At 32.5% G+C, this 70,424-nt stretch overlaps 8 protein-coding genes across 19 annotated transcripts; 3 read left to right on the top strand and 5 right to left on the bottom strand.

Annotated features, from left to right (window-relative positions):
• Positions 1–15,763: 15,763 nt before the first annotated feature.
• On the bottom strand, positions 15,764–20,580 carry LOC107427294 (uncharacterized). 9 transcript variants are annotated; one of them, XM_060820452.1, is made up of 5 exons: positions 20,396–20,580; positions 18,932–19,087; positions 18,365–18,523; positions 17,029–17,324; positions 15,764–16,938 (listed from the first exon to the last, which is right to left on the bottom strand). In XM_060820452.1, the coding sequence occupies exons 2-5, from the start codon at positions 19,059–19,061 to the stop codon at positions 16,141–16,143; spliced, it is 1,383 nt and encodes a 460-aa protein (XP_060676435.1). In that variant the 5' UTR covers positions 19,062–19,087; positions 20,396–20,580; the 3' UTR covers positions 15,764–16,140. The 9 variants fall into 9 exon arrangements, with proteins under 9 accessions (XP_060676435.1, XP_060676437.1, XP_060676436.1 ...); XM_060820454.1 differs by lacking the exon at positions 20,396–20,580 and adding an exon at positions 20,189–20,344; XM_060820453.1 differs by lacking the exon at positions 20,396–20,580 and adding an exon at positions 19,843–19,992.
• Positions 20,581–26,202: 5,622 nt separating this feature from the next.
• On the top strand, positions 26,203–29,492 carry LOC107427281 (transcription factor ABORTED MICROSPORES). 3 transcript variants are annotated; one of them, XM_025077048.3, is made up of 8 exons: positions 26,203–26,757; positions 26,856–27,038; positions 27,168–27,249; positions 27,338–27,406; positions 27,655–28,347; positions 28,430–28,684; positions 28,779–28,949; positions 29,043–29,492. In XM_025077048.3, exons 1-8 carry the CDS (start codon positions 26,681–26,683, stop codon positions 29,235–29,237), a joined length of 1,725 nt encoding a protein of 574 aa, XP_024932816.3. In that variant the 5' UTR covers positions 26,203–26,680; the 3' UTR covers positions 29,238–29,492. The 3 variants fall into 3 exon arrangements, with proteins under 3 accessions (XP_024932816.3, XP_024932813.3, XP_024932815.3); XM_025077045.3 differs by having other exon boundaries at positions 28,773–28,949; positions 29,043–29,489; XM_025077047.3 differs by having other exon boundaries at positions 28,773–28,949; positions 29,046–29,488.
• Positions 29,493–29,931: 439 nt separating this feature from the next.
• On the bottom strand, positions 29,932–31,251 carry LOC107427290 (basic blue protein). The gene is made up of 2 exons (XM_016037670.4): positions 30,651–31,251; positions 29,932–30,458 (listed from the first exon to the last, which is right to left on the bottom strand). The coding sequence occupies exons 1-2, from the start codon at positions 30,835–30,837 to the stop codon at positions 30,106–30,108; spliced, it is 540 nt and encodes a 179-aa protein (XP_015893156.2). The 5' UTR covers positions 30,838–31,251; the 3' UTR covers positions 29,932–30,105.
• Positions 31,252–34,107: 2,856 nt separating this feature from the next.
• On the top strand, positions 34,108–35,225 carry LOC107427286 (uncharacterized). The gene has a single exon (XM_016037668.4). The coding sequence runs from the start codon at positions 34,248–34,250 to the stop codon at positions 34,713–34,715; it is 468 nt and encodes a 155-aa protein (XP_015893154.2). The 5' UTR covers positions 34,108–34,247; the 3' UTR covers positions 34,716–35,225.
• A 3,566-nt stretch (positions 35,226–38,791) lies between these two features.
• On the bottom strand, positions 38,792–46,370 carry LOC107427293 (probable ubiquitin-conjugating enzyme E2 23). Of its 2 annotated transcripts, none has more exons than XM_048480705.2 (8): positions 46,211–46,370; positions 43,230–45,301; positions 42,453–42,593; positions 41,489–41,980; positions 41,027–41,096; positions 40,792–40,931; positions 40,372–40,683; positions 38,792–39,643 (listed from the first exon to the last, which is right to left on the bottom strand). In XM_048480705.2, exons 2-8 carry the CDS (start codon positions 45,291–45,293, stop codon positions 39,392–39,394), a joined length of 3,471 nt encoding a protein of 1,156 aa, XP_048336662.1. In that variant the 5' UTR covers positions 45,294–45,301; positions 46,211–46,370; the 3' UTR covers positions 38,792–39,391. The 2 variants fall into 2 exon arrangements, with proteins under 2 accessions (XP_048336662.1, XP_060676354.1); XM_060820371.1 differs by lacking the exon at positions 46,211–46,370 and adding an exon at positions 46,034–46,053.
• A 4,830-nt stretch (positions 46,371–51,200) lies between these two features.
• Positions 51,201–54,515, top strand: LOC107427287 (uncharacterized). Its single transcript, XM_016037669.4, has 5 exons — positions 51,201–51,401; positions 51,512–51,608; positions 52,059–52,137; positions 52,235–52,316; positions 54,077–54,515. The coding sequence occupies exons 1-5, from the start codon at positions 51,369–51,371 to the stop codon at positions 54,215–54,217; spliced, it is 432 nt and encodes a 143-aa protein (XP_015893155.1). The 5' UTR covers positions 51,201–51,368; the 3' UTR covers positions 54,218–54,515.
• A 977-nt stretch (positions 54,516–55,492) lies between these two features.
• Positions 55,493–59,661, bottom strand: LOC107427280 (probable 26S proteasome non-ATPase regulatory subunit 3). Its single transcript, XM_048481491.2, has 9 exons — positions 59,503–59,661; positions 59,306–59,405; positions 58,926–59,116; positions 58,064–58,201; positions 57,830–57,966; positions 57,611–57,665; positions 57,426–57,536; positions 56,599–56,838; positions 55,493–56,268 (listed from the first exon to the last, which is right to left on the bottom strand). Exons 2-9 carry the CDS (start codon positions 59,382–59,384, stop codon positions 55,756–55,758), a joined length of 1,464 nt encoding a protein of 487 aa, XP_048337448.1. The 5' UTR covers positions 59,385–59,405; positions 59,503–59,661; the 3' UTR covers positions 55,493–55,755.
• A 1,471-nt stretch (positions 59,662–61,132) lies between these two features.
• Positions 61,133–63,544, bottom strand: LOC132799556 (monooxygenase 2-like). The gene is made up of 6 exons (XM_060811681.1): positions 63,471–63,544; positions 63,210–63,356; positions 62,750–62,818; positions 62,497–62,662; positions 62,137–62,365; positions 61,133–61,631 (listed from the first exon to the last, which is right to left on the bottom strand). Exons 1-6 carry the CDS (start codon positions 63,542–63,544, stop codon positions 61,201–61,203), a joined length of 1,116 nt encoding a protein of 371 aa, XP_060667664.1. The 3' UTR covers positions 61,133–61,200.
• Between the last annotated feature and the right edge of the window lie 6,880 nt (positions 63,545–70,424).

The raw sequence follows: 70,424 nt of genomic DNA, 5'->3' as shown, positions 1-70,424 counted from the left end.
TAGCCCTCATCGTGCAACAACATCATCATCTGGCCGGTCCTCCTTAAGATAAACAATTCCTTCGACTCGTATATCAACTTTTCCAAAGAACTCAGATTCTCTAGAACGTTAGTCACTTGTCCCACCAATCTCTTCGCAAGCTTTTGACAAGCCTCCCATTGAAACAATGTCAATCCATCCCATGGTGATGGTCAAAATCTAGTATATCTAAAACGAAAGCTTTTCTATGCTTCAATGACAGCTATAAAGATATAGAACCTGTCTTGGTCTCTTAAGCTCTCACTGCACCTCATTGGAAGTCTGCTATGCAAGGAGAACTTGATGCTCTTTCCAGAAATAAGACTTGGACGTTAGTTTCTTTTCCTCCTCAAATGCATGTTCTTGGTAACAAATGGGTTCAAGATAAAGCGACGTTCAGATGGGTCCATCCAAAAGTATAGAGCCAGACTTGTGGCTAAGGGATTTCACCAAATAGCTGGGATAGATTATATGGACACACGTAGTCTGGAAATAAAGCCCTCTACCATTCGACTTGTTCTATCTATTGCGGTTTTGAAAGACTGGCAACAGATAGATATTAACAATGTCTTTCTTAATGGTGTTCTTCATCAGACAGTTTATATGAGACAATCTGATGGATTCAAAGATCCTTCAAAACTGGACCATGTTTGCAAGCTTCACAAGGTTTTATATGGATTAAAACTGTTAGAGTTTGGGCCTAAAAAGTGTAAATGATTTGGGTCTTAAAGGTTTTGGGCTTTGTTTTATTCCCTACCGTTAGTTTTGATAAAACAATATTTATTTGAATAAATAAATCAAATAATATTTTGCTATGGGTTGAGAGTTTTATGAGAGAAATAACTCTTTGTTGAGAGTTTGGAGATTACACCTACCATTTCAACGGTTTTTCAATTTTTGAGAAAAACATAGAAAAAGAAATATAGAAAAATTGGGTTTTTTGTGAGATACGTGAAACACTAGAGAGAAAAATATTGAATGTGGTAAAGCAAAAATACATTGATAGTTCGAAGAGAAAAATTTTGGAAGTGCTAGATCTGAAAGCTTTTGCAGTCGTTTTATCCTGGGAAACGTTAGTCACAAAACTTCTGCACCAGTGGGTGAAAACATCTTAAGGACACTGTGGTATCACATAGACCTCGGTCAATTTTGTAGAAAGCAGATCAATTACAAAGACCTACAGGTTCTAATATGTTTTAATTATTTTTATGTAATTATTATTTATTTTATATTATTTTTCCACATGTATTTATATATATATATATATATATATACATACATTTTCCCAACAATTTTAAGACATTTTCCGTTAATATATATAGATATATGTGGAAATATACTTTATTTTGATCTGTGTAATTTTGAGATTGGAAAATTTTCCTTACCCGAGGTTGTGTTGATTGATTATTTGAATAATTTATGTTTAATAAAAAATGCTTTAATAAAAAAGATACATGCCGTAATTTTATTTGTATGTATATGTGATTTATGTGATCATGTATATATTTTATTTTTAGGTTTGATTGTTTCGGCTAAAAAGAAAAAAATAAATTAATTTTAAATCAAAAAACCTGTGTATAACAGTGTAGATGGGCTTAATTTTTTTATTTTATTTATTTTTATGTTTTGTTTAATTGGTGTATTATGCCATGCTTTAATCTTTGGTGTTTACTTTTTAATATATGATCATGGTTCTACATTATTTGTATGATTTGCGTATGAAAAAAAAAATTTATATATTTTGTTTGACCGTTAGGTTTAAGAATTTATGGGTAATTATTAAATTTTGTTCTAAATCAAAAATTTTTCCAAAAATTGAATTGCCCATTAATTTCTAAACTTTTTGGTGTATTTCCGGCCTTTTTTGGTTGCCGGAACAATGGAATTTGGATGGAAATTTGAACTGGATCAGAAAAACCCATTACCAGGAAAACGGATCGAGAAAACCTTGCTAAAGGTTGAAGACGGGTCAGAAACAGGTTATTGGGTTGAAAAATGGGTATGGGCCGATTTTGGGTGACATGGGCCTGATTTTAAAATTTTATTACACCTGGCCCAGTTTCAAAGCCCAGCCCATGGTTAGAACAGACTACTATTCAGTCTAAGATCCATGCCCAAGAAAAACGGCCCAATTGCAAAATGGACTCGCCACATGTCGCGATGAGAGAATGCCACATGTCAAGATGAAGCACTGAAAAATGATGCACAATGGCAAGGCGATGTGGCGCATAGTCACGAAGCCACATGTCGACCAGTCGTTAAGCCACGTGTTGCGCATTGAGTGGAGACACATGTCAACCTGTTACAGGTGACACGTGCCAGTTTCTGCAAAGCGCCACATGTCAACCTGATATAGGTGACACGTGTCAGTTTCTACGGTGACATGTGTCGGACAGCAGTGATAAGTGGCATTCCACGTGGCAACACCACGTCAGCCATGGATCCACGTGGCAGTACCACATCAACGATGTGATGATGTGGCCGCGTGCCACGTTAGTGATGTGATGATGTGGCAGCGTGCCACGTGAGCGGGTGATGATGTGGCGGTTACCACATCAACCTTGGTGCCACGTGGTAGCATACCATGTCAGCACAATGACACGTGAACAATGATTTTTGAGTGTGTATAATATTTTTTTTTTTTTTTTTTTGTATACAAAAGTCCTAAAAATCGCATTTTTTGTGTTTTCCTGTTTGAAATTACTTATAATTAGTTTGTTGAGATAGAAAATAATAACTAATTGATTTCTGTTTTGTGATTGTACATAAATAGTAAATGGAGACAATAGGATTGTGCCCACTTAGACTTCCATGATTTAGATGCTTCTTTCTGCTAGTCATGCAAAGAAACTTGAGAAGTTTAATAGAGCAAACTTCTAGAGGTGGCAGTAGAAGATGCTATTTTACTTGACCACCCTGGGATTTACAAAGTATTTAACTGAAGATGCGCCACTCAGTAATGAAGAGAATGATAGGGAGACACTCATGGGGTGGATGCATGAAATAATTCCCATTACTTACGTCGAAATTATGTCCTGAATGGCCTTTCTGATGCCCTGTACGGAGTATACTGTGGGACGAAGTTAGTTAAGGAGCTGTGGAAAATACTGGATTGGAAATACAAGACTGAGAATGTGGGTTCGGGAAAGTTTATTATAGGCTGATTCTTAGACTCCATGATGGTGAATGCAAAGACATTAATGAATCAAGTACATGAGTTGCAAGTGCTGATTCAAGAAATGCTTGCTGAAGGGGTGATCATGAATGAAACCTTACAAGTGGCTTGCATGATTGAGAAGCTACTTCCAAGTTAAAGTGACTTCAGGAATTATCTGAAGCACAAAAGAAGGGAGATGGATATGGAGGCTCTTATCAGTAAGCTTCGCATTGAAGATAACAACAGAAAGTCTGATAAAAGAGCTTTAAAGGCCGTGTTGAAGGATAATGTTGTGGAGCATAGTCAGAGCTTCAAAAATAAGAAGAAAATTGGAAAAGCTTCCAAGTTGGGGCCTAAAGGAGGAATCTCCAAGAATGCCAAGTTTCAAGGTAGGTGCTTTAACTGTGATAAGATGGGTCACAGAGCTACAGAATCCAGGCTGCCAAAGAGAAAGAGGAACCAGGCACAGGTGATGGAGGACATCACTCGAGAGGTTGATGACATTAACTTGGTATTATCTAATCCTAGAGAGTGGTGGGTAGATATTAGTGCGAACCGCCATGTTCAGATAGGAGCATGTTCACTTCCTTCGAACCAAAGAAGAATGGGGAGAAGTTATTCATGGGTAACTACGCTACCGCAGAAATCTAAGGTAAGGGCAAAGTAATCTTGAAGAATCTGATATCTGGATCGCTGCTGATCAAACATAGTTTTCGTTTAGTATTTAAGTTAGATAAGGTTATTTTGTCCAAATTTAGGATGTTTGTGGAAAAGGGTTATGTAGTCGATGGTTTATTTAAACTCAATATAATAACCGTAAAGCCTAAAGAAATGAATAAAGCTAGTAGTTTTTCTATTTACTTGTTTGAGTCTTCCATTCTGTGGCATGGTCTACTAGAACATGTTAATTTTAATTCTCTGTAGAGGTTAATTAACTTAAATCATATTCCCATGTTTGAAATTGATTCCAACAATTAGCGTGAAACTTATGTGGAAGCAAAATCAATGAGGTATTCATATCAAACAATTGATAGAAATAAAGAACCTTTGGATTTAATACATAGTGATGTATGTGATTTAAAATTCGCACCGACTAGAGGTGGTTATAAGTATTTTATCACCTTTATTGATGATAGCACGAAATATTACTATGTATACTTACTTAAGAATAAGGATGAGGCTACAGAGAAATTTATTCTCTATAAAACAGAAGTTGAGAATCAACTCAATAGGAAAGTTAAAGTGATTAGATGTGATCGTGGTGGAGATTATGTAACTCCACTTGGAGAGTATTGTGCTCAACATGGCATAATACATGAAGTTACTCCACCATATTCGCCACAATCAAACGATATGGCTGAACGGAAAAATAGAACTTTGAAAGAAATGATGAATGCAATGCTGATAAGTTCTGGAGTACCTCAGAACTTGTGGAGGGAAGCCATTTTATCGGCAAATGACCTTTTAAATAAGATGCCCAGGAAATATCAGGTAAAGACACCCTATGAGCTATGGAAGAAAAAACAACATTCCTACAAATATTTACGAGTGTGGGGTATCTAGCCAAAGTAGTGGTACCTACACCTAAAAAGGTGAAGATAGGTCCCAAAACTGTTGATTGCATTTTCATAGGATATGCATAGAATAGTAGTGCATATCGGTTTCTTGTGTATAGATAAGAAATTTTTTATATTCACAAGAACACAATAATGAAATCGAGAAATGCATCATTTTTCGAACATATTTTTCCGTATAAAGTGGGACAAGAACTGAGTTCGTTTAAACGAGCTTACGATGCTATTAGTAATGATGGTAATGATAGTGATCGAGAACAAGAGAATGAAGATGAACTGAAAATGAAGATGATAGTGAAGATGAACAAGAGAATGAAGATCTTCCTTCAGGTTGTAAACCTTTGGGTTACAAATGGATCTTTAAAAAAAAGATGAAAGCAGATGGAACAATAGATAAATACAAGGTAAGAATTATAATCAAGGGATACAAGCAAAAAGAAGGCCTTGATTATTTTGACACATATTCTCCCGTAACGAGGATAAATTTCATAACGATGGTACTAGCGATTGCTGCATTGCGGGATCTAGAAGTATATCAAATAGATGTAAAAACAGCCTTTTTGAATGGAGATTTCGATGAAGAGATCTACATGGAGCAACCTGAGGGTTTCACCACTCCAGGACAAGAAAAGAAAGTCTATAAATTGGTAAAGTAGTTATATGGACTTAAACAAGCTCCAAAGCAATGGCATCAAAAATTTGATAATGCCATGCTAAAAGATGGATTTAAAATAAATGAATGTGACAAATGTATCTATGTAAAAGATACATAGAATGGATATGTCATTCTATATTTGTATGTAAATGACATACTCATAGTAGGTAGTGACGACGATATGATCCGAACTACAAAAACCATGTTAAATTTCAAATTTGACATGAAAAATATGGGGCTTGCTGATGTGATTTTAGGTATGAAAATCATGAGGACTTCGAATAGAATCATTCTTAGTCAGACTCATTATGTAGGTAAAATACTGGCTAAATTTATTAATAATGATACTAATATAGCCAGAACACCCATAGATTTGAGTTTACACTTATCCAAAAATAAAGGAGAAAATATATCTCAAGTGGAATACACTAGAGTGATTGGAAGTCTGATGTACTTGATGAGTTGTACCAGACCAGACTTAGCCTATGCAATAAGTAGATTAAGTAGATACACGAGTAATCCAAATGAAGATCATTGGAAATGAAACATTAGAGTACTAAGGTACTTATGATATACTCGTGAATACGGACTGCATTATACAAGATATCCTGTTGTATTAGAAGGATACAGTGATGCTAATTGGATATCAGATATCAATGGTTCAAAATCCACTAGTGGTTATGTGTTCACATTAGCTGGTACAGCCATAACATGGAAATCTTCAAAATAAACTGTGATAGCTCGATCCACGATAGAATCTGAGTTTATCACATTAGATAAATGTGGTGAAGAGGCAGAATGGCTACGCCAATTTTTAGAGGACATTAACCTGTGCCAGCAATAAGTTTACATTGTGATAGTCAATCTGCGATTGACAGGGCACAAAATATTATATATAGTGGAAAGTCTAGACACATTCTTCGTACACACAATTTCATTAGACAGTTAATCTCAACTGGAGTTATCTCAATAGATTATGTAAAGTCGAAAGATAACATTGCGGATTTGCTAATTAAAGAGTTAAATAGAGAACTAGTTGAGAAGTCGTCGAAGGGAATGGGATTGAAGCTCGTGAATAAAGTCAATACGATGCAAACCCAATCTAGTCGAATGGAGATTCTAAGATCTAGGTTTAATGGGACAACGCAATTGTTAAAGATTGGTATGGATCACTGTGGGGGTTAATCTTCTACCAATTCCTATAATGAAACAGTGATAGAAAGAGGTTGAGCATAGAGTATGCTTTTAATGATTCTTATAAGTGTATGTTTGGTAATCTATGCATAGTCATGCTGATTACATTAGAAATAGGAATCACGTATGTGAGAGAGAAGAGTGGCCATTTCAAAGGAGAATTGTTTAGGGTGCAATTCTTTAGAAACTCTCACAGAACCAGAGAGGTGTTCAGAGCCAAAATAAACACAACAGTAAGAACTGAAGTGTACCAGGAAGGAATTATGTGTGGGCTATGTTGTCATTTATACAAAAGATGAAATGGTTCAAAGATATCACATCTACCATAAGTCAGTAAAGAAGATGTAGTCTCAGAAGGGAAGGTTCAAAAAGTAACATCTACCTATCTAATGCAGGTTCCAACTGCAGAGCTTTACCACCAGAGTCATGCTTTATTTTAGAAATCAAATCATTCATGTGGGGGATTGTTAAAGTTTGGGACTAAAAAGTGTGAATGATTTGGGCCTTGGCTTTGTTTTATTTCCTACCGTTTGTTTTGATAAAACAATATTTATTTGAATAAATAAATCAAATAATATTTTGATAGTGAGTTGAGAGTTTTACGGAAGAAATAACTCTTTGTTGAGAGTTTGGAGGTGACAGTACCAGTTTTTGAGAAAAACATAGAAAAATAAATACAGAAAAATTGGATTTTTTGAGAGATACGTGAAACATCAGAGAGAAAAATATTGACTATGGTAAAGCAAAGATACACTGATAGTTCGAAGAGAAAAGCTTTCGAGGTGCTACATCCGAAAACTTTTGCAGCCGTTGTATCCTAAGATATGTTCATCACAAAACTCTTGCAATGGTGGCTGAAAACGTCTTAAGGACACTGTGATACTACACAGGCCTCGGTCAATTTTATAGAAAGCAGATCAATTACAAAGACCTATAGGTTCTAGTATATTTTAATTATTTTTATGTAATTTTTATTTATTTTATATTATTTTTCCACATGTATTTATATATATATATATATATACATACATTTTTCCCAACAAAAACAAGCACCCCATGCTTGGTTTGATCAATTGAAATCAACACTGCTTCAATGGGGTTTATCGAATTCTACAATGGACTCTTCTCTTTTCACACTATACAGTAAAGCTGGTTTTATTTGGATGCTAATCTATGTCGATGATATATTGGTGACAGGTACTTCTTTCTCATTTATTGACAAATTCATTCACCAGCTCCACAAGAGATTTTCTTTAAAAGATGACCCACTTTCCTTTAGAAGTCATTCGAAACAAAGATGGTCTTCATTTATCTCAAACCAAATATTTGAATGATCTCTTATATAAAACAGAGATGAATGAATACAGTACGAGTCCCACTCATGCAAGTACCAGGGTACAACTAAAACTATTGGATCACCCTTTCATAATGTCTTCCTGTATTGTAGCACCATTAGTGCTTTATAATACATTACTGTTACAAGATCGCTAAGCCAATATATGCATGCACCCACTGACTTACATTGGGCAGCTTGTAAATGTATACTTAGGTACTTGAACGGAACACATCATCATGGGCTTCAATTGAAAATATCCTCTCTTCGCTTGATTCACTATCTGTTTATATTGATGCTAACTGGGCTGCAGATGTTGATGACTATCGCTCCATAAGCAGCTATTGTGTTTATTGTAGTTACAACCTTATATATTGGTCCTCCAAGAAGAAATAGGTGTTTGCCAGATCGAGTACCGAGTCAGAACACAGATCACTTGCAAATGGGGCAGCAGAAGTAACGTGGATCCAATTATTGTTAAAAGAGCTGAAGATATTCATTCCAAGACCTCCAATTTGACTGGAGAACAAAACAACATCTGATATTCTCTCTCCCTCTCCTCCGCTTTCCTCTCTTCCTTCTTTTATGTTTCTTCGATATTGAGCTTATTTATATTCATTTCTTACTTTTATCTCTCACATAAAGCTTTTTTTTATTTCTTGGTCACTTTAGTTTTGTTTTCTTTTTTTTTTTTTTCTTTTTCTTTTTCTAAGAATCGACAAGGCTTGATGATTTTCTCTAATTACCAACATATTTCTTTCTCTTTTCTCATTAATTTATTTCTTACCTTGGTGTCTGAATTGATGTTATTTTGTTTGAACAGGATTATTCTTAAAAAGAATGGTCAATAATATTAAAAAGAATTTGGGTTGAGTCTGAATGGTCAATAAACTTAAGAATGGTGAATAATAGAATGTTATTCCTATTCCTAATCATTACTTTTTAATATTATTGTTGTTTAATTTATTATTGACGATACTTCTCTAAAATCATTTCTGCAATTTTGAATATGCATATCTTTTGCATTTCTATTATTTTTGTTAAAGATTTGATACTTGATTTTGACGAGATTTGGTGGGTTGAACATGGTTTCATCAATTATTTAAAATGTGGTTTGTTCTTGTTTACCATTTATTTCGATTTCTTACCAACATCTTAAGTGAACTATGCAATTTCCAATGGAAATATGTTGTTTCTACTATAACTATGGAATACATATTTTAACAAGCTTCAAATTTGTGGTTAAATTTTTTGTTGATATATTGTAAGTGTTGCAGTGAAAAGGATTAAGTGGAGGAAGTTAAATGAAATTTTGGTCGCTATTTTTTTTTCTTTTTTGGTAGGAGACTTACCTATGTTAAATAAATTCTTGATAAGAAGAATTTTCTTCACATGTACTTTATATGCTTGCCTAATGTTTCTCTGATAAAGAGGAGAAAGCGAAGATTTAATACTTTCCAGCAATATTGGCTTTTTTTTTTTTTTTTTTGGTTGTAATAACGTGTTCAATCTTTTGTATCATAGGACATGTACCAAAAGCTTATGATGAAAAATAACTCAAGGATCAATTTTGCAGTAGCTGACAAAATGTGCAATAGTAAATTTTTCGTTTCTATATTATCATGCTATTAACGTTAGAAATTTCATTTGCCGACCTGTCATAATTTAGGGGTTCAAAAATAAAAATAAAAAAGTTAAGATTTATTGTTTATTGCAAGGCCAAAATAGAATTTTGGTCTTATTATTTACTAGTGATTTTAGGATTTCCTTTTTTTTTTTGGGTAGATTTTTTTGTGCTGATGCCATAAAGTAGTCTATGACTAATGACAAATTATTTTGCAGGAAATATCTAATTTGAGTATTCATCCATCTGCTTTAATTTGGTGAGAATTTTTGTATCAATTTAACTTTTAAAGATTTCATTATTTCATTTCAGGCCATTAGATATTTGTAATATAAATAATTTTTTGTTCCTTCATATATAGTATAAATTGTAAAATATTATTTGTATACTATTTTAATATTTGAATTTAGTCATTCAAATCATAATCTTGAACACAAGTTTTTATATTCATCCAGCTAAAGAATATAACAAGCACCATCTTTGTGGGTTTGGGCTTTGAAGAACCACTATAAGTAGTTAGAAAACTAAATTTTTCATCGAGATATGCTATTATATTAGCCAATTATCTGTTCTTGTCCTAAAACATATTTTTGTAGCTTTGCAATCTGAGGTTTTTGTGTAGGTGGTCAAAGAATTACCTCTAAAGCTCAATGTTGTGTATGTGGTATGAAAAATAATTACTAATCTATTAATATTTTACCTACAAATCATCTTTATATTTACATACCCTATCTATGCACATAGAATCCTTTAAAAAAAAAAATCTTTGCATTTAGAGTTGAAATTGCTTCAATTTAGTTGTGCTTTATTTTTCTTAATTAGGAGTCGGTTCTATCCAATAAAACAAGAAATAAAGGAAAGTTATTATACATTTTGACATTATTAAATTTAGTTCGGTGTAAAGTTGCATTTCTTTTTGATAAACTATAATACCATGTGGCTCTATGTTTAGCTACCCTTTTGGCATCTTTCCGAGATGGGCCGGCTATTGATAGAGCATGTTTGTTTTGAGTGCATATTTAGTGGAAGTGTATAGTTAATGGTGTAAAATTGTAGGTGCACAACTTTGTTCTCAAATTTTAAAGAATTTGAGTTTTAGGAATTCGTGTTTGAGTTTTAGGGTGATGTTCAATTATTGAAGACTGCATTTTAGCTTCAGGGATATATATTGCTGGCTTTAGAACTTGATATAATGAAATAATAGATGTTAATCTTTTGAGCATAATCCACTAATTGAAGAAAATGTGCTTCCATGCATAGTTGGAAATATTCTATACAGATTACTATTTTTATGGTTATTAAATTATGGGATCTTAGGTGATACATAAACTATAAGTAGAAATCTATCTTGAGGTTTATGTGAAATATGCTCAGCTATAAAGCTTTACACATCATCATCATTATTTACTACATACGGCTCACATAAAAAACATATATGATATATAAACTTCAAGATTAACTTATATTGTATAGAATCAAAATTGAGAGCATTGTGGATAATATTTTGAAGTTTCACCAAATATAGAATTTTTTTTTTTATATACAATCTTCATTTTTGGATCTTAGTACATCCATGTACCTTCTGTATTTAAATTTCAAGTTTCATCATAAAAAAGTATAACTGAAGTTTGTATTATTGATGGTAAAAATTAATTTGTGAATATAGGATAATTCTCTTTCTATCGCTGCCTTTAATTACTTAGTAAGGTCATAAGACTTTAAATCTTTTCCATAATAAAAGCTCAACTTAAAAGGTAAATTTCCATCCTGAAGATAATAAATGAACAGCGTAAAATGCATTGTCATAAAAAGTAGAAAGGAAAAAAAAGAGCCTATTTAATGATAATGAAATATGTTAAGATTTAAGAGTAATTATTCCTAACAAAATAGTTACTAGCTATTAACAAACATAGTTGATCAAGATAAATAAGATATTAAATTTATAATTTAAGATCAAATTGCAACCTAATAATATTCATGTTGGAATATCAAACTCTTTATACACATGCATGTGTACTATATATATAGCTACTCCCATATACCAATGATATTTAATGATGTTCATGATAGAATTTTTGATAATGTTTTGCTTTTGTTTATGTGGTAATTATTATTATTATTTTTTGTTTATAATACTTCATATGGTATTACAATTAATTGTGTTGTATATGCCATCATAGAAGTTTCATTGATATATTGAATTACAACTTAAGTAATAGATAAAAACAACATAAGGAAATGTGAAAAAACAAAAATATAAATAAATAAATTAACCTTTTTTTTAAAAAATTAATTGTATAGACGAAATTACCAATGTTCTATCAGTAATCGCGATAGTATCTGTTGGTAATTTTTCTAGAGAGAAACATACTTGCTGATAAAATTACCAATTGTATATGTCGGTATAACTGATAGGTTTTCGGTAAATTTTTTTGCTAATTTGTGCATGTGATTATTATTATTTTATTTTATATTACTCCATGTGATATTACAATTATTTATATTATGTAGTCATAATAGAAGTTATACTGAAGAAAAAAAGAAAATGAAATTAGAAGAAAAAAACAAATTGACCCGTTCATAAAAAATTAAAATAAAATTGCACAACTCAAATTACCAATAATCTATCGTTAATCCCAATAATGACCATTGATAATATTTCAGGGACTTAAACACGATGGGAAAATAATGAATTTCCTCCTACATATCAATAATCATCATGTCCCATTAATTTTATTTAAACCCAATTACCAGTTGTATCATTGTCTTACCTATTAAACTCAAAATACCTATTAACCATTCTAATAAGCAAATAATTATTATCCTATAATCAACATCAAGCCCATATAGCAAACAAAGTTCTCTAATTAAAATTATACTAAAAAAATATCACATACAAAATAAAATTTGTAAAATTAGGTTATGATAAGTTTATTAAGAAATTGCCAATGGAATGGGTTATGACTTCTTTATGTTGGAGATTTTGTAAGAGATTTTCAATGATCAAGAGACATTGTGAACGTGTAAATCCATTACTTCAATACTGCTTTAATGCCTCAAATTCAAATTATGGACCTTCATTGATAAATTCTTGTGCAACTTTCTCTATCTCTGTCATAAATTAACATTTTGGTTTGGTGAAACTAAGGTTTATGAGCCCCTCATAAGTAGTTTTTTTTTTTTTTTTTTCCTCCTCTTTTAGATTGAATATTGGAGAGTGATCGAACTTAGTGATTTTTTCATAGAATTTTTTTCTTTTTTTTAATTTTTTTATTGGATATCAAAAATTGTTGTTTGGTGAAAAGAAGGTTAAAAGTTATGGTAAGATGGTAACGAGAGGAAAAAACAAGAGAGAGAAATTGAATATGGTAAATGGGCTATTAATAAAAGTTTAGTTGAAATAATAATAAAAAAAATTTTGAAAGATTAAAAAAAAAAAAAAAAAAAAAAAAAAAAAGAGGATAAGTACCGTAGACATTTTGGTGGATGTTGGATCAGACTCCCCTTATCTTTTCCACACAAGAGGCCCACAAATCCATAGGCCCATTTCTTTTTGTTGGAAAGCTCGCCTGTTTGAAAATGTAATATCATTTTTATTATTAGTGCTCATGTGGCACACTTTGATTGGTTCAAGTTATCCTTACCATTAAATATCTTATAAACGTTTCTTTTAGATAAAAGAGACATGCAAATTGTTTTCGTTCTTCCAACTCACTTTTGCCACGACCAAGGTGTTTTTCACTTTTACCGAAATTGGATTCGAATAAAAGCCATTTTTTATTTGTTGAATCACCTCTTTCTATATTATTCTTTTTTTATAAAATTTTAATACATGATAAAAGTTAATTAATATGATTTTAAAATTATTAGTATGATTTAATATTTTTATTTGTTTATTTAATTTTGATCATATAGCAAAAAATCTGTGGGAGAAACCACTCAATTTTATCTCTTTGTTTTTATTCTTTTATCATTTGGTTTCTAGGAATAGTGGTAAATCCTGCAGCAACTAAGCATCTCCTGCGAAGTTTTCCATTTTGGACAAACTATCTTCTCCCTGACCTTCAAATAAAATTACTAAACATGTGATCAAGAAAGGTCTCTCATATACTCTTTAATCCTTATGATGATAAAACCTAGTTCTTTACCTTTTGGACTTAGAGCTTCTCTCTTAGATATTGACCTCAAATTTTTTTTTCCCCCTTACTCATTTAAGAGACCTTTAGGTTTTTAAATCTAAAAAAAATAGAAGACCCATTTACAGAAATCTCGCAGTAAATTGCTCTTGGAGAATCTCTCTCTCATACACAATAGTTATTATGCCTAGTTCTAGAATGGTTCCTTTTATTCCCTACTATTTGACAAGACATGGGACATATTTTTCTATTATAAAGAAGACCCCTTTATGGAAATACCACTTGCACGAATCTTGCATGAGTCAAATCTCGTAGAACTTGCTCTTGGATTGTCTCTCTCTCTCTCATACACAATAATTGTCATGCCTAGTTCTATAATGGTTCCATTTATTCCCTATTATTTGACAAGACATGTGACATATTTTTCTATTATAAAGTATAAAATGCTGTCTCATAGTTACCATGATATTACTCCCCCTTTTGTCTTTATTTTCCTCGTTGTTTAGTTTATCTTGGAATATTTAAGTGTTGCGTATTCTATAAAACTACTAATGTTTGCTTTTGTCTTTGGAGTCCACTTCGATTTTACTATTTTGTGACTCAGGAGGCGTTTTGAGGACTTCAATCCCGAACGCCTCCTCTTGACTTGTTTACCATCATGCAAAGAACCCCGAGGCAAAGGCAAATAAGGATAAGTTTGCATTTTTACAGTATCCAAGTCTCATACACCATCAACAGCCTATTCTCCAAATCTAACCCCCAACAATTATATCGTACAAAATTAATTTAATTCTTTTTATTAATAATATGTCAACAAAATACATGATTTTCTAATTTTTATTTTATTTATTTATTTATTTTTTGTCTTGGAGTAAACTTTGGTTTATGACCAAGGAGAGTGTGGCGACTTCAACTCCAAATACTTCCCCTTGACTTGGTTTACCATCTTGCAAAGAACCTTGGGGCAAAGGAGAAGTTGGCAATTTTTACGTTGTCCATGGTTCATACACCATCAAAAGCCTTTCTTATGGCGTCAATAGCCCATTCTCCACGTCTAACTCAAACAATTATATAATACAAAATTAATTTTAATTCTTTTAGTTTTTTGGCAATATAAATCTAATTCATTTATTAATAATCTATCAACAGTACAATACATGTTTTTCTATCTTTCTTCTTTTTTTTTTTTTTTCCTAATCAATATTAAACTCATTGCAATTAAAAAAGAAAAAATTTCATCCAAATCAAAATTGTAACTTTAAATGTATTTTCAGTGATTTTTACCATTAAACCAAATCTACAAACACATGATTTTCTAATAGGTTGTTCTTTAGATTGAAAAATGTATTCATATTCAAAATCCATATTACCATTTAATATTAATATCTTGGAATATTAGAGAAATTATATGGTTGAAAAAAATACTTTTTTGTAGTTTGTAACAAACTTCATATAATTTCTTAAGAAGTAACAGTAACACTCGAGAAAAACAAAGGGTTGAAACTTTAAATAGTATATTCTTGACCTGGTGGGGGAGTTTTACCAGAAAAGCTAAAGGCCGAAGAATCCCTCATATTTTTTCAGAATCCCAACACCAAAAAGAGGCAAAAGTGATGAAAAGAAGCAATGTGTCATGTTCTTACTCTTATACAATACTAATATTAGTATTGTACAAGCAGCAAGCAGGCAATAAAACAAATAACAATAATAAATAGTATCAAGACAAGCACACATATTAGTATTGTATAAACACCAAGCAGGCAATAAAACAAATAACAATAATAAATAGAATAAAGACAAACACACAAGGCAACAACAGAATTGAATGAAATGCATTCTTTTTATTGGGTCTCGATGGAGAGAAGAGTAGATAGATTACAAGCACCCATTAAATGTTCTCTCCTATGCTGATGGTCTAACCTAACACCTCACCGACTAGCCATCCTGTCTGCCCAACACCTCCCCGACTAGCCATCCTTTTCAAAAAGCTTATTTAGCCATTTTATCCTGGTGGAAAGAAACATCAAAATACGCGAGAGAATCATAATAGCATTATTTTTTACAATGCAAAATACAAATCCAAATAAGTGACCATAAACTTGACTAATGACGTAGATGAACTTAGTTTGGTGATTACAACTAAAATACAAAGTACATGTAACTCTCACATGAAACAAAAATAATTTAAACTAAACTATAAAGTTTTTTTGGGGGTTTGAGTCAGGGATAACTTTCCCGAACACTCTTTCATATAACCTAGCATAAAATTGTATACAGATAAAATGGGATACAGATTTAAAAGTTATTTATAATGTATTGGTTCATACATAAGGTATGAGAGCATGGATTTTATATGTTATAGTTTCCAACTCCAACCTTTTTACGAGCATAAAAAGATGATAATTTATCTATCTAATCTTCCACTGACTACTGATTTTTGGTTGCTGCTTCACAAGACTCCATCTAATATGGATTTGGTTTGCAAAGTCGCAACTTTGGACTTGACAGTGCCGAGAGTCTCATCCAGAACAGAAGCTTTGAGTTCAAGCTCCTTCAGGTGGGCTTTGCTTTCCGCAACTTGCTTCTTTGCCTCTGCAACCTCCTTCTCTTTCAAAGCCAAATCCTCCATCTGGGATTCGAGTTGTTTCCTCAATAATTCTATATCATGATCGCAGTTTGCCTTTGCTGCTCCTAGGGTTCGTTGCTGACTAACCAGCTCAATGTCTTCCATGCTTTCATTTAGTACCTTACGAAGCCAACTGACATCAATTCCTGCACATTCTACATCCTTAAGAATAGCCAACATTTCTTTCACTTTGGATTTTGTCAGCTGCTTAATTGATGTGGATTGCAACTCTTGAACCACAAAGCATAGACACTCTAAATAATAAGAGCGCATTGAAAGGGATTCTAGTTTGCAGCTTGCTGCTATATCACCAAATTTGTCAAAGATTGCCTGCAGAGTGGATGAGACTCTTTCTTTCACACGGTATTTTCCCACTGAGATGCTGCTAGAATCGGAGATTACGGATTGCGACTCGTCATCATCACTCTCTTCAAAAGCATTAGATATACCTGAGAAAGTAAAGTTAATTGACTCAGCAGTAATCTCTCTCATGTTATTGATGCTAGATTTTGGACTTTCTTCAAGCATAGCATGATGATTGTTGTCCTCTTTCTTATCAACTGGAGGTTCATTCGATGGAGACTCAACAGCTTTATTTGGAGGGTCTTTGGGATTATCCTGCTGTCATGAGAAATCACATGATTAGAGTACATAAACAGATTGTGTGTTTGACGTGTGTAAAAGAGAGGGAAAGAGGGAGAGAGGGAGCACCATTGCAAGAATTCCAGATGTGGGCACTAACTGGGGAGACTGGACTTTCTTGACATTGGATGGAGGATCAGCAATGTGAATTTCTCCAGAATATGGAACAGAAGGGAAATGCTCCTCACTCTCTGATTCCTCTCCCTTTTCTGCAGAAGCAAAATGTGATGGAAGAAATGGAGATTCAGGAGCGTAAACTTTACCCTGGGCAGGTACCTTGTCAACCTCCTGCAAAGGCTTTGACTCAGATTCATGTTTCTTTCTTCTGCCCGCCTTTATAGGAATAGCAAAGATAGAGCCTGCAACTAAATGGGCCATCATTAGGAAAGAAGCATCTATCTGCCAGATGCAAGGAGGTGAAGATATAAACATCTGATTTATGAACAGCCCATCAGCATATCCACGTTAGCAAGAGAGACTAGTATACAGTGTTATATGGTAGCAACATGTATTCAATAACAAAATGTTTTTTGACACACATAGCTTGGTGAACTAAGAACCTCATTTCCTTAATTCTTAATAGAAAATCTGATGTCTCAGAAATTTAACATATCAAGCAACGCTAAAGCATGCCTGCAATATTGGTTCTACATTTGTTTCATTGATATTAAACTACGGCTACAAATGGATGGTGCCTTCAAATACGAACAAGAATGAGAAGCTGTTAATTTATCCATACTGTTAAGGGGTTGATGCTGTGAAAGCTGAAATGGTAACATGAGAGATATTCTTCTTGAAAAGACTCTTGGATTGTCATCAAACAGGCAGCAATAGATCTTATGATTAGTGAAAATACTTGCAATTCTATAGCTGGATCTACAATGAATTTTGATTAAAATAAAAAAGCATACACTATAGTCCCACAGACTGAGCATATCCTATAGTCCCGCAGACTGAGCTCCCTCTCTCTCTCTCTCTCTCTCTCTCTCTCTCTCTTACTTAGATCTCCATCTATATGTCCTAACAATGAACAAAGTACTAAAACCAGAAGTTATTATTTTTTATTATCTAAAAATAGTTTTGGTTTGAGCAAAAAATAGAAAGATAGGAAATGAAAAGCACTTATCATACTTAACATTTGATCAGAGAGATAACCAGGCTCATGAACATGAAGACATCAGGATTGATCATAGAGTTCTCAGAGAAAAAGATTAGCCGACAAGAAATCCCATTACAGTTCTTTATCTATGCTGTTTTCACAAAGTTTGCTCATCAGTCTATGATCTACCTCTATTTGTTAGCGTAGTTGGGTGTAGTGTACCAAAAATGTGCAAATGCAAATTGCTGACAACTGACAAAATGAACACACACACAACCAAAAAAAAAAAAAACAAGGGTGGAAAACCTGTTTTTCCTATATCTTGTTGAGGTTCGACACCAAATCTTTTGACGCAATCATCATCACATTCATGGTAAGGATTAGATGCCTTAGGGCAAGATGGGTGCACTTTTTTCTCGTCGCACTTTTTGTTGAGCTCATCATCTCTTCTAGCACTGCCATGATCTTCAAAAAGGAAAAGAAATCCAAATTGTCCACCCAAGTTCAGAAAAAATGTTATAATTAGAGCCTCAGACGCACGTTCTGGGATGCAACAACTCATTATGTTTTTTAACATTACTCAACATTCAAAAAACCATCCATAGATGTCATAATAATTCCAAATTTAAGCAACATATACCATTGATTTTGAAATTTATAAACATGCCAATACTAATACAGAATTTTGCTAGTGACATAAAAAATGAATATAATATCATATAATATATATAAACATTTCGCAACATCAATTTATGGATCTTATTAGAGGAAAACTAATTTCATTGAAATTACTAGACGTCAGAAATTAGAATAAATAGAAAATAATTCAGATCAACATGAAGGGAGGAGATTAAAGCAAATTATTGCATATACCTGATTTCTTTTTATCCTTCCGGCCTTTCCCTTCAGCAATCTTCCTCAAGCAATAATCAGTGCATTCATGGTAAGGATTAGATGCATAATTGCAATCAGACAATACTTTTCCCCTGCCATTCATAGCCATCTGTTTGGCTGAGACCCCAAATAAACCTGCAAGTCAAAAATTCCATTGAACAAGCAATCCAAATTTCCATAGACTTTTCTCAATCTCAAATTTCCATAGAATTTTCTCAATCACACAATCACATAGTAAGTTCAGAAGCCCTATCTTTCTGCCTTCCTATTTTAACTCTTAGAACAAAACCAAAAAAAAAAAAAAAAAAAAAAATTTGAGGCAGAGTCTTGAGTCTTCTTCGACTCGAATTTCTTCGAAAAGATCATGAAGAAGACATTGATCAACAGTAGTTGGCATAATTTGTTAAGATTAGAATCATACTTGCAAAAGGAAATCGACATGGAATTTTAAATTTCATGAATTTTTTAAAGCGCTCTTCAAAACAGAAATTTCCTTGAATCCAAAACGATATTTACATAGAGAACTTCTACTTACGCAACCAAACTCTCTCTAGACAGTTTTTCATCTAAGCTTGTTTGAGATTTTACGCGTATGTTCGGTATTTTATAACTGAACATGACATACTCTACAAAATAGTAAGAGAAATTTGTGCAAAAACAACAAGTCTATTCATCTATGTATATTTTCCTCCAGTTTTTTTCTACAGGACTTGGCACCATGGATAAGATAAGAGGAATATCAAATCTGATACTTCAAAAAGAAAAAGAATCAGTCCAAATTTCTTTGAAGCTTCTAGTTGGGAGATGAGAATCCAGAGAAAAAGAAAACAAGGGTAAAAAAAAAATAAAAATAAAAAAACAATCTTAAAATAATATTTCCATCACTCAACTGATCTTAATTCACGAGGAAAACTTGACTGGTGTAGGGGGTATTCTTTTAATAAGGAAAACCCAATAAGACTTCAAACATTAAATTTTTATAGATTTAAGTCCAAGTTTTCCCAACAAACAAATAGTGACAGAATCTTTAATAATATTGAAAGCTCATACATCAATTTCTGAACTGTTTTTCTTCACCCAGAACTGCCCCAAAAAAAAAAAAAAAAGGAGAGAGAAAAAAGAAACCCACAAAAAGCAATACACATAAACTCCTCAAAATTACACAATACTAGCACAAATATATTTGGAAAAAAAAAAAGAAAAAGAGAACAAAAAGGAAAAAAGAAAATTGACAACCAGCTTGTACTCTGAATTCCTTAAATCTCAAAAACAAGAAAGACCAAGATTAAAATAAAAAATAAAATAAAAACTGAAGTAGCCCCATGAATCCCAGAAATCCAAGAAAACACCTCAAATCAAAAAAACAGAAAACCAGCTGAAAAACACATAGAATAAAACTGAACTTGCTGCAAAAGAAAAAGGTTAAATTACCAAATAACTCACCTGAGAAGAAAACTGGAGGAGAAAAAGTGATGGGTTTGGGTGTGTTTGTCTGTTGCGAATTTTGGCTAATGAAAATTTGTGTGGGCAGCAGTAAAGTCGAAACAGAGCTCGCATACACTTTCACATACAGCTCTGTCTTTGGTTGACTAATATGGCGAACAGAATTCGTGAAGTTTGATTATTTGTTTGACCAATTGAATAAAAAAAGGTCCAATTAAAGCTTTTTTCTTTTTCTTTTTTTATTTTATTTTATTTTTTATTTTTGGAAATTAAAGCTTTTTCCTTTTGAGTCAACTTATGATGATGATGATGATGATTTTCCTTTACAAAAGTTTGATTATTACACGCAAAAAACCAAAAAATAAAAAATAAAAAAATCCTTAATATATTCACCATCTATTTTGTTTATTTATTTTTATTTACTCGGCTGGATTCTTTGGGTTTCTAACCAGATTCAGGCATTAAATTCTCTGTCTATATGTGTTTTCGCACTCTGATCTGAGCTTTGGTATTTTAAAAACAAAATACAAAAACAAAAACAAAAACAAAAGCTAGATTGTTGTGGTCCAGTTACTGTCTATTTTGTGTAGGTGTTCGGTAAACAATAAATGAATTAAAATAGATAATTATAGTTGTTAAACAATGTGAAATAAATTTCTTAATTAAGAAATAATGAAACCAAAACATTGTGAAACATGCCGGACTCTTCAATGTTTCCAAAGCTGACTGTTTCCAAAACTACATAATGGTTTTGGGCAATTATTTTTTATCCAAAAAAAAAAAAAAAACTTTTAAAAGTATTTTTACCATTTTTTTCTTAAAGCTATTAAATGAATTTATTGTTTTCTATTTTCAAATTAAATTTAATTAGTTAGTTAGTTACTATGATCAAACAAAAAAATTATTAGTTACTCTCTCTCTCTCTCTCTCTCTCTATATATATATATATATTTTTTTTTTAAAAAAAAGTTAAAAACTAAAAGTGTTACCAAAAAGATTATTAATTTATCATATGAAAAATGAATTAATGATCTTCATCAATTATTAGTTTTTTTTAATGCTATACTTATCTATTATCAACACTAATATTTAGTTTTATTACCTTAAAATAAATAATCTCTTGAGGGACCATTACAAATTTTAGATGCTAAAACTTTCTACGAAGTATTTATTTGGTACATATATATATTTTTGTTGTCCAAAAGCATTTCTAGATTGTCAAAAGTTTTACTTTAGAAAAAATTTAAAATGTTTGGCTATAGTTAATAGTCATTTGTTAACCAAAAAAATAACGTTTTTTTATTAGAGAAATTGAAATTTTGAATCTTTTTTTTAAAAATACATTAAATACAATTTTTTATTTATTTACAACTATATATATATATATATTAGTTTTTTAATAATTTTTTTTTAAAAAAAAATTAGTATGAAAAATTTTACAAAAGTAAAGCTTTAATTTCATAAATTACACCAAACAAACACGAAATCCAATATTAGAAAAACATCATGGCTGCAAGGTATATAAGTTGCGGATATAACTTGTCCATGTCGATCTGATTCCGACTTTACATCTATGCATATATAAATTTATTGCTTTGAAAATTAAATCCTCATAATAATTATGTATGGTTAAACTTAATTACGGAAAGATTACTATTAAAACAACGAAAAGAAGTTTATTTATTTATTTTTGAATTGAAATTATGGGTAAAGCAATGAACGAGAAGCAACGTAGATGGGTGGTGGGTAGGCAGCGTGCGTGCAGGACCAAGATGTTCAGCACAAAAAACTGGACGATAATGGACAATCAGTGACCAAACTCTACTGGCCAATAATTTTTTGACAAGTGTCAGACTCACAGCTAAACTGCAAATTTTAAATTACTAAAAATTCGACTTTTATTTTATGTTTAGAATTTTCTTGCACCACCCAGATAAATATATTATAAGTTAATTAATAATATATATATATAATTTGGTGTGGCGTACGTATGTTTTTATCATGTAAATTTTAAATCATCGATATTATCATATATAAATAAATAATGATAATTTTTTTAAAAATTATTATTTTTGAAACGATCAACATTATAATATAATATAGATTATAGAATTTCAATACGACTAACAATTTTTTGTATTTGTTTATACATAAAACAAATGAAAAAACAAATTTTTAATTAATTATCATACAATCGGGCTTTGTTAATCATGCACATTGGTTATATTTTTTTAATACCATGTGAGTAGGATTCTTTTTTCTTTTTTCTTTTTTTTTATTGGGTGAGATATGGATTTCACGGGGGAAAAAGAAGGTTACACTGAAAATCAGAAGCGACGAACTGGATTAATTCTAGTTGTAAAGCATTCCTATTTATATCCATGAATATACAGATTCGAATCATACAGGAGACAGAAAAAATATATAATCTTTATTTAAGTAATTTATTAAAAAAAAAAAAACCTGAAAACCAGAAGCAACGAAAAAACAAAACATCAAGGACAAAAATGTAAATCCTCAAAAAACAAAAAAGCGTAATTGACCAAATTATGTTTTCTTGTATGTGTCTGTATGATGTCCTTTTTTTTTTAAAAAAAAAAAAATCTATATAAAAGAGTTAAGAATTCACATTCAAGATCACTGCTGAGAAATTAATCTTTTTTTTTTCTTTTCTTTTTTGAACTACAACCAAAGAGATTAAAAGGTTATTATACTTCGGTTTTATAACAAATTCATTTTTTATTTTTAATTTTTTTAAAATTGTATGTAGATTTGTTTAATTTAATACTTTATTAATGTTAATTGATGATCTTTAAAGTTTGTCAAAAAAGATACGTAGTTTGTTTAAATTATATGTAATTTGTTTAGTTTAATAGTTTATGAATGTTAGTTGATGATAGTTGATGATTCTTAAAGTTTGTCAAAAAATATATTTAACTACCACAATTTAATATTAAAAAGTAAGTAAACTACGTACAATATAGAAAGGAAAAAAAGGGACTAAAACTAAAAAATAAACCGAACATGTGATTTATTTATTTCTTTTATATTTCTTAATCACCAAAATGTTCATTAAAACATGGGTTAATTGCAAAATAGTACTCATTAGTTTGGAAAAATTGCATATTTGGCTTTTAAATTTTAAATAAGTTTAATTTGGATGCTCAAATTTCCATTCTTGTCTTTTCGACTAATCAATCAGCAGTGAAGTCCCATCCCATATGAATCTCTATATATTTTTATTATTTATTTACATTGTAGGCCCTTTATTTCAAAGGTTTGCTTTTTAGTTACCTTTATTTGTTTGGTTGCAATTCAATACGAATAATGGATGGGATTAAAACATTAATCCCTGTTTGTCAAAAAAAATTAATAATAATAATTGGACATCTAAAATGTAATAAATTGAATTTTTTGAAAAACATTTGAAGATCAAAAGCACAATTTTTTTTTTTTAAAACTAAAGAAATCATTTTTCAAATCTAAAATTAATTGACAGAGATGGACAACAAAAATTAAAGCATATAAATATATATATATATATATATATATATATATATTTCCTTTCTTCTAAATATACTTTCTTGTATTGAACCAATGAAAACTATTTTTTTTTAATATATATTTTCCCATATTTATAGTAGATTTCAAGTAATTCAAAATGTTACGATTATTTGCTTAATTTATAAATTCCTTTGGTACTTTTTATACTTTCTGCAAAATTTTATTCAAGAGAAAAATTAGTAGTTTAAATAATAGAGGATAGTAGCATATACATGAGGATAAATTAATTAAGCAAGACAACCCTAAATATAAATTAATTAATTATTAAGCATATGATTCGAATATAATCGTGGGAAGACAACTCTAGTGCTTTCGACGTGGATTGTTCGACTTTCATCTCTTGACGAGCTATTAAAAAAGACAAATGTATATATTGAAGCCAATTGAACGAAACTTTGGTATCAATAATATACATACAGTGAGCTCGCAAAATGGTTTGTGCCACGCATCTAATTAGGTCATATCATGCATTATACACCTTGCATATTTAATTGCCTGTCCACTCGTTCTTTGCACCAATTAAAATTCTCATCCTTTTGCATTTTAGTCCCTTGATCTTATACTATATTGAAATAATTCACCAAAAAATATGCAAATAATAATATCTACAAAAGTTTTAAGACATAATTGAATTATACACGCACATATATACAAGTAATTTCAAATTAGATAGATCTGGGTAGATCTTATATAAGAAGAGTAAAGAAGAATAAAGATTTCTTTTATCAATTGAATTTTGTATCTCTTCAAAAATTAAGATTTAAAAATACATTTTTAATGGTTTTTATAAATCCATATAATTTTACAATGCTCATATAAAATTTTAGAAGCTCAATGAGTCCATATGATTTGTTTAAATTGTGAAATCAAATTGAATTGAACTGGATTATTGAAAATTATATCTAATTGTATTGGACTAAATTTAAAATCTTTTCCTTTCAAAAAAAAATAAAATTAAAATCATTCAATTTAATTACACTATTATTAAAATAGTTTGATTCAATCCAAATCCATCATTCATCACAAACAAGAAAAAGACCTAATGTACAATTTCAAATCCTTTTTTTTTTTTTTTTTAAATATTTGTCTTTGAAGATTCCAATGGATGACAAAAAGAGGTTTATTAATGGTAAACAATCTCATCAACTTGATGTGAGCTTGGATTATATATATATATATATATAACTAGGATCTCTTTATTTGGTTTATCATAATATTGTACTATGAATTTTGATTACAGATGTTGGATTTTTTTATTTATTTTTTATTGGACCATGCCTATCTTTTAAATTAAATCCAAAAGTCGACATGATAGATTCTTATACATAATTGGCTTCTTATCAAGTCACCTACAATATTAAATTGAAACGTCTTTTATCACATAGGTCTTTACTATAAAATTTTGAGATCGATTAACTATATATATAAACATAATATATTATATCTTTTAGGAACTATCTTCCAAAATATATTTGATTTGATTTAATTATATTATACTTTATACACTTAATATCTTATTTGTGCATATCTCACTCTTGTTTCAATTTTAGGGTAACTCGTACTATCATTCACAGCTATATAAATTAAAGGTAAGGAAATGAGACTTTTAATACTAGTCTTTTTCATTGTTTGCCAGGCTTATAGATACTTTTAACTGCTAGTCTTTCATATATGCATATTGGGGAACAACAGAAGCAGAATCTGCTTTCATTTGTCTACGAGATTTTGCTGAAATATGGTTTCAGTTTCGTATTTGGTTCGAAGTAATAGAGTAGTTGAAACATGAAAGAACATACAAAAAGTAATAGACGAGTGAAAAAACATAAGGTAGTTAGGGTTATTTACGCCATGTTAGATCATGCAATATGCACCTTCCATCATCATTACCAACTTATCTACCTGTATCGTTCTATATTCATCTTCTCTTTCCTCGCAAATCTTTTTCTATTCTTACCAACAATAGCTATATTTAATTATACTTATATAAATATATACTTGCTACACTGGGTGAAAACCATCTTATCACCGTTTGATCATCGTGATTGCGTGTGATCGGACAGTCATCGTACAGCAAAATTATACATATGCATATATATATATAGAGTGAGAGAGAGAGAGAGAAGTATATATCTCTCTCTCTCTCTCTCTCTCTCTCTCTCTCTCATGCCTCGCCCGCAGTTTACCTACCATTTATAGCAGGCAAGTCCAAAATAGATAAATAAAAAATGATATTTGTCATAGGAAGGTGGTATCAAATATAGTTTTATTTTTTGTTTGTTTTTGACTGAAATCTTCAAATTAAGACATGGGGTTTTGTTTTCTTCTCAGTTTGCTGAGATGGGTTGCTTTGAAATGAAGTTGGACTTGTTTAAAGCTTGCATGGAAATGATATTTTAGCTAACAATTGCTACCATCAACTAAATTTTTTTCTTATATATGGAGATTTACCTTTGTTCTTTTATGCTTCTCTTGTCTTTTTCTTTCATCCTCTTGTTTTTCCTTACTTTCTTCAGCCAAAAGGTTGCTAATTATGATCAGTGTACTAAGAACAAATTCCATAGCTTAGTTTACTTAATAAGCAATAATTACGGATCTAGTTAAGCAAGAACTCTAATCAACGCTCATATTCGTGCAAGTCTTGCATATAAATTTGAAATTTGAGAATTCTTTGCTGGGTTTTGTTACCAGTCATTGCAGGTGAACATCATTGTGCAAAATCTAATGGATAGGCTTAGACCACTTGTGGGTTTAAAAGGATGGGATTATTGTGTTCTCTGGAAACTGAGTGAAGATCAAAGGTTAAAAAGAAAGCTGTTCAAATATATTTTATGTTAATTTCGATGTATGCGTGCCTGAAGTGGTAGTGTATGTGTGATTTTTGGGTATTTGTTTGCAGATTTATTGAATGGATGAATTGTTGTTGTGGTGGGACTGAAAACATCCAAAATGATGGAGACCAACAACCTTCTTTCCCAGTTTCTCCAGTCCTTCCTTGCAGAGATACAATGTTTCAGCACCCAAGAACCAATTCTTGTGATCTTCTTACCCAACTTCCTTCTTCAATACCTTTGGACTCTGGGTATGTGCATCACTATAAATCTCAATGTAGTATGAAATTGTTTTTCCTCCATGCGCATTTTTTTTTTTTAATTAGTAAAGGTTAAAGTTTAATCTAATTTGATTGATTAGCCTTTGATTTCATGAACAGGATTTATGCACAGACCTTGATATCCAACCAACACAGTTGGTTAACTTTAAATCCTAATAGCTCAGATTCAATTGATCCTGAAGTGAGTACTGCCTGAGAACCGCCCAACTTCCAAAACAAAAAATCTCCTTTGCATTGAGCTTACTATTTCCTCCTACTTATGCCTGCAGGAACCATTTCGGACAAAAGTTTTGATTCCATTGCCAGGAGGATTGATTGAACTGTTTGCTTCGAAACAAGTGAGACATTATATGTTTTGTCTCTCAAATTAACCTTCTTTTGTCCCATGCTTGTCCAAAATGAACGAAAAAGAAAGAATATATATATATATATATATATATACATATGTGTAGTTCATGGTATGCCACATCTTGTGTGACCAATATTATAAATTGTATCCATTTTCACGGATCCCAAGAAAACGATTTTCTCATGTTAACTATCTTATTGAAGAACCTGTACTTATTAATACTGGTTTCTTTCACAGATACCAGAAGATGAGCATGTCATGCATTATATCACATCTCAATGCAACATTCCAGTAGATCACAACAGCTTGACTAGTGCAAGCAATATGGATACAACTTTCACTGCAAATGTAAACCCAATGAATGAGATCCAACCAAAGCCATGCAATGGAAGTGATGAAATGGATCCAAGCAATCATTTGCATCCACCATTTTCCCCTTCAACAGCATTTGACAACTTACGTTTGCCTTATGACATCTCATCAGTTGATCGAATCCGCCCATGCAGTTCTCCAGTGAACTTCTTGCATCAATTTAGTTACAACCCTGAAGAAAGAACGAAGGATGATTTCTTTTTCGAATGTTCACATGATTCATTACTTTCGGATAAGAAAAATAAGTGTCCAGGGATTCAAGAAAATGAAATGGAGAAGTCCATGATGATTGATACACCAAACATGCATGTTCAGTATTCAGAGCCAATAGATAACAAGGAGAAGCAGGGGAACGAGAAGGATTCGATCAAACAGGAAGGTGGCCGATCAGATTCACTCTCGGATTGCAGTGATCAGATTGATGATGAGGATGATGGAAAGTATCGACGAAGGGCAGGGAAAGGCAAATGCAAGAACCTTGTAGCAGAGAGGAGGAGAAGGAAGAAGCTTAATGAAAGGCTCTATTCCTTAAGGTCTTTGGTTCCCAATATCTCTAAGGTAATAAATAGATTATTATCAAGTTGTTTGATCTTATCCAATTCTTTACGATATGTAATGTTTCTTCCATATACATTCACAGTTGGACAAAGCATCCATTCTAGGGGATGCTATTGAGTTTGTGAAGGAGTTGCAAAAGCAAGCAAAAGAACTTCAAGATGAGCTTGAAGTGCATTCAGACAACAATACTTCCATATCAGGGATACTGATTCACAGTGGAGCTAACCTTGGGCCTAAATCTGACCATGATAAAGCTCCAAACGAGCTTCACTTGGAAGCATCTGGCACCAGATGTAACTCAGAACAGAATCAAGATTCAGATGCACAACAAATGGAGGTACCTTATATTCTTCTTGTCTATTAACCTGAAATTCTGTTTAATAGGCATCTTTACAATGTGAGTAAAGGAATTTGAAAAATTGTAGCCTCAGGTAGAAGTGGCTCAGATCGACGACAATGAGTTCTTTGTTACAGTCACATGTGAGCACAAGCCTGGAGGATTTGTGAGATTGATGGAGGCATTAAATTCTCTAGGTTTGGAAGTGACAAATGCAAATGTTACTACCTTTAGAACTCTGGTGTCTAATGTTTTCAAAGTGGAGGTGAGTTGCTTCTATCACACTGGAGTTCACAGGAATATGACTTTAGCAAAACTGGCCAAAGGGCTAATTCATTACTTTCAAATTTCTGGACAGCAGAAGAAGGACAATGAAATAGTCCAGGCTGATCATGTCAGAGACTCTTTGCTGGACTTGACACGGAATCCTTTAAGAGACCTCTCCGAGATGTCTAAACTATCAGAGAATGTCAGTGGTATGGATTATCAGCACCAGCTTCACCACTTTCACATTCAACATGCTAATTCCTACCCTTTTCACCATCTTACATGATTGAGCAGCAATAATCTTCAAATGAAGAAGGCACTTTCCTAAAAGTATTATATTTGATAACAGCAGACTTTCAATATATAAGAACACTTGTGCTTTGCTTTTCAACAAAGCAAGTTATGTACTACTTCTCATGTCGGCCTGTTAATGCAGCGCATGTATACTTCAAGGGTGTATTTTACCTTTTAATGGTTCAAATTACAAACCTTCCATGTCTAGCTAGTTTGCATTGCAAGAAACTAATAAAGTCGAATTTGAAACTACCTAGAAGTTTATTCTTCCAATCTCTCGTTTCTTTGTTCTCTTTTATCCTAAACAATTCTGTATACAGCTCGGCGTAAATACCGCAGAATCACTGACATCTGCAGAATTCATCAAGGTTTCATTTTAAAGTAGAGAAAATTTTCAAGGAATCTGTAAGAAAATTCTTTGAAGTGAAGACAAATATCAATTTGAAGAAAGCTTTCTTATTTTCTTTCCTTGCTGACATAGAGAGCCCTCAAAATCTAAATTCCATTTGGGCCATCAAATATGTGGTAGAGTTTCACAAACTAATAAAACAGAGATCTGACTTAGAAATAGTAGACATTTTTTTTTTTTTTTCTTGGGTAAATGACAACACATGGAAAGCTATGGAAACTAAAATAAATTCTCCATGAATAGTTGACATTCTCAAATTCTCAAGTGAGACTATAACTTTGTTAATGTACTTTTTGTCCTGAACTTTTAAAATCAAATTAACAAAATCTTTATTACAATCTCAATCTAAGACTGTCCACAAAAATCAAATATCTGATAGCTGAAAAAAGATCATTTAAAAAAAAAAAATTGTTCCTAAACAAACTAAAAATTCCCATTCTGCAATACCCAACTAAAAATACAATGGAAGTAAGATTCCAGATGCAAGCAAATAAATACCCATTAACCAATTATGAGTTCTGAGTGATCTTGTGGAAGATTTGGGTGGTGCTGGAACTGGCTGTTGGGTTGGTGAAAGATCTGTGGAATTGGGCCTAAATCCTTGAACATCAACACTGAATCTCATTCCTCCAAGACAATGCCCATCAACATTGCAAATAAACCAATATTTCTTTGCTTGGGTTAGTTCTACTCGATCACTTCCGCTTTCATACTTGTTTATAACTCCACTACTGCCATCACATGATCTATATGTATCTTCCTCTACTTCATATGCATCATGTTGTCCTTTCACATATTTGAAAACTGCACAGAAAATGGGGGAAAAAAAATCCGTAAAATCATCATAATTTTGTTTATTCACAAAATGGAAAATCTTCCACTGTTTGATTTTTGTCAGACAATAATAATAATAAAAGGGATTTAACCCAGAAACAATAATAAATAAATAAATAAAAATAAAAATAAAAAACTTTGATTGAGAGAAAATTTTCATACCAAGAACATCACCAACACTGAAATTGTATTTCTTAGACCAGGATTGATAGTTGGTCCCTGAGCTCCACTCCTGATCGTCACCAACTATAAACTCTTCAGACTTTGCCAAGCTTAGAAACAAAGCAGAGATGATGAAGATCATCAAGAAAAGGGAGTTGGTGATGAAGAAGAATTTGGTTTCTTTCATAACTTAGAAGAGGGTTTTTAGCATGTAAAGTAATGGAATAGTATAAAGGGTATGGGATGGTGGGGGTGAGATTTGTTTGTGAAGCAACAATTCAATCATGAAAAGGTTTACCCAGATATGCTAAAACTATATAACTATATTTTCGCATAAATTTGTTGTTTCGGTCATAGAAAAGCTTTTGCTTGGTATATTGATTCAGAAAACGTGTTTCCAACAAGGTACAAATCATTGAAATCAGATTATTAGTTGGAATTTAATAAAATATAGTAATAGTATTATAAGTTTATTTTAATTAATATAACGTTATTCTGAAAATATGAGAAATAATTAATACCCTTCCTTTGTGACAGATAAGATCTACACGGTTTCTTTAAACATTTTGTATTTGATGGTTTAATTTAGGTTCTGAAATGTAAAGAGAGAACCAAGTGAACAAGAAAGAGATTAATTAAGGCTGTTTACAAGTTTTGAAAAAGTCCTGGTAACCAGTACTTCCTCTGTTGGTGTTATGGACAGCCTCAATTAAAACCTTTTTTCTTTTGAGTATACCACCACCCAACACTGACTGGGTTATGGAGGACCATTTCTCTCTCATTTATTATTATTATTTTTTTTTTTTGTTTGGTGGAGAGGACCATTTCTGGTACATTGTTTTTGATAGAGTGCAATGCATGTGTATGGTTATCTGTCCACGTTAATATACGTCTTGCATAAGTTGAAAGCTAGTTGCTAATCAATGTGTTTAAAATAATTAGAGTCAAACTTCTATCAGATGGTCAATCTGATGGTTTCAGAACCTCCTTCATTAGCATAGGATCTGACTGTCTAAAGCAATTCAAAAGTTGATAATCGAAATTAAGGGTTGATAATAGAAATCTTTATGAAACCATTAAGTCCACCTTATATGAAAGTCATTGTAAATTTATATGTATTATTTTAACATAGATTTAATTGCCTGTGGTGGGATTATTATACAACAAACATTGTAGAAAATATCAATCCATTGAGTGTCAAGTAGGTTGCAAACGGACAAAATTGAAACTTAAATAAGAAAGGATGATCAAATAAGGTTGTGTGGCTCACCAATCAAAGGTGAAGCTTCATTGAGCAAAATGTATTTGAGTTGCATGTTATATTTTTCTCAATTGGTTTTCTACGTGGTAGCCTTCCTTAAAGATTGAAAGCAGCAATAGATGAACATTAAATAAGGTCCAGAAATGATGGTAGAAGAAACTTGACATCAAAGACACATAAATAAAGTAGCTTAAATATCTAAAATATGTTAAATTAAGGAAAGAGAAAAAGTGATGTATTAATAAATGCATGAAACATAATCAATTTTCATGTCCCTTGAGGAAATGTGTGTTTTTTATTTTCTTACTTTTACAAATACATGAACTAGATAGGTAGCAAATTTGTTTAGAGGGATATAAGTCTCAGCCAAAGACAACATGGATTTCCAAGAGGTCAATCCAGCTATTTTAATTAATTAAATTATATTTATTTTTTCTTGGTCAATAGTTTCACTGGATGTTTTATTGAAAATTTTTGAATAACTGAATATATATATATATATATATATTTTGATATGTTAGAAATATAGTTCTCATATGATATTAAATGATTATTGATATGGTAATTGATAAAAATTATTATTTATCCAACTATAATTTTAATTTTAAATTATCAATTAAAATAACATTTTTAGCACTTACATGTCAATATATTTCTATCTTATATGGCCAACATATTTCCAACAAACTATTATACATAAATATAAGTGATATTTACAGTTTTTTCTATTATTTAGAAACCTATTGTTCAGAAAACTCTGGACATTTTTGTATCAGAGAATTACTGCACTTATATATTCAATATCAGTATTAGAAAAGTGACTAATTTAGAGTACTTCTTGTCACAGCTAAAAAGTCTTGACGTTAAGAAGTGTTACACGTGCACATTTAAATGTGGATATCAAAGTTCCATCTTGCGCAAAAGGCCTCTTGGTCTTAGTATTTTTTATTAATTTATTCATTATTTGCAAGTGGTGAAACTCAATTGGTTAGGGCTAATCAAGGTCAGACTACTAAGTCTTCCAAAACCGCATCTTGATAATCTCACCTTGTTGACCATATTGTAAAAAACTAATTGGTCTTTAACATCATTTGAGAAGCATCACAAGTATTTTAGGGAATTTGAATTTTTCTAGAACAATAAATTTTTCTTGTGTTTTAATGATTTTCAGAAGAAGAAAATTGTATATATTCCAAGGAAACTAAATCGAAAATACAGTAGAAAATGAATTTTTCAAAAAATATATCATTTTAAATTTTCCTATAAAATTAATTTTATATATTTTATTAAATTAAAATTTTATCCTTAATTTTTAAAATATAAATTAATTAATTACTTATAAATTTTAAATATCTTTATATAAACTAAACCTTTTTAAAAATAATTTATAAAAAAATTAAATTGCAATAAACTGATTTCTAATAAATTAATTTTAACTATTAATTTTCTTCAAAACTTCAATATTTTCCAATCCAAGTGGCGATTTGAGACTTTGTGGATTATTTAACCCAAAAAAAAAAAAAAGTTAATTAAAGTCTAAATTAGAAGTAATCAAAGGCATGAATATAATATATTGATTGAAAGATAATATTATCTATAATTTCCTAGCGGTCATTTTCTAACATCAATATCTACCATCAGGTGTCCAAGTAAGGAATCACACAAGCCATGTTTGACATTGGATCTCACTGCAATAGTCTTCTTGACCCACGGGTTCTCCGTTGTTCCACACCTTTTGGGATACAGTGATAGATGATAGATGTGTATACTCCAAATTACCATTCTTATATTCTTCTTTTTATGTTTTTCAAATGGTTAAAAGTTTTAATTTTTTTTAATTCGAGGAAATGATTATACATTCATTTAGTTTCGATTTATAATGAGCTCGATAAAATTAAATATATATATATATATATAATTTCCTCTGACTCCATGCATATAAGATAAGTGAATTAATTTACTATTTCAAAATTTTAGAAGAAAAAGTCAATGACTTGGCCGCCGAGAAAAACTTCTGTTTATGTCTTTGTTCCATCGCCAAAAAAAAAAAAAAGAGAAGAAGAAGAGAAAATAAAAGAAAAGAAATTATTTGCAACAATATTAGAAGAGATTTCAAAGTCAATGTCATGAATTTGTAATATACTGACCATAAGAAAAATAAATATATACTTAGCGTGGAGTTCAAGTATAAGGGCAAAACTGCAAGAATCAAAATGAAATTTTGCCCCGGATGGAAAATCCCAAAAACCCCAGAAGCAAAAATCCAAATAAAAACAAAACCCTAGCTGTCTGTCTTTTGCCTTGTCTAGAACCTCACCGACTCAAAACACACATCAATGGCTTCAACAGGTGCAAAACTCCGTGAGCTCCTTAAGAAGTACGGCAAGGTAGCACTTGGCGTACACTGCTCCGTCTCCGCCGCCTCCATCACCGGCCTGTACGTCGCCATTAAGAACAACGTCGACGTTGAGTCGGTCCTCGACAAGTTGCACATGGGTAGCTTCTCTAACAAAGACCAACAGACCCAGAACAACAACCCACCAGCTGAAATTTCATCCTCCTCCAATGATGGGTTTGTGTTCGAAGGATTGCCCACCTCGGATAATCAACAATCTACGGCCGTGGTTCCGGAAAAGAGGAGGAATCGGACGGCTGAGCTCGCCGCTTCCTCCGGTGGGGCTCTGGCGTTGGCCATTCTCTGCAACAAGGCTTTGATGCCCATCCGGGTTCCGATAACCATCGCTGTTACACCACCGATTGCGAGGTTCTTGGCCAGGAGGAAGATCATCAAAACCGGTGTATGAATTTTTTTATTTTTTTTTATTTTTTTCTTTATGTTATGGATTTTCTCTGCCCCTTGTTAGTTATGTTTAATGGTAAAAGACAAATATGGATTTCATTTTTGTAGTATTTTTTATTTGGGGATTATGTTTTTGATTTTCATTCTTTTTGTTTTTCCCATATAAAGTTTCACTTAAAAGATTTTTGATCTTGTAAATGTATGGAACGGAAACTATTGGGTAAGAATTGAATTTTTCTTTATGGGTTGATTATTATACTGTTATTAGCTACGAGTTTTCCAGGGAATGAAAATGGGTGAGAAAAGGGTATTCAACCGGGTAGGAGCTTTGTCAGATGGGAGGCTCTATTGAAGAGTGTTGGTGTTACTATCTCTTTATATGTAAATGTAATCTTGGAAAAATGCCATGACCATGTGAAGAGGTTGGCTGATTAAGAATGTTTAATTACTGAGAAAGTGTGGGAAATTGATATATAATTCTTAAATTGAGAAAATTTATACTTGTTTGCTTGTACATGATTTGATTCTTTAAACCTGTTGGGTGGAGCACATACATCAGAAAACTAAATTTTTTTTCTATTTTTCAATTTACATCCAGATGAGGGTAATAAAGTTCAAATTTTTGTTTGTATCGTATTGAATTTATTAGTATCAAAGACATGTTAATCCCACTGAGACTTCTTCTAGTAAGTGCCAGTTCTAGTCAGTGCCAGTGCCAGATAATATTAATTTTGAAGAGAGTATATATTGCCTTGCTCTTTCGCTAAAAGTCGAAACATTGGGTGTATCTAAGAAATTCTCATGTTGTTCATGATCATATGAATCATATGAGAGGACAGTTCTTTGTAAGAATGATAATGGAAGAAACTTCTGAATGTGTAGCTTTAATGAACTATATACCTCACTGGCCTGCTTGACTGTTGTTTTCAGAATTTATTTCTAGAAATATTAAAGTTATGCTTGAGTTGTTTTCAATCTTAAACAGAATACAGACAAAAGTTATAGGATTATGATTGGTTTTTGAGTTATATAATTGCTAAGAATTTTCAGGGAGAATCTTGCTGTTTTCTTTGCTGTTTTCAATATTTGAAAACTTTTCCTGGATTCAACTTTAGAACATGTCGTATAGTTTCAGATCATTTAGTCCATAGTTCTTTGTAAGCTATTGTCTTTCATAGTTCATAAGCTTTTTAATAGGTCTAGTATAGAATTGCAAAACTCATACTTTCTTGCATGATGCATGATGTGATATGGCCGCAGAAATTTCAAAATGGTTTTTGTTCTCCTCGTATGACCCAACATTGCAAAATCTCTTTTAGCTTATTGAGATAAAAAATGGTTCTCTTATCCAGAAATCTTGGACAAGTTTTTGTCCAGGATTTTTTCCAATTGTATGTAATATGGTGCCTTTTGCTTTTGCCTACTACATGTAACTGGAGGAATCCTCAACAAAAATTTGTCAAGGATTTCTAGATAAGAGAACCAATGTTAGAGATTCTTATGAAGATTCTTATGAGCAAGGCAGTCTAGCAGCAATTTTTGCTTGGATAAGTTTATCCAATTTGATACTCTTAACTGTATTACATGTACCCGTTAGGATTAGATTTAGCAATTTGCTCTTATTGCTTCAAATGTATAAGAAATAATTTTTTTAAGGAAAACAGCACTTTAAGAAAAGCTTTTCCATCACTGTAAAGTCTCAAAAAGAATTTGGCGGTGATTATTTGGAAGAAGAAGGTGACATGCTGGGAACTCGCATCAATCTGAATGAACAAAAGTTTCATTTTTTTCAAGTTCTAGGTTATTAACTCCTTTAGTCCCTAAAATGTACCTATAGTGGTATTTGGGTCCTTGAACTTTTTTATTTGGCATTGGACTCTTTAACTTAAATTTTTGGTGCGGTATTGTTCTTAAACAATCTGAAGTCTAATTTTTAATAATTTTGAAGCATGCAACGTACTTGATATAACTTGCAAGGATCTTGTAAAATTGTAATTTTATAATTTCGTTGTTTTCTTGTTTGTACAACATATGCTTCAAAATATCTAAATATAGATTAAAAATAGTTATCAGCTGAAATTTAGGGACTAAAGTGCCCAAAAAGAAAAATCAAGAACCAAAGTACAGTTATAGGCAAAACTCAGGGGCTTACGGAGCTAATAACCCTTAAATTTTTGCTGCAATTTTCCTTCCAACTGATCCCTCTCGGTGTATAGTTTTCTTTTTCTTCATTTTTAGGTAATAATTAATAAATAACCTATATCTCAATTTAATTATCAAAGAAAACATATAATTTCATGTATTTGATCACCCAATTACCTAATAGTGCGTCCCTGAGCCAATTTAGCTGTTTGGAATTCATATAAACCCCTGCGCGTTGACAAATTTTCCTGTGAAGGAACTAAAAAGAATCCCAACTTTTTTCTCTCTTAAACACGTTTTGCTCAACTGGCCACTAATTGACCCAACTCGCTTAAATTTCAAGAATATATAAATATAAGAAACAGAAAAAAAATATATATATATATATATATATTTTTTTGTTATTGTAAAGTCTCTCATCGGTTGAAAATAGAACAAAACATTTTTATAAATGGATGTAGATATTTTTCTCTTGAAAGATCTTTTAAAATCTTGAGACTCATGCGAATGGTTTGATCTGACACAGATTTTTTTTTTTTTTTTTTTGATCATCACAACGGTGCATAGAACTTGGAAAATGCTGGTCTACTCGAGGTAATATTTGTTCCCAACTCTTGCCATTCTTTTCTAAATGCTGCAAGTCAATCATGCTTCAGGACTTTGGAAGACTTTTGCACAAAAATCTTCCTGTGAGTCAGCCTTCAAACCCGAGTTGGTGTGGTTTTTAACTCGGATTTTAACTCAAAAGCGAAAATGTTTAGATAATTTTTCAAAAGTACTTTTAACCTTTAGAAACATTTTTAACAAAAATCAAAGGCTTTTGTTACGTATAACTTAGGTTTTAGCAAAAAGTACATATCAATTATCATGAGTTCTTTTGTTTAAAAAACAAAGGATATTTGACCACAAGCTAATAAGTATTTGTCAACCAAAGAAAGACTTTCAAGCTAAAATGGAAAACCTAAAATTTTAAACTTCTTCAAAAAATGTTCTACTTTGAACGAGCTTATACGGAAAGCTCAAAAAGCAGTAAATAAATTGTCATAAATACTTTCTAAACTGGCAATTGAATACTCATTATCTTTTCAATAAAAACTATTCTTACATAAACTTTACTGGAAGAAACTCTACAGTCAAAACACTCTTACATAAATCATACCAAACGGATCCAAAAAGTAGCTTGTTCCAAAAACACTTTGGAATAAGTAGAAACTATACCAAACAAGGTCTTCACCAAGTCAAATTCTTTTAAATGGGCATTGGAAGTTAACGAAGCAGCTAAAAGTCAGTGTCATGGCTTCAAGTAACAATAAAAAATATAAAATATAAAATATCAAAAACAGCATTAGGGCCGCATGGTCATTTCACCACCCTAGAGAGAGAGAGAGAGAGAGAGAGAGAGAGAGAGAGAGAGAGACCATGATGACAAATTCTGGCCATACTATAAACATAAAAATGTGTTTTCACTATTCAATAATGATGCAAAGCTGGTCCCAATAATACCGGCCATATTGTAATCAAAACGACCAAAGTACAGTTTAATGAGATTATATTGGTGTTCCCCTCAGAGGCTAAGTAACATAGTAAAGTGAAAGGGTAAAGAAGGGTAAAGTTTGCAGCTGTGTTTTTGGACAAATAGTTGTTTGTATTCGGTATCCCATTCAACAGAAAGAAAGGTGCAACTCAACTCAAAAGGATAAGCAGAGTATGGGTAATGAAGATATCTAGGTTTTGGCCTAGTACAGGCAAGCTCAACCAGGCACACGACTTCAACTCTTTGATTTTACAAAGGCTAAAAAAAGAATAGAATTACAACAATTTTTTATTTTTTATTTGTTGTTCTTAAAAAGAATTACAATTTAAATGACAAGTTGCTGCATAATTTACTGCAAACGGAAACTTTCACCCGGGTGAAACTTCTAAATTTTGCAGTTCATATCATAAAACAAAGTGAATTTCCTTTTTAAAATCACACAATCATTTCAATCTCTCTTTCGCCAATTGCAACAAACATGTATAATAACACATCAGTTCTTCATGGAAACTATTCATGTAATAAAACCCGCCATACATACATGATGAAATGAAGTAAGAATTTTGAAATATAAATTCCTTGATTCGGTCACCAAGTACTGAACAAAAACGTTGACAGTCAATGCAAAACTATGACTGTCTTCCTCATCCTAGAAAGTACCCTCTCTCCTCCTCCCTTTTTTTATCCCATTTCCTTTCCCTTTCCTCCCAAAAAAACTGTTAAAATAACGAGTCAGAAGCCAAATCCATAAACATACTCGCCCCAATCTGCTGGGTTAGCTGGAAATCATCATTTATGAAAATACAGATGACCTAGCACTTTTGCTCCAAGAAACCCCAGCTTCTAAAGATGGATAAGGCTTTCAAACAAGATAAAAGAATGTTCCCGACCATCAGTTATATAAATAAAACATGCACAGAACGCCCGAAAGCCTTTACATCATTTACTTTTTTTAAGTATCAGCAATAAATCATAAAAACTGACCTTGTTTGTTTGATAACCTACTATGAGTGTTGCAGATGCTTAAATTCATCACAATCAGCACCAACCTCACTCAGTACAAGGAAAAGCTTAGGCACAATCTTAGCCAACATCAACTTGAAACCAACTGAAGTTGAATTTGCATCACTTCTGTCACTAACTGAGGCATCTTTAGTGAGAGTGCCTATCAAGTAGCCTTTCATATAAGCATCACAGGCCTTAAGGATGTAATAACCACGCCTCCTAAAATGTTCTCTAACAAGCTCCGCAAATTCCTAAACATGCAATCAATATGGTAAGAATATTAATACTAATTGGTCAAGATATGCTAGGTTAGCAAGCCAAACAAAGGAAAATTATCACATCAGATTGATACTGTGTATTTCTACAGCACTACATGTAATCCTGCTATTGACAAATTACATATACTCCTGTGGAAGTGCATGATATCTGGATTTTGTTAAAATGTGGATATCCAAATGAGAAAATGACTAGCCAAACAAGAACCACAAGATTATATTAGAAAAAGCCATGCAACATAATAAACATCAATTGCTTCTGAAGTTTTAGCGATTCGGTATAAATCGAAGTCAACTAACAGAATCTCACAAAACGCATGCTTGAGTAAAATATTTTTTGACTCAATATGATGCCCCATTTAATGAACAGAAATATTTTCCCCCATTTTAAAGGGAAGTTTAGTGCAAATTATTAATCATATGCATTTTAGGATTTAGCAAACTGAGCATTTAGCAATGCAAGAGAGTATGGAAACCATTTATTTGGCTGATTTGACAAAGAGGTTATCAGAAAATGTAGGACGTGGATGGATTATCCATTAAGGGCCCATTTGGGATGTGAGACTATGAACAAAAATGAGAGTGGGGCACATCTGACTTTTACATTGCAAAACTGTAAATATTATATATAAATTAAAATTGATAAACAAAAATGAAAAATGCACATAGATGTAAGCCAAAATGAGCTGATTTTGATACATCACCTTTGGCGGTTTCCGCATTAAATACATCATGGTCTTGCAGTTTAATAAGAATGTATTCTCATTGTACGACAAAGAGTTTTTCTCGCCTTCAGCTGTCCCAATCTGCTTATCATACCCAGCTTCATTAAAATATGGCTTGGAATTTAGAACCAACCCCTGAAGTGAAACGAGGACTTGAAGTATACTAGATGATTTGGGATCCCAGACTTCATTTCCTCTACCAGTCCAAGTATTTAAAAGGCTGAGACACACCTTTCCTTCCTCATACAAATTTGGATTTATCCGCCACCCACCAGAGTGATAGTAGGCTGACTGCAGCCACAAAAGCCCAGTTAGCGAACATAGCAAGATAGGAAAAAAAATTTTAAATATAACATCTAAATTGATAAAGGTTACAAAAATAAGAATTGGCGATCTTACTGGTGGAACGTCGGGATACTCTGGTGGAAGGTGAAAATCAAAGAAGAAAAGGCCATCTTGGTAAGGTGTCCCATATGCCCCAACTATAACTGCCCTTAAGAGATCCATTCTATCTTCATAAACTCGCACATAGATACCATCTGTTGAAAATGTATACTGTTACTCCCATGGGTTGCTATAAAATACATGATCATGATATATGTCACATCATTCAATTTACTGAAAAAATGCATACCGGGCAAGTTATTCTGAAGGATGCTCCAATCTTGCTGAACCTTTTTAAACCACTTCCTTCCATTGTTATTCTGCAAGTGGTGTAACGTAAATAGGCTTAAATATTTGAAAGTGGTCCTTGTTTATTAAAACGTAAAATAGTTGCACTAACAATTGGGGAATCTGTCTGGATTTAGCAGTGAATAAGCCCAAACGAGTTTACTGGGGCAGAAAATAATATACATGATCAGGTGCCACTTATTCATCAAAAAAAAGATCAACATAACACTTTTTGAGAAGTCAAAGAAAAGTACCTAAATAAGTAAAAAAAATAAAAAATTTTAGATCCCAATCTCTTATTAAATAGCACCAACTAGACTCTTCCATGCGAAGAAAATAGATCATCTCCCTCTATTGCTTCTTTCAAAATTACTGAAACATGCTCTCTCTCTATCTCATAAAGATTAAACTTAAAATAAAATACCTGGCCATTTGCACCAAGAAAATAATGGTCCATTGGATCTTTGGCTATATCAAAGCGTTTGAAACTGCAAGGATCATCCCCATTACATTCTGTAGCATCAGGTCCTTCAATCCTCACGTCTTTTACAGTTTCTGTGGCATCCAATGTTTCCGTGGTACCTGGGCCAACATGCTCTTCCCCCTTTCCATGATCAATCTCGGTGCCACGACAATCAACAACATTAGATTTCTGAGAGCTGGACTCATAGCCACAATCTCTTCCCTCAGAAACCCTGATAGAATCCTGAGTTTGAACGTCATTTTCATCTTTAGAGTCTAAACCATTTGGATCTGAATTTTTTCCTCGTGAGAATATTCCAGAGGCCAGTCTGGTAACAAACCTAAGTGCAGCCAATGGAACAGCTAGTGCTGGGTTCCTGCCAGAATTATTTTCTCCACTGTCTTCTTCTTCTTCAGAAACCATGTTTGAGGCTGCAATTTGAAGTTCACCTCCCTGAATATCATTTTGAACAGCGTGATTCACTCATCAAACGAAATAGATGCCATAAAGTAATATAAGTTTTTCACTTCCAAATTAAATGGAATTTTAATGAAATATCAGTTGCGTAGTTAGATGCATAGGGTGTTCTTCTAGGCTAGGAATTGGCCGTTTGCTGGGACCTCACTTCCGGGATAAGAAATTGAATTAGATTCCAACATATGAATTTAGCCATCCTCTATATGAGCAATAATCAATATAATAGCCGACCACACCCCCAAAAAAAAAAAAAAAAAAAAAATTCATTTTGGGAGAAGACAAAATGATATGATTTTAAGATCATCCATTGACATTAAAGAGTGTGGATAAATTTTGTCAAGCTCTTTCTTCAGGTAGACATACTATTTCTTCTGGTCCACCTCACAGTGGAGGGAAACTGGTTCTAACTTTTGTAACAATGGTTCTATTATTCTAAACAGAAACAAACCTCTTTGGTATTCTCAAGGGCATCCATCTCATCATCATTAACTGTTTCCCAGCTAGCGGCATCATCACTAACCTCACTCCCTGCGGCAATAGACTCATCATCATCATCTCGACCAACAACATAGATTGCTTGAGGTCCAACCTAGTAAACAAATCAATGAATCAATTGACCAGATCAACAACCATGGAATGTTATAAATAAGGTTCATGCTTGACCTCCAGCCATCTAAATGCTTGACAACAAAATATAATACTGTAACTCGAGCTCACTGGATTGAATTGAGGAAAAGAAGGTTTGAAACATCTCGCCTATCATTTCAAACACAAATTTCAATAGATTCAAAATTTACCTCTCGACCTTCTGAGCTATTAAACTGACTGTTAAAATCATAATAAACATAGCATAAGTTTCTACTGTTTTCTCTTATATTCTACTGAGCCCTGAAAATTTAAGTGCATGCTTTTACCTCCCAATTATAGGAATTACCCCACTTAAAGTAGTACAAGAGTATGGTTATGGAGAAAAGAAAAAGGGTAGTTCAGATTCTTTTGCCACTTGTTTATTTAGTTTCAGCAATCTAATAAGAGAAAAACTGTCTTTAACATTCCACATCAACAAATTCCATGCAAAAGAGAGGTAGACATGTGTAACACTTAGTCAAAAGTTTCAATAAAGTAAAGTAATTAATTATGCACATTTTAAAATTTAAGATTGATGGAAATGAACAGTAAAAAGAAAAAATCAATAATGATTCTTGAAAATAGGCAATGTACGTACCGTAGAAACCATCCCATCAGCCCATGTAACTTCGATATCACCATCCTTAAGACCAGTTATATTTCCAACCCAAGAGAGATCTGAAAAATCAGCAAAAGCTTCACCACTTGATGTATCTTCTACTTTCCTATTTCCTGAGTGCTTCTTAAGATCCCGCTGAACCTCATTTGGTTTATTTAGCAATTTTGATTCCTCACCAAAGTCTCCACCATTAGCTGGTTGTGCAGAAACAGAAACTGGAGACAATCTAACAACAACATCCCCATAACAATAATCATAATCTGGATGCCCCTCAAGCTCATACACACTCACAACTTCTTCTTTGTCAAACTTTCTAGGATCTTCTGCCCTTGAAACAGGTTTTAACCACTTCACACAAGCTGTTCGCTCTTTAGCGTTGACACTTTTCACAACCCCAACACGTCTAGCTTCACAAGCATCTTCGCTGTTATCAGATGCCTTCTCCACCACATACTGTTCAGCAACAAATTCATGATCACCAGGACTATCAATTGGTATCAAATTTGTGGAATTAAGACCACGTTCTATCTTGCCATCCTGCCATGCTATATCAACTTCAGTCCTGGAATTGACAATTAAAAGGGCTTTTTCAAAATTTTCCTCTTTCTTTCGAGCCTTCTTGTCTCTCTTTACCACAACTTTACGGATCTTTTTCCGATGGAGAGGCCATGTTTCATGAACAGGCTCTTTTGACACAGAGAGTGATCTACCACAAGAACTAGATTCATTTGATGCATTACTTCCAGTAATTCCATTAGTTTCAACCAATGCAGTAACTGGTTCAAGATCCAAGGATTCATTCACATTTGATTCTTCTTGCATACTCTCTTCTGAATCACACCCACTACCCAGTTGCATTGAATCTAATTCGCTGTTCACTGAATCATGAAGTTCTAGTTTTGATACTCCCTTCTCCAAATGAGCTGACGTCGATAATGTTGATGGGGAAATTAGACACCAGTCGGCCAATTGCCAATTTGTGTGTGCAAAGCAAGACAACAATTTCAAGTTCTTTGGACTCTGCTCTTCAGCCGGGGCAGTAGAAGAGTCCGGACCATAACCAGCAGATGCTATCCAGTAAATAAAAACTGATCCAACTGTTACCTTTGTTACAGTACCTTCAAGCCTATTAGGTTTCCACAAGCCAGATAGCCACCTAGAATTCTTGAACACTGATGATGAGCTTGCCCTCACACGCTGACCAGGATAGTAAGGAAAATGCCCATCTTCAAGAATGTTCTTTGAAAGTGGTTTGAGACGCATTGGCTCAGCTCTCATAACTTTACACACAGAACCATCATCAAATAACACAGTAACATTGTCTAAAATATCATCTACCCTACCCAGCCACGGACCAAGGACCACATAATCACCCACTGTAAAATCTCTCACTCGTTTCAAGTCTTTGGATGAGACATCCCTTATAATAGAACCATCAGGAGCTAACAAATCAACAGTTATATTGACATCCACCACAACACCAACCTGCCCAGTTTGGTCTGACGCAGCAGCAACAAAATCCCCATGTAAGAACCCTCGATCAACAACTGTTAAGTCATTAATATTTTCTGTTGATTCAGTTTCATCCATCCAAAGTACACGGGCCTGGTCAGCAGGAAGAGGGCCCCTCTTATAATTAACACTATTCTTATTGCTATCACCATTCCCATTAGTGTTAGTACTATCATCACCAACTTCTCCCTCAGTTTCACCATTTTCTTCTCCTTCATCATCGTCCTCCTCATCATCGTCCTCATCATCAGTGATGCTGCTATCAGAATCCTCATCACCGGCAACTTCAGTCACAATCCCAATCATATTGTTTTTGCTCCTCACAACATCTTGCCTATAAACATAAGATGTATTATGCATTTCATCTGCCAACTCCTTGAGTTTTTTAAGTTCACTGTTTTTATTATTTACAGTTGGATCACAAACAATCACAGGCGTTGAATAACCATTTTGATTCAATGAATTGCTGTCATTTGAGCTTGCAGCATGCCCGTTAACTTTATAATCAGTGTCATCTTGTACAGTGCCCATCCACGGATCTGAAAATATATAAAAATTCAGTAAGATACTGACAATCTAAATGTCAACCTAACATCAAGACTAAACAACAGATATAAGCTTCCCCCAAGTATTTTACCAAGAAGCATGGTTGCCAGCCAAAACACCTAGGAAAATAAAGAAAAACAAATGTTCAAGCGTTTGACATTTTTGTAATTTTTCATTTTTTTTATAGTAATTTGAAAATCATTCGACTTCACTCTTTTCCCAGCTGCTCTCCGAAATAAACAAAGTAATATTGCTTATGCATTAATCATTTCCAGTCACCTTGAAACCCACTTGAACTGCTAAATTACCAGGTTGAAAACCAACACAGACTAATGCTTTATTTAATCACCAATCAATACGCAAAGAAAGGGCAAATTTACGAAATAATTTATTTTTTGTCAATTACACGGAAACCAAATTATATTAGATATCCTAAGAAAAAAGAGACACAGCCATTTACAGATACGTGTATCATCGCGAATCAGAAATGAATATGACATATCATCAATGAACATAATGGCTCAATCAGCTTCAACAACATGAAATTTCCGTCAGAAAAATAAAAATAAAAATAATAATAAAACCATTCAAATTTCAAAAAAAAATCGGATAAAGAAGCCAAACGCCAGCTCAGAATTTACCAGAATCCAAACAATCAATCAGTCAACTTCACAAACACCAAAAAAACCGAAAAAAAAAAACAGCTGCAATTCATGTAAAGCTACCTTTAAATCTTTTCGACGAATGCACAAAATACTAGATTTCAAAATATCCAAACAAACACGGAAAAGATCAGAATAAAAGATTAAGAATATATATTAAAAAAAAAAGTCAGGAATTGAGCTTAGAGCGCGATGAAATTGAATGATTTTGCCGGAAAACGTTTGCGGAAGATAGTTTACCTATCGTCTATCGGAATCTGAAAAATTTCGAAAACACAGCGAGATTTTCAGATGAAGAAGAAGAAGAAAAAGAGCTCGTAATTTGAAAAAAAAAAAAGGGCTTGGCTTTGTTTTGTTTTGGCCGTGAGAGGAGAGAGAGAATATAATGATGCAAAAGACGAAGAGAGGACGGAGACAGGAAGAGGTGTGAGGGCCTTTTCGTACTTTTACTGCCTCATAGAATTGTTTTTTGAGTTCGTGGTTGGGACCCGGAGCTGGATGTGAAATTACTTGAAATTGCCCTTGGCTTTTTTTTTTTTTTTTTTTTCCTTCTCTAATAAGACGACATGTCAGCGAGGGTCCGTGACCTGGCAAAAATGTGGTTGTGATTGATGATCCATCACCCACCATTAAATGTGAGGACTAAGTTAGATGAGTAGACCAGAAATTGGGTAAATTGTTTGTGGGAATAACAAGAAGAAAATACACACAGAGAAACAAAAAAATTTTAAAAAAAATTGATATTTTGCCTTTTGTTTTGGCTAAATTTGCTTTTTTCTTTCTACCCTTTTTTTTTACTTAGGATATTTTTACATTGAAAGCAAAGAAATGAATTTTGTGCTTTCTTGGCTCATGGGAGACTCACAAAAGGAGTCATTTAAGGACAAGGTAGCCTTTTTCATCAAGGGAGCATATACAGGACCTCAAGCTAAATCTATTAATTAAATAAAAATAAAAAAACTCAAGTTATATCTATATATATATATATATAATTATACAATCAGGTTTAAAAATATTTCTAATATTAAAATTTCATTTTTAAATTTTTAGATCGTATAAATAATCAAAATTTAAAATTATATTTATTAATAATTAAATTCTAATAAGATTTTTATAAATAAAGTTTTAGTATTTCACTAAATTTATATTTTTTTAAATTTTAATTTTAATTTTTATTGTGATCCAAAAGTTAATAAAAAAATATTTGATATTAAAAATATCATATCATCATAATATAAATCTAATTGTATTATATATACAGTTATTGTCACCACTAGCAAATAAGTAAGCTTAGGCATATAAATTATTCATTAATCATTGCATATTTGCAATAAATAGATGTTTTTTTGTTAACCCTATGTCCAATTTTCTTCTTTCTTTTTTTTTTCTTTTTTTTCTTTTTTTTTTAAGGTAAGGGTATCTTTTGTCAAAACAAGCATTGTCTTCAATGTCTTTTCATGGACGGTATGAAATTCCATAAAAAGCATAAAATTTGAATTTGAATCCTCCAATTCTGGGAAAAAAAAAAAATCATTATCTTCAACTAAGTTTTAAAGTAGAATTATTAAAGGCATTTAACTCTTTTACCAACAATTTGGATATCAATTTGTGTTAATTGTATGAAAATTTGTCTAAAAAGTTAATAACGAGTTGATGGTTACAGTACAATGAATTTTGAAATGAGTTGTCGAATTTGCAAAACAACTCTAATGGAACTTTTTTTTTTTTTTTGTCTTTATTTTGTCATTTTTTGTAAATCATTATGAGTTCTTTTTATTAGGTAATCTATCTCTTACTTTGACTTCTTATTTCGAAAAATATATTAGAATGAAATATTTGGATGTTGGCCCCGCAAAATGGAGAGAACAAGGCTAATAAAGAGCACTTTAGGAACGCTTTAAGAAGTGAATTGGGAAAAACATCAAAACGTTGATTTTACCATTAATTTATTGCATAATATACTAATAATAGTATTATTGTTAGCTAAAAAATGTTATATTAATAAGCAATTGAAACAATACTAAGGTGACATTGCAACAATCGATCTGCACTTTAATGTCTCAAGCAAAAATTAAATAAATTTGTCCATACAACATATGATTTAATTATTATTAATGGTTTATTTGATTTAAGGATAATAACAGGCCAACAACATAATGTAAAAGGACGAACCAATTTTATAATGGTTAAACCTAAGTATATTCTCTTTATTAAATATGCCATGTTAACATCAAGAAATAAAATGCTTATTTTATTTATTTGTGATTTTAGTTGAAATTGTCTCAAATGATTAGTTAGTTAGAAATAAAAGTAAGTAGTCATGTTGTGGTATTTATTTTACATATTTACAATGGAATAGTGCTAAAAGTATTCACCAAATAATTTATCAAATTATGTGGTAAAGATTATGTGTCATTATTTACTAATTAATAAATAAATATATATATATATATATATATATATATATATATATGTATGTATAACAATGAGTAAACTTTTTTAAAAAATAAGTTAATTTAATATCTAGGCCAGTAAAATAATATCACATTATTTTTTCACATTATTTTGTAAATTATTTGATGATTTTTTTTTTTATATCTTTAACATTATTTTTTATATTGATTCAAAAATAAAGATCAGCTGAGCTAAATTAATAAAAAGGGATACATAAATTTACCCTTGAATTATATTGTATTTTTACATTTAGCTCCCTAAACAAAAGAGTATCTCAAATTGTGCCTTAGTTTATATTATTTAGGGTTATAGGTTATATTAGTCATTAAACTATGTTCATAGTTGCTTTATTGATTTTTGATTTTTTTTAAGACATAAACTTCATTTTTTAGTTCTCTTCTTCTTTTTTTTTTTTTTAACCTTTTATTTTATTTTTTAAACTTTATTTTTTTGTGCCCTTTGGTTTTTAATTATTTTTTAATATAATTTTGGGTAGTTATGTGTTTTCCCCCTAAGCTATATATGTTTTGGTATTTTAGTTCCTTATTTTTTTTTTTGACACTTTGATCCCTAAATCAATATATATTACGCAAGAATAATCCTTAAACTTATTTCTATCAATCCCTTGACGATTTTGATCATGTAAATGTCACTTGTGGAAATGGGAAGAAATAGTGGAGGGAAAACATGGCTTTTTCACCTTTGAAAAAAAATAAGAAATTAAAGACTAAAGTGCCAAATCTTGTATAGTTCAAGGGCTAAAGTGACAAATCTTATGTAGTTAAGGGCATATATGATTTAATACTATATTTTTAATAAACTATATTTTTTAAAAAAAAATTGACATAAACTAATTTTTTTTTCCAACGTCATAAGCTAAAATATATAGTTATTATGTAATTATTGGTGCATTATTGGACTTGACTAATACTAGTGCAATTTTAGGTTTTAATTAATTTTGAAAACTTTATACTAACTCTTATATTAACCTTACCATTCCCAAATTCAAGCTCCGCTTGGACTATATATAATAATAATTTGTTGGAAATGTGGAAGCATCTTAACATGTTAAAATTTTAAAAATGAAGATGACACGCCAATTAATGATTTAATACTAAAATTCTAATTTAGCAAATAACAACTTATAATATTTGCCATATTACTAGATGTTTAATATAAGATGGAAGCAATGTTTCAATGGATCAAAAATTTGCATGTATATATATATATATATACACAAAAATTCTACTGGACAATGTGATTTCCTCAACTTATTGCATGACGTTTATATATAATTTACCTTCCCCCAAACACACCTAGGATATTCTGAGCTCTATCATTCATGAGAATAAGACTATATATATGTGTTCTCCAATTTGAGAGAAATCTATTCACACTGATCCAGGACATTGTCATACATGTTACATGTTAATACAATATCTTGCAATATGTTATATAACATTGTCCAGGGCCATCCTGGATAAGTTTCTTTTTGATGAAAGAACATATAAATATATGCATAGTCTCATTCTTGTGGGCGTTAAAGACCATAATCATCCATAATAATTCTTTAAGATTATTTTATTCTCTGTTTTTAAATACAATTGTCTAATTAAAATTAGATGTTTACACTTTTATTTTATTTTATTTCAAACTATATTTACATTTATAGAGACTATAATTAGTTTGATTATTTTATTTAATCAATAGCTTTAACACCCAAAAAAAAAAAAATCTTAATCTAAATTTTTTTTATTTAAGCTAAAGTGTCGTCGTTACTACAAAAATTTCTTATTTCTTATTTTTTATTTTTATTTATTTTATTTTATTTTTTGCTACAAGGTATCATAGTCAAACAATTAATATTCAAAGATAATAAATTATATGACACTCCACTCAAAATTAATAAATCTCGTATTATTGGATTAACAGCTAAAACAAAAAAGGTAATTGGCGCATATAAGCATGAAAATTTTAAATTTGACTTAACTTAAGAAGAATTCTCACCAAATATATATATATATATATATATATAATTTTTTTTTGTGGGGTAAATCTCACAAAAAATATATCAATTCAGGAACTAAAATGCTAAAAAAAAAAAAAAAAATCAAAAGAACCAAAATGACAAAATATGTATAGTTGAAAGAGAAAATTTACAATTACCCTATAATTTTTAATAGTTTTGAAATATGCATTTGCTAAAACAAAGGAACAACATAATTACTAAATCAAACAACCTACAAAAAAATTTATATATTGTATCAAATACACTCTACACGTCTCAAAATTGTTAAAAATAAAAAAAGAAAATAGTTTAAGGATTGAAAACTAAAGTTTTTAAAAATTTAAAGTGCCCAAAAAAAAAAAAATTTCAGGAACCAAAATACAATTATAAATATAATTCAGACACTGAATAACAATAAAAGTAAATTCTACAATGCATTTAACGTCCATCCATTGAAATGAAATGATTTAACTGGAAAGTAATGGTTTTCGATAGAAAAATGTGAAAGGTTTTTTAAAGGTTAAAACATAAAACTACAAGAAACAGCATCAAGTTCAGGGAATTAAATTATTTATCCAAAACAAACAAAAAAAAAAGTTCAGGGAATTAAATCAAATGGGAAATCGGACTAATTTTCAGAAAACTAATGGTAAGTCTTGGGAATTGCCAAAACATGAGGGGTTGAAAGTTAAAAAATTCCGGTTTTTGTCCAACCCCACACACACACACACACACGCTGTGACAGAGTGGGACGGACCGTCCAGTTGGAATAGGCAGGTACAACCGGTTCACAGCGTGACATTTTTCCACCCTAAAACCACAGCATTTGCAGAAGCGCTCTCTCTCGCTCTCCGAGTAGTGGAGCTAGCAAAGGTACAAAATAATAATAATAAAAAATTAAAAAATATAAAAAATAAAAAAGCGAAGCCGGAGAAAATGATCGTCTGCGTCGCCGTCGTCGGCCACCAGGTATGCTCTCATCCCTTATAGTACGTAATTATAACCATCTTTTTTTTTTTTAAAAATTTTTAATATTTGTTTTTAGTGAATTTTGTGTGGAAAATTTTGGTGTCGAGCAGAACAATCCATTGTACATACAGAGTTTCACGGATGCCGATGACGCACTCAAGCTCCACCACATCGTCCACTGCTCCCTCGACGTTATCGACGAGAAAGGTAATCTCTTTCTCTCTCTTTCTGTATTCTTTTTGTTATATGGATCATTTGAATGAACTGGTTTAGATTTGGATCTGGGATTCTTGATTATTGTTTTATTTATGAAATGCGTCTTTTTTTTTTTTGGGTTGTGGAAAGGTTTTTGCTTTAGAATTTGAGGTTTGGATCAGATTCGTGGTCATCAAAGTTGATTTCAATCTGTACTACTTGAAGTTCTGGGATTTCTTAATTTGTCCACAGTTTGGAGTTGTTTTATGTCGGAAATTGCTCTGTTTGGAGGCACCCCATTTATTTGTTCAATTGCGAATTTTTTTGGGATGTGTAGTTTCGAAATCCTATCTATTCTTTATTTTTGGACGAGATTCAAAATAGCATCTTGAAAGTTATAAATTTGTATGTTTCAGCAGACCATTTAGGTTTCATGTCTGATTTAACTGTTTCTGAATGTAGTGAACAACCCGAAAAAATCCGGACCAACACTGAATGAGACTTTTCTGGGTCTACTTTATCCAACTGAAAATTACAAAGTGTGAGTTGTTATTTAATTTTTCTACTTCTTTATGAATAAAGATCTGTTTATTACAAACATGTCGTGGTCCTGCTTTCTTATGCTTTTGTGTATGTAGGTACGGCTATTTGACCAATACAAAGGTGAAGTTCATCTTGGTAACAACAGATCTAGATGTCAAGGATGCGGATGTCAGAAATGTAAGTTCCACTTTAGATTGTATATGTTCGATGCCAAAGTACTCATTTGCAGAAACGGCTTAGTTGTAGTGTTAGTTTTTGCAGTCATAGAATGTATTTTTCACCAAATTCATGACAAGTTATCCTGAGTTATTTAATCGAATGATGGAAGTAACATGTTCCAGAAAAGTCTATCTTTCGTAGCTGATGATTTAGAATAATTTCTTCACATCTAATTTTATTGTATCATACATCTTTTGATCTTGTATTTAGTCTGGTCCAGTGTGGTGAAATAAAATAATTTGTGTCATTTTACTATATAACTTCGCATAGCTTTAGATTCAGTCAAAGCACCTAGGGATCGGCTATTATTATTGATGGCACAAGAAATGATATTGTAACCAGTCAAGTTTGAGAATGCCACCCCAGTAGCAATGCGCAACCAGTCATTATTGCCGAATAAGCATCAACTAAATGAATAGAAATATCTAATGTGTTAGACTCCTCCATACCAAATGAAACCCTCACGTTGATTACCTTCTCTCATGATCCTTGTGCGTTGTAGGAAATAGTCACTTTAACCTTTTCTGCTCAAATGAGAAAAAACCTACTATAATCATGACTCTCTTGTGTTTAGGTGCATATAAGATTCATATGATTATGTGTAGTTGGTCTTGATGGATTGGAAGAGCATGTTTAGTTCATGCTTAGTAATTAGTTATTAAATACAATTATATGGTAATGATTCCATTTTCTATATTAATCATCTCTTGACTTAGTTTTGTAATTTATATTCTATAATTAAATTGAGATGATAAATTGCTTGTTTCATTGTCATTCTCTATTACAAAGAGATAGCAGATAGCATAGTGTCACGTGCCTATCTTTCCGACGTTCCTCTGCGACACTTAGTACCTTCCTTGCTAAGTCAGCCTTGCCCACAATCTAACACAATGCGGAAGCTAGAAGTAGTAAAGTAAGAAGTAGTAGAGCTTTAGAGAGGATGAGAGAATGTGGAGAATGCTTGCTTTACTAGAATGCTTGATTTCATGGATAGATGTTTACAAATGAGAGGCCAACCCCTTTATATAGAGGGCTTGGCACGTATTACGAGGATACAAGGTTCTAGAATTTGTACACATGGCATAAATCCATATAAGGTTCTAGATTATTCTATAGACTATTCTAGAAAGATTACTAACTACATTGGTCTAGGTTATTCTAGGATCTTCTAGAACCTTCCAGACTTGTCTTGAATTCTCATGACTTGTCTTGAATTCTCATGAACTTTCATGAATTCTCATGGAGAGTATAGAACCTTCCGGCTAAGCCTCAAGGATTCCACCCATTTTGCACGGAATGTGACAATAGGCATTTATAAACTTTATTTTGTCATTAAGTAATGTATAATTTAGATCTGTATTTTAAAGATGCTAGAACTTGTTTGGAATGCGCCACCAATCAATGCAGGTTTATATGGTCCTACCTTTATCTCCCCTTTTATTTATCAGTCCCCTGGTTAACTGAAGCCCAGAACAATTACACTAGCAAAAGATTAAGCCTTGCACAAATCGAAACATCCTTTTGTAAATGAGCTTTCAGTTTCTAACAGTATCTTCATGTATTTGATAAGATTAGTTGCCTGTTTCTATATTTGGATATGAAATATGTGCAGTAAATGTTGCTGCTGCTTTCTTATGTTCCTATAGTTGTATGCGTAAGTAAATGCAAAAAAATTTTGTCATATGACCTGACTTGTTCTTCCATTTCTTCTGGCACAGTATTTCCGGAGTTTTCATGCTGCTTATGTAGATGCTGTTTCAAACCCATTCCATGTTCCAGGTAAAAAGATAACCTCTAAAACTTTTGCAGAAAGGGTGACCAACATTGTTAAGTCATTTGGGTTCAGTTCAGCTGCTTGAATGATGTCAGAGTGGAATTAGATTTTTAGTTTTCCTTGATGAAATTGGTGGAAATATCTTTTTTGGTCTCACCTGGGAATTGAAGTTGTAGTTGGAGACTGGCATCAGTTTTCTAACTCAAGAAGCATTACAATAGGGTATTGTATGACTTGAAGTTGTACGAAAAATGAAAGCGGGATGTTATGTTTCTTTTTTCATTCCGTATATAAATTACTGTTTATAGTATTTGAGGACTTGTAAAACTTTGGTTTTATTTGTTGGTTAAATGATCCGAGAATTTCAAGAGTATGCTTTCCTATCTGACCGTGCTGGTGTATTGATTTTATGAACTTTTCAAAGGCCCAAAATGTGTAGCTTAAGAAGAAGCAATAAATTTGATAACAAAAGTTCTTTAACTTAAAACAAATGTTCTTCATATATGTAAGATGGTTAATTATAATTTTTTCAGATTGTGATAAAAAATTTGGTCATATTTTGGAGGCTATTGTTTCTGTTTTTTCATTTTAGTCAGAATTACATGAAAACAAGCTACGAAATGCATGTTGTGAATTTTTGTAATTACTTATTCGCAAAATTCGAATTGGAAATAGCGTTAAAAATTAAAAATAATAATAATAATAACAACAATAAAACAATTCCTAATTAGTTTGTCCAGTCCATCCGTATATTGCTTGTATGAAACATTGCAATATGTCCCTGACCAGTCGCATCACAAAGAAAATCTCTCTTCTTTTATTTTATTTTATTTTATTATTATTATTTTTTGGGGGATATAATGAAATTGAGGGTTTTAATGTGTAAGAATTTTGAAGGCAAAATAGAAAGCAAACTGACAGCTTACTTCCATCCTGTCCGTTGCAAGGATGTTAGGTTGAGGTGCCTTTACATGATATCTTCTTCATTACAATTTGATACCAATATTACGGTCACTCTTTTCGGTTCAGGAATTAAACACAATCGTTTGCACAACTTATAATCCAGAGTACCACACTTAGGGCTACTTTATCAGACTTAAGGGCAATGATCCAGTCATCAGCGATAGAATCCCAGTTATGGTTCAAATTTCATACCAATCACCTGAGTTGGGTTGCCCGCAAACGGAAAATTGAGAACCACAAATTTCAACCATTTTGCTTCTTTTTAGTAAGGAATATAGAATTGAAAGGAAATTTAATTAGTAGACAGTATATTTGCGAATATGCCTCTTTACCATTTTGCAAACCATGCAGGAAGAGCGGAAGAATTAAAATGGTAAACAAATAAAACTCAAATATCTGGAGAAAATGGATTATATTCAGTATCTTGGCCATTTAAAAAGGAATGTTTGAGGGAAAGGAAACAGCCTCTGAATATGATTCAAAACAGTAAAGAAGCAGTGGCTCTGAATAGTAACAATAAAGATATAACATAACATTAATTCAAGCAAGCAGGATTATAAGTCAATTAGAGCAAGAAAGCTGAATAATTCTTCCTCATGGATTCCGAAGATAGATGCACAACTGGCTGAAGCACTGTTGCGTCTCTTGCAAATTACAGAATCAAAAATCATCATCATCCTCCTCGGCTATGTGTTTTGCGAGCTCTTGCTCCTGTTGTTGTCTCTCTCTCCTTTTCTCAGCACTTTCTTTCTCCTTGTGGGAGTTTGGTGGAAACCTAAGTGCACGCACTGCCTCGTTATGCAAATTGAGGCAAAAAGCAATCCTTGTGTCAAATGCAGTTTGAGGCTCATTTGTGGAGTAGATATCCCCAGTTTCCTTTGATACCATCCATCCGTTTGCATGATCCAGTGTTGCATCAATTGCACCATCTCGGATTGCCTTGGACACGATACTCTCAGCATCAGCAATAGGATTGGCAGAGTCTAGTCTCAACTTTTTGGCCACATCGGCCAAAGAAATGCGTGAATATGAGATACTAATATTACGTAACCCGGTCCTTATAACGTTATGGCGCAACCTAACAATCAAATTATGGGTTCGGTCTGAATTGAAAGTATCGGAGAACTTTTCAGCAACACTTCTAAAAAGCTCCAAATCACCAATTCGCACAGCCTGAATTTATTTAAAAAAAAAAAAAAAAAAAAAACCACAAAAAAATAAAAGAGTTAAAAATCAAAATCAGCAGCATAACTTAGGGTCCCAACTTGTGATATAATATCCCCAAGAAACCATCTTTCAGCAAAAACCAATCCAGGCCTAAACTAGTGAATTGTGAAATCTACATTCTTACCACCCCCACTTTAATTAAGAAAAGATATATATAATATATATATATATATATATACATATTCAGAAGTAGGCAATCAATCTGTCATTTCTTAAAGCATGTTCTTACTGGAAGTATAGAACTTAAAGGCTCGAGTTTGATAAACCAAGACTTACATTTGTTAGTTCAAAATAAGGCCTCAAAGCCTTCTCCATGCCCTTTTGCATAAAAACTGTCCTCTCAGGAATTTCTCCTAACAATAAGCGGACAATTACTGCCCACTTATTGCACTGAACACGGAAACCAAGGGCTGCAACAGGAGCTTTCCTAGCAGCTTGCAGGAGGGATTCTTTTGCATCTGTGTACTCCAACTGAATTGTCCTGATCTTTCCTAAATAAAAGAGGTACCGACAAAACTGCAGAGAAAATAAATTGGCATCAGAACATTCATCATGCAGTTAAAGCTTTCTGCATAAAAGCCAAGGCAGACCTCTCATTACCATTATCCAACAACGCTCAGATATCAGACCATGGTAACTGATGAAATAAATTATTTTCTTTTGTTATCATGTGGAGGTTTTCTACGGCAAGGTTTTTGTTTCATGCTTATATGATATTTGTATTGCTAAAGATTCTCAACTTACATATGAACAACATCAAGTTCAATCCATTGGTACAAGACCATAGATTGCAGCATACTAACAATAGATTAATGATTACTTTTATTAGTATTAAGCATAAGATAAACAGAAAGAGAAGAAAGAAAAAGGAAAAAAAATGCCAGACATAGATTGGTAGATCTCTAGAAAACGTGTCATATTACCTATATTATATCATGGCTATCTATGATATGCTAGAATATTCAGAACAATTAAACATTTAAAGACACAAGGATACAAGTTAAGTATTTTAATGAACAATGGATCATATACCCATAATCACATGTACTTTGTTCTTCGAAAAAAGAACAGCATGCAGATAAAACTATAGAATAAAAACTAACCTGCTGGTTAGAGTGGGCTTCAAATCGAGGTGCCTTGGACCTCAACTTCTCTGCCTGATCATACAGATTGTAATGAAGGTAGTTTCGCAGTAACAAGTTGAGAAGTGTCTCCTGCATCACATTGTTATCCATGCATAAGATTACCAACATTAGAAATTTATTGGTTGAGTGGTTGAAGATTTTACCTGACCCAGTTCATCATGGCGCAATGTTGCGATACGGTGAAGGGCAAGGAGGTTTCTGTTAATAAATAAATGAATGATTAGTCAAAAAATGTCACATGCTCATCTTATTACCTTATTTTGTGTGGTATATACACATGCATAATCATAGAACATAGGAATTACATGTCAAACAAAGAAAGACAAACAGGTAAAACTAAATTGAGACGAAAAACAACTAACCCTCTAATTTCAGCAAGATCACCAGTAAGCTCATAGCTAAGGGAGTAATAAAAATAGAGTCTGGATGCCAGAACATCAACAGTTCTCCTATTCAGGTTCTTCAGTCGAGCAATGCTTGCTGAGGCACAAGCTTTTGCCTGAAGACAGCCACATTATGATATTTAACAAAAGCCCAGTAGTGAAAACAATAACAATAGCAAGAGAAAAGACCCATAAACAATTATAATTTCTGACCTCATTGTATCGTTTCTGATCAATAAGAAATATTAGCACAAGCAAGTAGCAGTAAATCTCTAGCTCTGGCAAGGAATGCTTTGTGGAAGTTTGAGTTGCAGAGGTTGCAGTATCAACATCCATGTCTTGATCATCTTCCTGTAACCCGTGTTTCAAAAGATAAAGCACTCGAAATTATAATCAAATGTGGTGCTCAAGGGTAAAATAGCAATATTCATGAAACAGACATGAGACATTAATTTATAAATACTCAATTTCATGATTAGGCTTTTACATAGGTCACTATGAATCATAAACAACGAATATCTTGTCATATAAGAGAACGATGTTATAAGACACTCGATATTTCCAATATCGAGTAAAGCAGCAGATCCATAACTTAACATACAAAGAACTTCACTGCTTCAAACTTCCATTCGCAAAAAATTTCACTCTTTGTTTTCTTAACTTATTGAAGTAAAATAAACAAGCAAACACTAAGATGGAGATAGCTTCTAAAGAGGTTGGATAATACAACAAATTTTTATAGTCTTATCAAATATATAATATGACAAAGAGCTCAATCATTCAAATGTTATTGAGAATAACGGACACATTGGTAGGCATTCAGTTCCACTCCATTATTCCTAAGCTATGCAACTCATCAAGAACCAATTAACGAACGTCTTCATGACACCCAACCGACCCCAAGAAACCAAACCCAGCTCGTTAAAATAAGTTAGCAATGTGCTAATCCACAAAAAACTAAAAATTAAAAAAAAGAAAAGAAAAGAAAAGAAAAAGCACAAGATGCTACATAATCAAACAATCAAAGAACTAAGCAAAATAGAAATCCCAAATTCTAGAGGGGTTCGAGTACTACCTTGGGAAGATAGGACGATAAACGACTGTGGACGTCGGATCCAGGAGCAAGAGCGAAATTAAGGAATGAGGAAAGCACAGAAGCCTTAAGCTTCCGCCTCAACGCCATGGTTAGGCGAACGACGCGCACAATTCGTCGGACCTCCCGGGCATAAGCACCGGTCTCAATTAGCGACGCAATCTCCTTCAAATCTAAATACAAAATAAGAAAGACAAACACATAAATTCTACTCAGCCCACTAGAAATCCCAAAAAAAATCCGAGACAAAAATCTCACAAATCTGGGTCAAAATTCAAAACACCCAATTTCACCAAAAGCAACAGAAATCAAATTAGGGTTCACAAAGCACAATGAACAAGGGATACGTAAAGAATTCTTACGTTGGAAAGTTGAAGGAGAAGCTGAAGCAACGGAATTGGAAGGAGCTTGTAGCTCTTTCATCTCTACGTCTTGGGTCATTTTGCAAAAGAAACTGTGTTCCTGCCCACAGGATTCACACAAAACAAAAAACAAAATCAAAATAACCTATACAACACTGAAATCGAATCGAGTCGAAAACTTAGGGTTCGAATTTTACCTTTTAAATGTAGTAGAAGAACGAACTCGTATTAGATCGGAGAAGAAAGCTAGGGTTGCCAAATTTCTTTTCCTGCAAGTTTTCCAGCAAGGTAATATAGAGAGAGATAAAAGAGAGAGAGTGTGTGTGTAGTGTGAAGAAAGAAATACTCCACCCAAGCGATTTAATAGTGAAACAAACGGCGTCGTTGTTTCCTAATTTGATTAAACTTTAAAAAACCCGGCTCTTCCCCCAAAAAAACAAATATATATATATATATATATATATTGCAAATGCAAATACATTTTCCAGTAATTTTTTTCTCTTCAAAAAAATAATAATTTATTATTTCAACTACTACTAATTAATAAACGCTTTTTTGATCATATCGTACGGTTAATAGTGAAGAAATTAGTTATAATCAATTCATGTTAATTGTTATTTTTTTAAGACTTATATGTAATTATGTTAATCTGTGTTTTCTAATTGAGGATTAATTTATCTTAAATAAAATATTTAAAATTATTCTTTTTAGAAAATTTGAAAATGACTCATTTCTGAGGAGCCACTTACTTTAGAGTTTACACCCTATTTTTGTATTTTGTAAGCGTTAAAAGTTTTTTTATTATTTTATTTTGTTTATAAGATTCTCAATTTCCACTTTTTAAAAAGTACCTAAACACAAAAAAATTTACTTTATCATAGATTTCCAAGATTTGTACTAAGTTTGACACTTCCTAACAGCATCTAATGAGAACTGATAAAACATTGCCATATTAATTGTATATGCACAATTGGTAATAAGTTGGTAGCCACAATATTACTCATTGCAAATTATATTTCTTTGAAAAAACCAAATTAATATGTTTATTTATTTTTGTAATTTTTTAAAATTACGTCGCAATCTTTTTTCATATAACATACCATTTTGTCAAATAATTTTTAATTGTTTATCGAGATTTACATGACCATGTCAGAATTCTTAATGAAGGGGGGAAAGATTTTATTTTATTTTTCTTTCTATTTCATATATTCTTTTCTTCAAATTCAGATTATTGTAAAAAAAAAAAAAAAAAAAGCAGCATATATTATCACCAAATTATTCATGCAGGAATACTATATTATATATCCTAATACCAAGTATAGACAACACGGCAAGGATCGATCGAAGCACTTTTCAAAAGTAACTGGATCGTTCAAATCCATAATCACAATTATGTATGTTAATATAATTTTTTTGGTCGAAAAATTATGTTTGTTAATATATATATAATTATATCATGTTCTCCTTTCCTTAATTATAAAGTAAAATAGCAAAATACATGCATGCATATCCATAATAATTCAATAATTATTGATTATCCACTAATATTGCTTTCCATTTTTTTAAAAAAATTCAAACAATATTTAGAAACAAAATTCAATAATATTAAAAAAAACATTATTCAATAATAAAAATATTAATAACACATTTTTAATCGAAGTTTAATAACGTATAGGAATATACATCTCATTAGGTCTATTATGAGAAGGGTCATTTTATTACAAAATATAATAATTTGCACATACAAAAAATTTAACCAAAAATCATGTTGGTAGCATCTAAGGATTAATAAGGATTTTCCCACAATCGAAATCAGCCTTGTTCAATAGCCAACCAGCCATGATTGGGGCAAAAAATTTGTCCCTCAAGAAGCTAATGATTTTCCCATTACTCTCCTATATAAAACCCACAACATTAGCTGTAGCAATGAGATCAAAGCTCCTCCATCTCCTCTCGTTGGCATACTTCTTCAAACCCATTTCAATCTTCTTGTATTCTTCTTTTGTTTCTATACCACTTTTTTGCTTGATTTCCATTAGGGCTTCACCAAGACACCTTGCTAAAACAGGACCATCTTCCAAAGCAGAACAACCCCCTTGGCCAATATCGGGGGTCATTGGGTGGAGTGCATCACCAGCTACACAAACATTGCCTTTACTTATGTTTCCCCATAGAAGCTCCCAAGGATTCCTATATCTTAATGGAGATGATAAAAATGCATCCAATTCTGTGTTCTCAATTACTGCTCTTACTTGTTCTGGCATCACTCCAAGCTTGCTCATCACATATTGCCTCATTAGCTCTGGCTTGTCTTCTAACTCTTTTTCTACAAGACAAGAAGAGCAGTGAACACCAGAAGAAAAGAGAGAATTTTATGCATGACTTTGTTGAAGAATGAGCCGACGACTTATAGGCAGTGGCTTGGTTAAGGGATCCCACCGGAGCCGTAGCAAAAGCCATTTTTGTTTGCTTATAGCTCGTTTGGTAAAAAATATGTTGATGATTTTCTGTTTCTATTTTTTATTTGAGAGATCAAGCATACATGAATGATAAATGAGTGCTACGATAAACAGTTTGAAATGGTTTTCAATTTGGTGTTTCTGGTTTTTATTTTTTCTTAATCTTGTAGTTACTTTCTTTTAGTTAGGTAAAAAGCCTAACTATTATTTAAAAGCACAGCCAATTATATATGACTAAAGCAAAACCTTTAAGAAAAAAATTTTAAAACCAAAAACTAAAAGCATAAACTGAAAACATAAACATTGAAGAAAAAGTCTCTTTTCTGAAGCAAGAACGCAAGATGATAATATATTATAGGATGAAGCGCTTACCTTTGGTAGAAGGCGACCAAGTGAAAGCCCAATAAATGGATTTATCATCACAAGGCATGGCACTACATCTAACACCCTGTCCAAAGAACTGCATGAACAATGGTTCAAACCCATGTTTGGTGTTGAAATTCGTACTGCCTCTGATGGCAGATCTCCTGGTAAAGGCAGGCTTCTTGAATCCCAACCATTTTGCAACCACCGAGTTCACACCATCATAACCAATCAACACCTTTCATTCGCAGCACTTAAGGATTAGATTCAAAAGCACAAAGTTGAAGCAAAACACATATCAATCAATTGGTTGAACACCCATCAAACAGGATCTACAATTAAATTAAGTCCCCCACATTTGGATTCTACCTTGGTTTTTATGATATTTCCATCAGCAAGATGAATAAGCTTGATGTAGCCTGATTCCTCAATTGAAACCACCTTGGAGGAGCATCTAATGGTGCCATTAGGAAGTTCGTTGGCAAGGCCTTCCAATAATAACTTCCTTTTCAAGCATCGAACTTCGTGCTCTCCACTGGACATTATTAAACACCCAGTTTTAGCAGAGTTTTCATCCAGTTCAGCTTACTACTAAGGCACTGTGATTACAGTTTAAACTTACTGTTTCCCTTTGGCAACAAATGACATTTTTAATGTTTGGAGCCCTGAAATTGTAGAGGAAGTCATGTTCCTATAAATTCAGAAATGCCACAGTCAATTTTGAATAAGATTACAGGAAGCGACAACAATGTATTTTATGGAAAAAACAAGAAAAATAAATGAACAAAGTTGTAGCTTGCAGATTACAAATGCATGGCTATAAGTATTAGACTAGACATTTTCAGCATAAATTTGATCAATTTAAGTGACTACCAAAAAATACTTCGAAAGTACTGAGTTGCTTTTCTTTTCTACCTAGAACCATTGAAGAAATGAAACAAAAACCAGTGAACTTTTTCAATGACAAAGAAGCATCTCAGAGACGTAAGGAATCAAATAAATAACATGAACTTGACAAAGCTAAATGTTCTTTGACCAAAAAAGGAAGAACTAAAAGAAGTTAAAATGTAAGTGACGATTACCCACGAAGCAGCTCATGTTGTTGGCGAAGGGAGTCACCAATTCCAACAGCATCCAATGCCTTCCAGGCATTTGTCCATGTTAGCAATGCAAATCCTGTTATCCTCAGACTATCCGAAGATTCCAACACTAAGCTTCTGATACCCTGCCTGCAAAATTATGCTCGTACATTTCTTACCATGTCAGCCCATTATAAACTAAGAGATTGTTCTTAGGAAAAGCAAATAAATATCAAAATAAAAGATATAAAGCAAGGTGAGAACCTGTGAAGTCCCAAGCATGTTGTGAGGCCAGCAATTCCAGCTCCCACAATTACAACATCTTCAATTACTTCCATGGCCTTATAAATTGATTTTCAATTCCTCTTAGTTACAAGATGTTTGAGGGCACAAATAGTTTTGGAGGGCCAGTGAAATGTATAGATCATATAATATATGTACATATATATATATATATATATATAATACAGGGTGGGAGATGTAATAAGAAGCGGAGAGTAATTAGAGCATGTGAGTTTTGAATAATGGGAGACACTTTTTTGGACTTGTGATTATCAAGTTTTAACCACAAACAATGTGGGCTGTGGAATAAATAGCAGCATGGTACCAGATGGATTGTGATGATATGTAGCATTTCTATAAATTTAGGAAAACCGATAAGAATGCTTTACAAGAAATTGAAACACCAGCTTCATCAAATTTATCTCATCATCCAATTATATTAACACACCTTATGTAATGTAACAACGTTACATATCTTTGTTAATGTCTGTGTATATAAATATATATATTAAAAAAGAAAAAACATGTATTCGAATTATGATATATACCATATATGAAAAAAATTCATTACATTAGCAAAGTTGATAATGAAGCGGACTATTTCTTCACTCCTGAGAAAAATATTGAAAAACCTGCTTATCTTTACAAGATCAGCAACCCAACCAAAAATACTATTTATTTATTTATAATAAATAACGAAGCATTCGGTAGCAGTCTTATTTTATTTATTGTTTTTTTTTTATAAAAAATACTGAAATATACAGTAATAGTCCAATCAAATAATCGCTTCGGCTTTGCCCCATCCTCTCTAAGTAAACAGTTCAATTGATAAATTATTATCTAGTTTTATATATGACAAGACAAAATTTTGACCCATCAAAAGTTCATTAATCAATATGTCTTTTTAGTTCGCATTTCCTTTTATTAAAGTAATCGTTATTTCTATAAATTCAAACTACCTGCAATGGGGAAAAAAAAAAAAGAAAACAAGAAAAATCAAAATTGAGTTCCTTCATTCGGGTAATTTAACACACGCCTCTTTACTTATTATTCAGATGACTACATATAATTTCAAACTAGGATAGGAAATTTTAAGGAGAATTTGGCCCAATGCCCCCGTAGGGATGAGCTTCACGATTTTTATCCCTTCATTTTCTATCTTTTTTTTTTTTTTCTACCCTTCAATATCTATTTTAACCTTAAAACAAAAAAAATAACTTACATATCCTTTTATATTTTAAACAAAACAAAAATCTACTTTTTCTAAACAAACTTGTTTTTACACGAATATACATAAATACAAAAAACCAAATTTGTCGTGGAAAAGCCAAACAAAAGTTCATCTCATCTCAGCACTGTCCGAGGTAATTGTTTGAATATTTTTGTTTATTTGTTGCTGTGGGACCGGTGTGAGTTTGTTTTTGTGTGGATTTTTAGCCTTGCCGTGATCGGTGTGGATTTGTTTTTATGTTTATTTGTTGCCTTGCCGTGGACTCGTGTGCGTTTTTATTTTTTATTTTTGTGTTTATTTGTTGCCTTACCGTTAAATACTTACAAATTTAGTACAATGTGAGACATTGAAACTTGTGATTTGTGTTTAGAACCGATTAAAAATGTAGAATTTTTGAACATTTAGATTTTTGTATGGAAGTGATTATAACCTAGGTTTTAGGATAGATTGATATTGGTTATTAGTAGGAAATGAAAAGAGGAAAAAAATGCCTTGAACGGTGGCCGGAGGTGGGAGAAACAACCGGGTCAAGAATCGGATCGGGATCGGTTCAGGCGGGTTCGGGTCAACCCGGACAAAGGTTGAAGATGGATCGAACGACATGTCGTCTGGGATGAACGACACCCAGACGACAAGTCGTTTTTAATTTTTTTGGGTTCCATCGACATCCCTGAGCATGGAAACTAAACAAAGGATGAAGGCAAGGAAATCAATGAATTTGATGAAGAATAATGTTAGTTTGTAATAAAAATACATAATATATGTATATATATATATTTGTTACAACTTAGGGATATAAGGATTTTTACCCTGATCGAAGTTTAAATCCTTAAGCTAAAGATGTTATCTCACTCGTGCATGATACTCAAACTTTGTCTAGAAAACTGCTTTTGTGGGTTGAAAAGAAGAATTTTTTTAAGAACGTACTTGACCCTTAGGAAACTAATTATATTTTTTTTTTTGGATTTGTATATAGATAAATCCTTGACCCTAAACTAATTATACAGATAAAATAAATATAAAGTGAATGATTTGTATAGCATATATAGGTGTCGGTAGGTCTGAGCTTTTATAACCAAATCAGGTTAAACACAAGCAGTATGGGGAAGACATGTAGCTACATTAGTTGACATACTCATATAGAAGTGGTGGACATGTTGCAGTCCAGCTTAACCTATATGTTTAGATTATAGTCTGCAACTTTCTGTGCACATTTTTTAGACATATATTGTATGGTAAGAAATAATTAAATATAACATGAATATGATATGTATATATACAGTCTAAGGGCTGCTTTTGATTGGCTTATAACAATCTGTCTGTTGCGTAGCTTCTATGTAGTCTTCCACCTCTATACTTCACTTTCTTGTTTTTCTATTTTGGGTGCATTGACTACTTCCTCTCCAGTCATTTCAATATTTCACTCTATCTGCTTCTGCGTGTAGCATCATAATTGGCCACAATTGTCGGTTGCTCTATTAAAACCCCACTTTAGACTACAGTTGCATTAGAAATCTTAGTTGCTTTTCAGACCTTCTTTTTTCTTTTAAGTTTTTTCTTCTTCCTTTTTGCTAGGGTAATTCATTACTAAAAATCAGTACTTGGAGATAAGAGAAAAATACTTTATGATTAATTAGAATTGAAGTTGAGAATTCCAGAGTTAGTACTTTCTAAAGGTATATATATATATAGAGAGAGAGGGAGAGAGAGAGAGAAGATCGGTGCATAAAATTTTAGGTACATGGTTAGCTAGAGGCAAACACGCAAACACTTTATCCCCAAAAAAGAAAAAAAAATTAAAGAAGAAGAAGAAGATAGAAAGATTTAGAAGTAAACACACTACTATACAGTAAATGTTCAGTAAATGTTTTGTAGATGGCATACACAATATCCTTAGGAAGAGAGCGTATGAAATTGAGGATTGCAGATATTTATATATGTATACATAGTTGACAATGTGGTTAAAGGTAGATAAAAGTTTATTAATGTTGTCAATGTACATTTGTAGGTTGTACTTTATAATGGCACCAAAGAGGAACTTGTGATGTCTGCCGAAGAAGGGAGTTAAGAAGGTGGAAAGTAAGAGACGCGGTGGTAGCACAGCAGCACCCGACTCTAAGCGTCGACGAACTACTAGGCAGAAATCCAAAGCTGAGACGGAAAGTGCCAAACTTCGAGGGCACATTCCACTTTCCTCTCCCCCATCTGATATGGTAAGTTTTATATTCATTTATGTTGTTTTATGCGGTAAATGATAAGACGTCTGTCAGTATTTATTCATGAATGTGAAAACTCAAGAAAAACTTCACCCGATGGCCATCGGGATTTTTTTTAGTTCATTGTAGATTGATTACCGATGGTTACATCGGTAATTACCACTTGTGCAAAAATGTGAACCCATATGTCTTAAGATTTAGTTGGAAATTATTATTATCAAGTTAGGGTGGAAAAATAGGGTATGACTAAATCGTTGATGTCAGTTCTATTTATGTAATTTATTTTGCAGCCCATCAATGCTCCAAAGGAACGAATCTTTCAGGATGCCGATATATTTAAAGTTAGGGCACATTCATTCGGGAATCCAATAGAAGCAAACAAAGTAATTACAAGTGTCCTCACAAGTGAGCAGCTGGAAAAGTATAGACAAACATGTTTTGGACACTTACTTGACATGAAGAACCTCCGGTTCTCTGGTCAGGTAGTGCATCACCTGCTTTGCAGACGAGTTGTGTCCAACAATCTAGAAGTACTGAAGTTTAACTTCGGCGGATCTAGAGCGCGATTTACGAAGTGGGAATTCGCACTCATTAGTGGCTTAAATTTTTGTAGGTACCCTTCCATGTATGATATGCAAATTTCCAAAGGAAAGGAGCTGCTCACGAGGTTGCTAGATGACAGGACTGACTTGAAACCGCCTGAACTGGAATGAATATTCAAGGGTACACTTTTTGTGGATGATTGGGATGCTGTAAGAATTGTGTTACTATATTTCTTAGTTCATGATGTACTCGGAATGGATCCGAGGGTTCAAATAAATAGAAAATTCATTGATTTGGTTGCTGATATCGAGGTATTTAATTCCTACCCTTGGGGCATTCTGAGCTACAAGGAGACGATCAACTCATTCCACAATGCATTCCAGCATAGAGGACGTGCAGTAAAGAATAAATCACAGTATTATGACCTAAAAGGTTTTCCATTGGCATTTCAAGTACGGTAATATATTTAATACATGTAGCGTTTACTTAAAAATTATATTTAATAACCTATAATTTATATTTTGTAGTTGTGGGGGGTTTGAAGCAATCCCTGATTTTGGTAACCAATTTACCGACCGGTGGGAAACCCGTTGTCCGAGGATCTTTGAATGGCATGCTACAAGTCAACCGAACCATTTTGCTGTCCATAATTGGTTCACCTCAAATAGCAATGTAAGGCAAATTTTTTTTAGACTATATGGTACAACTACATTCAAGTTACATTACCATAGTCAGTTTCCAAATTTACTTTTTTTTCCTTTCTTCATTTCATGTAGTATGTTGTGCACTAGAGGTTAGATGCTGCCGATGAGGAGAAGACTATGGATTACTGGCGAACAATAGCAGTTAACATACATGAAGTTCGCTACACGTCACCTCCACTTGTAGCACCAATAGCCACTGTTGGCACTAAAGATGCGTCCAAAGGTGAGGAGCATTTTAGTGGCCCTCCAGATGCTAATTTCAGGGTATGCAATTGTTACTTGCACGCAAATTTGTATTTCATATGTTGTACTAATATATGTTGACTTATGTTTTGGATATTGATATTGATTAGCTTGCTTGCTTGGAGGCAAAATTTGATGAATTAAATAAAGAGATGGCAGCGTTAAGGAAGATGCTTAGTTCTGTTATTGACCAACAAAAGAATCAGGTATCATTTAGACAACTTAGTGTACTCTAGTGTTTCAGCATTATTAAATTATATATTGTAATTCAATAATTATTTGTTGTTAGAGTTTGGGAACTGCAAAATAACTATTGTGTTTTGCAGGCCGAACATCATATGCACAGCCATTCACCGTCATCTTCAGTTCGACCATCATCCCCTATGGCATCGTCATTTGGAGAGCAAGCCGAAGAATTTGATGCACCCATAGACGATTCTAATGGTAGGAAGGAGGATGATGATTGTACTACACCATTTGAGCCTATCATACCTAGAGGACCCTATCTGGAGGATTCCTGGGCTTTGGTGCCATATCGGCCTTTGCATTTCGGGTGGGATATCGGTGCTTTAGCTGACAGTCCACATCATGACCAATCAGCTGAGATTGAGGTGGAAGATTGGACGCATAACGTTCGTGATATAAGCAGATTTGGTAGAGTTTACCACCAGTCACATCACGTCATCTCTCCTTACACCGACCCGTGTAAAAAGAAGGTCAAATTTAATCTTAATCGACATATTAATGCATCGAAGGAGAGGGCGTTCGATGAGTGGTATAGGGTGGCACCGAAGGAAGCAACCGTGTGTACATCTTATATGACGGTGGGAAATAAATTTTTTGCTGAGCTACTTACCTTTGAAGGATGGTTGAATTCCGATATAAGTTATATGCTTTATGTTCATGTAAAATCATTGTGTTCCTACGTTTGGAATGATGTTTTATTTATCACCTCGCACTTGTTATTTATTTCCTTTAATGTGGTTTTGCAGCATATTGACACTATTTTGTATTTCATACGAAAAAGGCAGTTTGAGAATGAGAAGATGTTCACCCACACCTGTGCCACATTAGACGTGTTATTTTGGGTAAGATGATGGGATGTTACTGCATTACTTAATGTTATATTGATGATACTTTATATTGTATATATTCCATTATTTGGCAGTCATCCATCAAAGGGTGTTATCCTATATGGAGGGCATCTCGTAGCACATATTCATGTGTTGCGACCCTTTGTAGCTATGTGCGTGGGAAGTCACCCAAACCTAGCGTGCTGTGGCGGAGATGTGATTATGTAAGTCCCTACATATATTTAAAAAAATTCTCACTAAGTTTCCCATTTTGTGGATAATGAGGTTATGTTCTAATTTGCAGGTGTACATCCCTGTCAACAATGGAGGTGCACATTGGTTGGCAGCATGTGTGGACTTGAAGGCCCGACATATTGATTTATACGATCCAAATATGGAAAATAAATATGTCCAGAATAAAGAGTTGAACAATGCGGAATGCCTTACGTATATGCTGCTTTACCTATTGAGGGATGGGGGATATTACGAGAAGAATCCGGACATGCCTCCCACTTTAGAGCCATTCACGATGACCATGATCAAAGATGCACCCCGCCAAGATAATGGGTATGAATGTGTTGTCATTTCAAACAACTTCTATTGCTGCTGTTTTATTGTGGTTATGTGTGGAAATACACGTGGTTGGTTTTCATTAATGCTAATCATTAATGCTATTCTGCAGGGGTGATTGTGGCGTCTACACTTTGAAATTTATTGAATACAAGAGTAGTGAGGAGAATCCTTCATTTGGCCCGCAAGACATTATGTTTTTTAGAAAAAAATATGCTGTTGATTTGTACTTTAATAAACTTTCAATGTAGATCATATGTTTAATGTTATGACATTCTATACTAATGTTATCTTAATATGCTGAACCTATCTTTAGTAATGACAACCATTGAAAAAAAAAAAAAAAAAAAGAGGAA

This window comes from Ziziphus jujuba, chromosome 9 (assembly GCF_031755915.1).
Source record: "Ziziphus jujuba cultivar Dongzao chromosome 9, ASM3175591v1".
In the NCBI taxonomy this organism is placed as follows: domain Eukaryota; kingdom Viridiplantae; phylum Streptophyta; class Magnoliopsida; order Rosales; family Rhamnaceae; genus Ziziphus; species Ziziphus jujuba.
The sequence above is the reverse complement of the archived record's forward strand: the minus strand, read 5'-3'. Positions and strand labels throughout refer to the sequence as shown.

Excerpts from the sequence above, each read along its gene's own strand:
- LOC107427294 (XM_048480882.1), bottom strand. The coding sequence starts at position 19,410 with ATGAAATTTAAAATTCCATGTCGATTTCCTTTTGCAA. Across the intron at positions 18,524-18,931 it reads GAAGGATAAAAAGAAATCAG|ATCATGGCAGTGCTAGAAGA; the intron begins GTATATGCAATA and ends TCCTTTTTGAAG. Across the intron at positions 16,939-17,028 it reads CATCTGGAATTCTTGCAATG|CAGGATAATCCCAAAGACCC; the intron begins GTGCTCCCTCTC and ends TTCTCATGACAG.
- LOC107427281 (XM_025077045.3), top strand. The coding sequence starts at position 26,681 with ATGGATAGGCTTAGACCACTTGTGGGTTTAAAAGGATGGGATTATTGT. Across the intron at positions 26,758-26,855 it reads AAACTGAGTGAAGATCAAAG|ATTTATTGAATGGATGAATT; the intron begins GTTAAAAAGAAA and ends ATTTGTTTGCAG. Across the intron at positions 28,950-29,042 it reads CTAATGTTTTCAAAGTGGAG|CAGAAGAAGGACAATGAAAT; the intron begins GTGAGTTGCTTC and ends ATTTCTGGACAG.
- LOC107427290 (XM_016037670.4), bottom strand. The coding sequence starts at position 30,837 with ATGAAAGAAACCAAATTCTTCTTCATCACCAACTCCCTTTTCTTGATG. Across the intron at positions 30,459-30,650 it reads CAGTGTTGGTGATGTTCTTG|TTTTCAAATATGTGAAAGGA; the intron begins GTATGAAAATTT and ends TTTTCTGTGCAG.
- LOC107427286 (XM_016037668.4), top strand. The coding sequence starts at position 34,248 with ATGGCTTCAACAGGTGCAAAACTCCGTGAGCTCCTTAAGAAGTACGGC.
- LOC107427293 (XM_048480705.2), bottom strand. The coding sequence starts at position 45,293 with ATGGGCACTGTACAAGATGACACTGATTATAAAGTTAACGGGCATGCT. Across the intron at positions 41,981-42,452 it reads CCCTTGAGAATACCAAAGAG|GGAGGTGAACTTCAAATTGC; the intron begins GTTTGTTTCTGT and ends AATGATATTCAG. Across the intron at positions 40,932-41,026 it reads CCTTCAGAATAACTTGCCCG|ATGGTATCTATGTGCGAGTT; the intron begins GTATGCATTTTT and ends CATTTTCAACAG.
- LOC107427287 (XM_016037669.4), top strand. The coding sequence starts at position 51,369 with ATGATCGTCTGCGTCGCCGTCGTCGGCCACCAG. Across the intron at positions 51,402-51,511 it reads TCGCCGTCGTCGGCCACCAG|AACAATCCATTGTACATACA; the intron begins GTATGCTCTCAT and ends GGTGTCGAGCAG. Across the intron at positions 52,317-54,076 it reads AGGATGCGGATGTCAGAAAT|TATTTCCGGAGTTTTCATGC; the intron begins GTAAGTTCCACT and ends CTTCTGGCACAG.
- LOC107427280 (XM_048481491.2), bottom strand. The coding sequence starts at position 59,384 with ATGACCCAAGACGTAGAGATGAAAGAGCTACAAGCTCCTTCCAATTCC. Across the intron at positions 59,117-59,305 it reads TTCTCCTTCAACTTTCCAAC|ATTTGAAGGAGATTGCGTCG; the intron begins GTAAGAATTCTT and ends TTTTGTATTTAG. Across the intron at positions 56,269-56,598 it reads CTTATTTTGAACTAACAAAT|GCTGTGCGAATTGGTGATTT; the intron begins GTAAGTCTTGGT and ends AAATAAATTCAG.
- LOC132799556 (XM_060811681.1), bottom strand. The coding sequence starts at position 63,544 with ATGGAAGTAATTGAAGATGTTGTAATTGTGGGAGCTGGAATTGCTGGC. Across the intron at positions 62,819-63,209 it reads CAACATGAGCTGCTTCGTGG|GAACATGACTTCCTCTACAA; the intron begins GTAATCGTCACT and ends CTGAATTTATAG. Across the intron at positions 62,663-62,749 it reads TTTGTTGCCAAAGGGAAACA|TGGAGAGCACGAAGTTCGAT; the intron begins GTAAGTTTAAAC and ends AATAATGTCCAG.